The 72,089-nt window shown below is 37.0% G+C and overlaps 1 protein-coding gene and 1 long non-coding RNA gene across 4 annotated transcripts; one reads left to right on the forward strand and one right to left on the reverse strand.

Annotated features, from left to right (window-relative positions):
* Positions 1-3,894: 3,894 nt before the first annotated feature.
* Positions 3,895-8,794, reverse strand: LOC144234491 (uncharacterized). 2 transcript variants are annotated; one of them, XR_013335973.1, is made up of 3 exons: positions 8,749-8,794; positions 6,255-6,478; positions 3,895-3,985 (listed from the first exon to the last, which is right to left on the reverse strand). It is a non-coding gene; the product is annotated as an uncharacterized LOC144234491 (long non-coding RNA). The 2 variants fall into 2 exon arrangements; XR_013335972.1 differs by lacking the exon at positions 8,749-8,794 and adding an exon at positions 8,614-8,700.
* A 116-nt stretch (positions 8,795-8,910) lies between these two features.
* Positions 8,911-51,453, forward strand: MMADHC (metabolism of cobalamin associated D). 2 transcript variants are annotated; one of them, XM_077767781.1, is made up of 8 exons: positions 8,911-9,049; positions 9,519-9,578; positions 14,111-14,255; positions 43,607-43,824; positions 45,992-46,097; positions 46,652-46,782; positions 50,276-50,362; positions 50,940-51,453. In XM_077767781.1, exons 2-8 carry the CDS (start codon positions 9,570-9,572, stop codon positions 51,132-51,134), a joined length of 891 nt encoding a protein of 296 aa, XP_077623907.1. In that variant the 5' UTR covers positions 8,911-9,049; positions 9,519-9,569; the 3' UTR covers positions 51,135-51,453. The 2 variants fall into 2 exon arrangements, with proteins under 2 accessions (XP_077623907.1, XP_077623908.1); XM_077767782.1 differs by lacking the exons at positions 8,911-9,049; positions 9,519-9,578; positions 14,111-14,255 and adding an exon at positions 19,947-20,035.
* Positions 51,454-72,089: the final 20,636 nt, after the last annotated feature.

The following is a 72,089-nucleotide window of genomic DNA, read 5'->3' on the forward strand; positions in this document are numbered from 1 at the left end:
AAAGCAAGCAAAGAAAATAAAATAATAAAGAGCAGATATCAAAACATAAAAACAGTACTAAAACAGTGAAATCAAAAACTATTACTAGGAGAAAAACAATTAAATTGATAAATCTCTAGTCAAATTGATCCAGAAAAAAAAAGAGACACACAAATTAATAGATGGAATTTGACAACATTAAAATCCTAAAATATTAAAAGAAAGATGACTGCCCCTGAAGAGTTTATAATCTAGTTGGTAGCACAGGCTTAAGCACAGAAAACAATGAACAATCTTATACTCATATCAATAATAATAATAAATAACACTGATCCATTACCCGTTATATGCCAGGAAAAGTTCTAAGTACTTTATATACATTAAATCATTGAATCATCACAACCTTAATAGGTAAACACCATTATTAACCCCATTCTACAGATGTGCATCTTAGGCACTTGCCCAATGTAGATATAATAGTAAATATGAGATAATTTAGTAATTCAGGGTCACCGGCATGGCATGGCTCAGTCAGTTAAGTATCTGGTCATGGTCTCACGAATTCATGGAATTGAGCCCTGCATCTGCTTCTGTGCTGACAGCATAGAGCCTGCTTGGAATTCTCTTACTTCCTCTCTCCCTTCCCCTCCCCTATTCACATATGCTCTCTCAAAATAAATAAACATTTTTTTAAAAGATAATTTAATAATTCAGATTCAGGAGGAGAAATAAGGACAAGGAAAAGAGGATTGCACAGTTCTTGGAAATTTGACATGGAAGAGATAAGGCTTAGGCTAGCTCTTGTAAGATCTAGCTTGATATCTATCAAGTTTTTTATACTAGGTGTCACAATCTAGTATTATCAGAGATCTAGTATTTTAACAGAGTAGTTTAAATCAATGTTTCAGTTGTTTCAACACTTACTGAACACTTATGATTTAGGCTCTGGGATCACAGAGATGGACAAAAGATGGGAGATATAGAAACTATATATATATATATATATATACACATATACATATATATGTGTATATATATATAATATGCACCATACTAGTAAAAGTCATTGTGGGGCACCTGGGTGGCTCAGTCGGTTAAGCATCCGACTTCAGCTCAAGTCATGATCTCACGGTTAGTGAGTTCGAGCCCTGCGTCAGACTGACAGCTGGCTCAGAGCCTGGAACCTGCTTCGGATTCTGTATCTCCCTCTCTCTCTGACCCTCCCCTGCTCACGCTACCTCTTGCTCTCTCAGAAATAAATAAAACATTTTTTAAAAATTAAAAAAAAAGAAGTCATTGAGATACAGTCCTCATTCTCAAAAAGCTCATAACCTAGTTAGTTGCATGTATATGTGTGTGTGCATGTATGTAAACAAATTAGAAAGCAACTGAGACTAGGTTATAATTATAAACTAACCTGAGTAATATTAAATGAGTTCAGGAAAACAGAAGATTAGTGTGAATTATCCTGACCTAGCTTTATAAAGCAGATGCTCTGGAGCTGAATACTGAAAAGCTAGTCATATACATACATATACACACAGAGAAAGAGAGAAAAACTAGTCATATATATATATGTACAGAGAAAGAGAGAGAGAGGGAGAGAGAGAAAGTGACAATACCAGCTGTTGATAAGACAAGGAAAACTCAGGTAATAAGCAGTCTACTTAGCCAGGTAGATAATGCCATCAAGATAGCTGAAAATAAAGCTGAAAGTGAAAAGAGGGAAGAAGCAATTAAGTTAGGGCATAAAAATTAATTTGAATTCCAGATTTTTGTTGAGAATACAGGCTTGGTAAGTTTTATTCCTAACTTCTAACTAAATTATTCTATTTTACACACGCAGGAGAAAGGGCCTAAATACAAGAGAGAGTGCAGGGAATTCCCCCAAAAATACAGAAAAATATGTTTCAGTGATCATTTGATATCCATATAATTTCCTGGGAACTCAGGTATAATGATAAAAATTAAAATAGAGAAAAAATATACCTAATCCAAGATCTTATTGGTTTTTAAGGACACAAGTTTCTTTAAGCATTTACTTAACATATATCAGTGATGCCCCCCAAATATCATCAAGCCATATAAAACAGGAAGTTTTACACCAAAGAGTAATAGAAGCATCGATACCCCTATGGGCTGGTAAAGTGCCTGCTCTGCTCAAATAACAGAGCACTGGGTCTTCAGAATAACAAGGGATATTCCCCTTGCAATTTGTCAGCAGACCAGCAAATATACTTAGTGACAGGAACACAAAGCCCAGGAATACAGCCTTACCCTCATTCATGGCTCAAAGCTTCTCAGCCAGCTCTCCTGGCTCCCTCTAATGGTCCCAAATACCAATTAAACAGCTTTACCATCTCTGTTTCTAAATTTGGATGTAGGTATCAAGTTTGAATACCTGATGAGACCAATTAAATACTTTGCAGAAGTGTGAAGTAATCAGCCCTAGGATGGAAGGAAAGAAAAGAAGGAAATCCCCAGAGGTAGATCTGACATGGTTCCTGTCCCTATTGAAGTTTCATAAGATCGCAGCTGAAAGAACATTCTACCATAAATTGAAAGGTTCTGCATTAACAGTAGGAAACAAAAACTCATCTCACAACTCATCCCCCACTAATCCAGCATATCCACCACGAATTCTAAAGTTGGCACATTGTCGTATATTGCCACCTAGTGGCCACAGGCAGGCATATGTTAACCTTAGCTGAGTCCAAAGGTGACATTTTTCTGAAGTCACTTTCCAAGGACTTCCTGTTAGACTTGGCTATTCACCACATCAGGATGCCTAGTTGTGATTTCTTCATTCTACTTCAGGGCATACCCATGAAAGTGTAATAATTATTTTATTGTACACACAAATAGATACAAAATGAAAATGAAGCTTCACTCCCATTTAGTGGATTACTCTCAAGTACTTTGAAACTGCAAACTGTTCCCCAGGAGAACTCTTTTTCTTGACACTTATCATACATCTGTCTCTCCACCTTTTCTTCTCACTATTCTTTATTATTGTTGTGTCAACTCTGTCTATAGAATGCATACATTTTGATAGCATAATTTGCCACATGAGATATAACTGAGAAGAGAGGGCTGTATCAGAAATGCAACCAAATTGTAATAATATAAACATTTGAGAGGCTTTAGAATTGTTTCATTTTGTGGATTCACCCTTTCCCTCTGTCTACTTCTGTAACCATACAGTGGGAAAGAGAAAAGGATGTCAATGAATAATCAAAAATCAACAGAATAACAGAATATAACAAAAATAAAAATAACCCCAAGGATTAATTACTTCAGAGACCCTACTTCCTTCTAAGCAATATTTAGAGGAGAAGCCCAAGCAAACCATTTCTAGACAGGAAGTGTGACAATTTTTGAAGATGCAAGTTATTCCATGGCAGTAAATTCTCTCAAAACATTTTTAGACCTACATTACTGTTTCTTAGTCAGATTTTTTCTGACCAGGCAAAATAGAAGATGTGGGCAATTAGATGAGGTTTGGACGTAGAACTATGAACAAGGGACAGCTTTCTTGGTTTGTCTTGGAGTTAGATATGCCACATTGCCATGTAAAATTTAGGGCATGCTTATACTAAAAAAATTACTCTTTGTTTGTCTGAAACTCAAATTCAACTGCATGTCCTGCATTTTATCAGGCAACTCTACTTGGTATGGGAGAAAAGAACTCATTGAAGAAAATGAGTTCCTAGCAGAACTGGAGTCATTCTTATAAAAATGGTGCATTTGTGGCAGAGACCAATATTATGCAAAGGCCAATCGCTGTAAGCATTCAAATAATATCCTGCATTTACTTAATCCTTAAAATTTGTGAAATATTGCACATTTATTACATCATCTGGATTCTTCTAATGACAATCCTTATGTGAGTATTTTTATGCCCGTTTCAAGGCTCATGGATGTTAAGGGATTGCCATGGTGATCCACGTGAAGCTGTACAAAAACGCCAGAACTTGAATTCAAATCTCCCCAGATGGTACAATATCTGCAAATAAAGAAGATGTTCATGTGGACACTACCTAAGACTTTCCATTGTGAAATAAGGCCAGGAAAATGAAGATATTCTCAGAGTCACTGAGCTGTCTTATATATACATTCAGGCTACAGAGTCTAGTTTTGATTTTTTTTTAATCACAAAACATTCACTTAATTTCCCCAAGTACATGAGACATTATTCTTCTGATGTCGGTTTATTCACACATATCCAAAATTTCTAAAACTCCAACTACTACTCTTTGTAAGCCATTTGTATGGTCCTAGAGACCTTTAATAAAATCACACTATAATCCAAATCTGTTCAACTCAGAGTTTGTTTTCCTTAGATCTTTACATTTGAAATTTAGGAAACGCTCTTGTAATCATTCCTTTGGCTGTTAAGAATCAGGTTTGTTTTTAAATTGTAGAGTAGTGACAGCTGGTGTTCACAGTGTGTATTGCACTTCTCCCTAGCACACTTTTTTAGCTTTTAGTCATGATTCTCCAATCTAGTTCTCATAAAAATTCCCTGAAGAGTTTCTTAAATGCAGCTTCCTAAACCTCATAGATTCTGACTATATACATCTGGAGTAACATATGTTCTACAAGCCCCAGGGCTACCATACCTTTCCTCCTGGTCAATCTCCTGCAAGAGAACATTATTGTGGATAAGAATCACTACAGATCTTGTGAAAAATATAGATTCTGGGGCAGCAGTATTGGGATTAAGCCACAGAGTCTGCCTTTCTAACAAGTTCCCAGGTACTTTTATACGCCTATTTGAAACCTAAGCAATTCCACTTCTATATGTAGCCAGATCAACAAAGCCCAGATCCTGAGATTACAAATGTCACTTAATGGATGACTTTCACTCAGTGTTGAACAGATTTTGGTTACATCTTCTCCTGACCCTGTTCTCTGTTCTGCCTACATGCTTTGAGTCCTAAAACATAGCCATAGTCACCTCAAGGAGAAGTAGCTCAAAACAAAGCAGGACAACATCCTGATGGAAGCCCTGCCTAAACTCATGCCTGTTCTTTCCTAGGCCAAATTATTTCCTGTTACCAGAGACAGGAAGGCCCAGGGCAGTATCACCCCGACAAGCACTGTGCACATATATGGAAAGCAAAGCTACAAATATAAAGTTCAGAGGACTTCAATGATGATGATACTGATGACAATGATGATAAAGATGATGTCAGCTCACATTTATTGCACACTAAGTGCTGTGCACTGCGCTAAATCCTTTACATGAATTATCTCATATAATCTTCTAAATATATCTACAAAATAGGTAATATCGTGGTGTCCATTGTTAATGACAGAGACAGAGAGACAAGCAGGTAGGTAATCATTGTATCTAATATCACAAAGTCCAGTGATTATGTGAATCACATTCATATTAAAAATCAAAATATTAAATAGAAGTCTTTTCTTCCATTTTGTCCTACAGACACACAACATTCATTCCCTATAACACTTATGTGTTGCCATCTAGCAATAGATGGCTAGAACAGCCAAGCTGTTTCCAGGAAAAGCTTGAGTTTTCTAGAAATGGCTAAAATATATGCCTATCTTAATGTATCAAATATTGTGTCACTGATGTGGACAATTTAAAAGACGTGTTCTCAACATACTGTCTTCAAACTTCTTTTTTTTTATTTCTTAATGTTTATTTTTGAGAGAGAGAGACTGTGAACTGGGGATGAGCAGAGAGACGGGGAGACAGAGAATTCAAAGCGGGCTCTGCGCTGGGACGAGAGATCCCAATGCAGGGCTCGAACTCACAAACTGTGAGATTGTGACCTGAGCCAAAGTTGGACGCTTAACTGACTGAACCACCCAGGCACCCTTATTGTCTTCAAACTTCTAATGTCCTTTAGATACGTTTGGTTGAGCAGAAAATAGTTCATCTTGTCTTTTGGTTTTATAATCCTACTGTCTTTACAGAAAGAACTAGCTGCAATACAATGGTCTTTCCAGGTCGAGCACTTATTACTATATATTTCTTAGTTTCCATAAGTATGCATCTTTGTTACTAAGAGTTAGTGTTTTCTAGAATAAAAAGGAAGAATATATTTATCAAAAGCCATCAATACAGGCAGCAGTAAGAGCGAGATGCATTATACATTGACCTCTGAATAATTTCATGATCTGGTGAATGGGTCAATTTTTACAGTTCTGTGAAATTCTGAAGACTAAGAACCAACCACGAGAGTGAAAGGGAGAAGGCAAATAGAGAAAAGAACATCGAAATAAGTTGAAAGACAGTTACTCACCTCTTTCTCTTCTGACTCTTATTGTTGGGCAAGGCACAGAGATTTCAGAGCCAGACAAATCCAAGTCTTAATCTCACATTCACCACTACATGTAGTTATATGGCATCAGGCAGTTTGCTTAGCCTAAGTCTCAGTTTCTTCACGTCAGCAGTGTAGACACTATTACTCTCCCAGCCCAGTTGTTGGGTAGACAGAGGTAGAAAGAGGGTACGGAGGTATGGAGCCTGGAAATAGAACAACAGAAAGTGGCTGTTGTTAATGATCACTACTTCTTCATCTGTTCAACTTTCAACAAATATTTATTGATCACCTCTCTCTGGGGCAGGAATACAGGAAAGTCCCAGGAATACAGTAAATAAACAGATAAAGTCTCTGCCCTTAAGAAGTTTCTGTTTTATTCTCTGAATACCAAGTTATCAAAATTCCACCCTCCCATACCCTACTCCTCTGAAATTCCTCTGGCAAAGTCACTGTGGCTGGATTTACCAAATGAGATGGACCTCAACAAGAACTTTTTGTAGCATCTAATAATATCGAGTACTAATAACTATAATTCTTGATATCTAGAATACTCTCTCCTGATTTCCTTCTACTTTCTGATTGAAACTTGGAGTTTCTGTTGCTAGTTTTTCTTCTCTTACCCCTTTAATATTTCTTAGTATGCTGGCTTTGCCCTTTTTCTTTTACACTCTACACTAGTAGTTCTCGAACTTTAAGAGTCATGAACTCCTTTATAAATCTGCAGAAGCTATGCACCCTCTTTGGGGAAGGGGGGCAGGAATCTACAAACATACAAAACTTTGCATACATTTTCAGGAGTTTCACGACCTATCTCTCTTCCCATAAAGCCCATCGTTCAACTTCATGTTAAGGGGTTCTCATGACTTTAACTATCACCCACATGTCAATGACCCTCAAATATCTGTCTCCCACGTAAACCACTTTCCTGAGCAATGGGCCTACTTTTAAATGACTTATTGACAACTCCACATGAATGTCCCTTTAGGAATCCTAAAACACAAGCTATCCCAAATCAAACTCTTCATCCCTCTCCAAAAACCTGTTCTCCTGGATGACAATACCTCTGGGAAAGAAACACTATTTTTGAACCTAACAGACCTAGATTTAAGTCCAGCCCTGGAAGTTTCAGAAATATACCTAACCCGTTTCTGCTTTAATTTCTTCATATTTACCATGAGAATAATACCTCCATTTTCTTTATTTTTGTGAGAATTAAAACAGATCATGGGAAAATCCCTACCTAAGTGCCACTACAAGTATACATTCCACAGATATTAATACTACTGAATTCCCAATACAGCAAAAGTAACACATTTCACCAAGTATCCTAAGTCAAAAGTTGAGGTGTTATCTTCACACACCCTTCCAACTTATCTTCTAAATGGCAGCCCAAGGTCTCCCCAAGACACAAATCTGGTATTGCCATGACTCTGCTTCAATTTTCCCAATTGTTTCTCGCTGCTCCCAGGATTACATCCATCTCTGTATTGCACTGAAAGCTGACTATCATCTAGACCCTGTCTGTGTCAAACTCATTTTCTGGATTACTTGTATATTTCCCCCAAAAAGTGCAATGCTTTGGATTCCATAGCTCTGTACACACTGCTCCCTTTGCCTTTAAATGTCCTCAACCCTCCTCATCATTTCTTGGTATTTAGGAAAACACCCATTCATCGTTCAAAATACAGTTCAAGCATCACCTCTGCTATGAAGTTACTCTTGACAGCCTCCTGCCATACTGTTGATCACTGACTCCTTTATCTCCTACCTGTACCTGACAGATGATTTATATCTTGGTAAAGATAAATAGCATATGGTTCCTGGTTTCAAAAAGCTTACAATCATCATTCAACCAGAAATCCTCTTATATAACCTGTACAAGTAAGCCAAAAAGTATGAGGCATGAAAAATTGAGTTGTAAATAACTTCAACACTCAGCTCAGGGGCCGCTTCTTCGAGCCTTTCTGTGACTCCAAGCTCTGAGCTGTGTGTGTGCATGTTATAGCTATGTAAGTGTTAGCTATATATAATCTCATTTACTCTTTACAGTGTATGGGTGAGCACTATTATTCCCGTTTTACTGGTGAGGAAACTAAAGCAAAAAGAGACTAAGTAACTCGTCTAACATTACCTAACGAGAAATATTGACATGAAAAAAGTATGGATTTCAGGTAATTAAAAACACACACATTGATAAATGAAAATTCTGTACTGTTCATAAAGAAGTAATTTGATATACATTTATTAGGCCTATTTAGGCCTGGTACACAAATAGAAAAACCTAAGCGCCCTATGCTCGAAAACAGTGATTTGTGCGAAATTAACAACTATGATGTACCTCTTGGGGGCAGTAAGAACGCCTTACGGTAGCGGAATCTACCAAACACCTCAACGAGTTGACGAACGAAAGTAAATCAGCCCCTTAACCGAGACCAAGAGCCCTCCTCCTTAAACCTACGTCACCCAGCCTCACCTTTTCTCCTCCTACATCGCTTTTACCCAAGACTATCCAATGGAAGGTAGGCTCTACATACCTATTGTGCGCGTGCGCATCATGGATTCGACGATCCTTCCTATCGATGCTTTCGGAAGCAACTTCTTCAGCCTGGTCACTGCCAGCGTCGACGCAACTTCTGCCGCCGTCGCCGCCGCCATTTTGACGGCGGAAAGAGTGAGGGCCTGGGACGCCTGGAAGAGGCGGTGGTGATGGGTATGGGTGGTTTCCGCCCGCGTTAGCCCCTCCAAATTCGCCGGTCTTGGGGCCACAGCACTCGGTATTGTTTTTATTCCCACAGGGTCTCTGTGTCTCTCCCCAGTCCTGTCACTCTGTCTTTAGGCTGTTTTTCGCTTCCTCACTGTCAGCTGCGCTCGAACCCTCGTTTGGAGCTGTTATCAACCACCCTCAATCATCCGCCCCGCCCCGGGCCTGTGTTAATATACCCGCCTTGACGCTCGGGACTCAGGCTAGGTCACAGACTCCTCGTTCCCCGCCCTTATCTGATCTGAGTTGCTTTTGGGGGTGGGGGACACAAACCGAGAGGGCTGAGTGCTGCACGGCCTCCTCTGGGCAGGGCTCTGTGCCCTTTGGGGGGGCGGGGGGTACCAATTCTGGCGTTTCTGGGTTACGAAGAGAGCGTGGGCTTTAGTTTTGGTGGTGGTGGAGAGAAACAGAATAGTCGGCGCTACCCAAGTTGTGTGTTGTTACAGCTTAATTTGTCACTAGCCTGTTTTGTCCTTCCTCAGGAATCACTTTACGAAAGGAAAGATAATTTGCGTCCTCTCTCCTCGCTGGAAATGGCCACTGTGAGTAAATTAGTCTCTTAAGCCGTATAGTGGTTTGGGGACTTTTAGGAAATGGAGGGATTGGTTTAATTATGATGGCATTGGTGACATAGCGTTTCTTGTGTTTAGACTAGTGTGTGAAAAAATGTCAAAGGGTGTGAAATTCTGTTTTGAAGGTAGTTTCAACGAAAACGTTCTATTCGGTACATATGTACTTGTTTCTACAAATTAATTTTTGGAAATAAATTCAGCGCCAGCATCCTTCCAGTATTTTTAAAAGACATTATTTCAGGAAATACTTAGAATCTATTTTTAAGCCACTTTTTTTTTTATTTGGGGGGTTAGCTAAACTGAAAGTTTCGCGGCAGTTTCAGTATAGGAAGTAACTTTTTAAATCCTACAAAATGAGAACAAGAGATAGGATTCACATAGACCAGAAATATTGATTGTAACTCTTCAGTAATTAATCAGACATCTCTTACCATAGGAATTGATATAGGGGGACATTGGGCATACATGAAATAGCTGCATTAAAAAGTATAAAGTAATTGGTGCACCTGGGTGGTTCAGTTGGTTAAGCGTCTGATTTTGGCTCAGGTCGTGATCTTGAAGTTCAAAAGCCATGCATCAGGCTCTGCGCTGAGCATAAAGCCTGCTTGGGATTCTTTCTTTCTCCCTCTGCCCCTCCCACGCTTGTTCTCTCTCAAAAGAAGTAAATAAACTTAAAAAATATGTGTATATATTAAGTAACTATTTCTTAAAAGCTACACAAAGATGCAGTGACGATTCAAAGCTTTTTAGAGAGGAGAAGCTAGGGGGTTCACTTAGAGAAGCATTTAGCCTGAGGTGTGAAAGAGTGAGTCTTGAATAATCGGAGATTTGAATGGAGAAACAGGAGGTATATTCAATGACCCCCCTCCCTTTCAGAAACCAAGAAGTCATTTCTGCCTTTTGGAAGGAATGTAAGATATGTGAAAGATTAGTGGGAAATAACGTTGGATTGTGGAGTTGGAATCAAGTAATATAGCCTTGAGTGTCACACACAGTATTTGGATTTGGTTCTTTAAATCGTGTTCATTTTATCGGAGCTGTATTAGGAATATTAATATGGCAGTGATTAGCCAGGATAAGATTTGTGTAATGGAGCATGATACATTAAGAGTCTAATGATGTGACTATAGGGACAAGTCATAAAAGTAGACCACTAGTCTCAACCCCATTTTAAGATGAATTTTTACCTAGTCAGGGGAAAGTTGTAAAAGAAGCATGTGATACTCTCAAAGGAGAAACTTTAATTAGAATAGAATATTAATGTTTAACCTGGCTTTATTTTGATTTAATTAGTTCAGCAGTGTGAATATTTTGAAAGATGCTTTCACAAATCTATAGATTTTATAATCTATTGTTAGACGTTCATATAAAATAAATTTTAATTTTGATATTCACATATACTTTTAAAACTTTGTGTCTATGTGCATTGTAAATACTGAATGGATGTCAGTAATGAAACCTGCAAGTATGTGTGTCTTCAACAATTCAGTTAGCATACATAGTAAGAGTTGTAAATGTCCATGCTTCGGAAGCTGGACAGGCAAGTCAGGATGCCTTGGAGGGAACTTGACAAACTGCAATGTTCACTTCTGATGTAATGGGAGGAGCCTTCCTTTGATGAGGTGGGTGATTTGTTGCTAAGCAGTGCCCTGTGAGAATATGAATCCAGGGCTGCCAGCTCTTCTGAGGTTTCATGAACAGTACTAAATCTGGATTTTTTTGTGGGAATCTATAATTTCTCAATGTTGATATTCAGTTCAAGTTCCTTCTAACAGTGGGGATCCCACAAAAATCTCTATAGATGCATATGAATGAACTTCCTAGATGACGAGTTTTCAGTCTTTGGTAAAGACCATATTTTCTGCTCACATGACCAAAAGCAGGATTTAGTCCTGAAACAGTACCTAAAAGGCTGTTTCTCTTTTTATACTCATAAAGATTTTAGAATTCAATCTTAATAGCCTGTCATCTTCCCAAGTCTAGGATCCTAGCTTTGAAGCAATCATATGTAAAATGCTTACTTGTCCTCATACTAAAATAAAGTAGCTATTCTAGTTTTTGAGTTATTTATTGGCTGTCACTTTAAGTTCTTATATTTACTAGCTGACCCAATGCCATAAAATCTGCCACGTTTGCATAAAACCTGCCAAGTAAAGAATTTGAGGATCAAAACAAGTTAAGATAAAATTTGAAACACATTACCACTGTCGTCAGCTATTCCTTTCAGTGGACAAATTAGATATCTAATGGCTTATTCTGCCATTAAAATGAAACTTGGTTAAATAAATAAAGTGAAACTTGGTGAGTAGATTTTCTTAGGTTGGGAACAAAACTCACATTTTATTATAACTTTTGTTAAAAGCTTTACCATCAAGGAAAAATACCAAAGTAGAATTAGTGGCCTTGATACTCAGAGGCTAAAATAATCCTTGATAATGTTAAGCAGTTGCTAAAATAATTTGGATAATCTTTCTTTTCCTATTTTACTTGCAAAGCAATTTATTATCACACATAATATTTTAATCTTAAAATTAAATTTAATATATAATACTTTAATGTTTATGGTATATGGAAGTGTTGTGGAAATAAGTAAAACAGTACATATAAGCACTTAGCACAGAACCTAGCCAACAGTAGCTAACATCCATTGATTATTTACTATTTAATGCCCCCTTCAGATTAATATTTTATTGAGCCTCTTATTATTTTGAGTCCTTGCCTAAAATATTTTTGGAATTTGACATTTATATTGCCTTTAGATCCTGAACCATATTCTGTTAAATGTAAATGTCTTCAATTGTAAAGGTAAATTTCAGTTATAGAAACACCCAAAAGTCTGAGTCTGTCTGGTTGGTTAAAATCTAATACCTATAACATTTGTTTTGGGGGGCAGGTTGGATGCTAGCCCAAGGGAGCATGCTTAAATTTTCAGGTGGCAGAATACTCTGGAGACAGGTCTTGTACTTGGGAGACACATAAAGGAGGTTCTGTTTATCCAGGTTTTGAAACTTGCTAGACCTAGGAGAGGGAAAAGGGAAGAAATGTTATGGTAGTATAAAAGAAGGCAGAGAAAAATGGGAACTGTTAGGCAGATATTTTTATGTGGCTGAAGAATAGAAAAGGGAAGGGACGGTAGAGTTAGTAAGAAATTCTGCCAGAGAAGTAGAAAGACCAGTTAGGATGTTCTCTTCTATTTATGATGAGAAAAAGACCAGGTACATGGGTTAAATTTCAGAATACTATGTGAAAGGGATAGTATTCTAAAGTATCAAATGGCTAGACTATTTCAACATCCTGGCAACTAGTTTTCATGCCACCTCTTTAATCCCACTCCAATCCCTGCTGCCCTAAGTGGTACATTCCTAAAAACATTACTTATTTTTATCAGTTTGCACTATATTTCCCTGCCTCCAGAGTAAAATTCTGGTTTATTTTCTTGATGCAACAAGCCCTTTGCTGTGTCAAATATATAGCGTTTTGTAATTGCCCATAACTTAATTTTCAAGCCTGTTTTTTACTGTACTCACATATGTATGTGTGTGTGTGTATATATATATATATATATATATACCCTCACTGAACTTTTCACTGTTTTGAAAATACCTTTTATGACTATGCATCTTTTCCTAAAAATTACTCACTAAAATGCCCCTTCCCTCCTCAACTTAACTGCTGTTTTTTAAAAACCTAGTGTATCCTTTGAAACTTTTCCTACTCCCCTTAAGGATCTCTTAATTGTTCAAATCTTTTAATACCATTTCATAGATAATATGGTGTTTGTTTTTAAATATTGCTTACTAAACTATGAGTTGGCATTTTAGTTTTTTTAATGCAAAGGGACAGATAAGTAAATATGTTAGGCTTTCTGCACCCTATGGTCCCTGTGCAACAACTTACTGCCATTATGGTATGAAAATAGCAATAGACAATACATAAATAAATGGGAGTGACTGTGATAGAATAAAACTTTATTTACCAAAACAGCAAGCTATATTCAGCTATAGTTTGCCAACTCCTGTATTAAATTACTCTGACCCAGGTATTTTGCTAGAAGTTTATGCATGAAAGATGTTTACACGTTCACCCGTTGTAACTAACCTCAGAGACCAGTAAAAATGAATATAGCAAAAAATGAACCACAAAGCTATGTACTAAAGGTTTTGAAAGTTCCTTAAGAATTGAAGAATCTTCTTTGTACTACCTTTTCAGTATTGTTCCTAAATAGGGCAACTTTTAGAGGTTCCTATTCTCTCTGCTGAGGCACTCTCAATTCTGGCATTTATTGGAAAAGCCATATACTTTTATACAAAGTAACTTATTTTTTTTAATAGACTTGTTTTAAAAATTATATACATAATGCCTGCCAAATGGTAGTGGCTCAGTAATAGAATAAAATTTGGTTTTAAAAGATATATTGCAGTGTGAGGATTTGCCAGGGATTGTCTATGTAAGTATAAAATGTATGTTATTAACAAGTAATTTTAATTTTGTGTTATTCTTAGGTGCTGTGTAATAGAGCCAGACTGGTTTCCTATCTCCCAGGATTTTGCTCTTTAGTTAAAAGGGTTGTCAATCCCAAAGCCTTTTCAACTGCAGGATCTTCAGGTTCCGATGAGCCTCATGTGGCCACTGCACCTCCAGATATATGTAAGTAAAATTTATTATTGATTTACTTACAATTATTGCAAAAACATTTTGAGTTATGCTGTCTGTAATGTTTCTTGAGGTTTTACAAATCTTAAAAGGTTGAATTTATGGCATAAAAAATAAAATGAGAGCTCTGTATACATATTTATATTGGAAAGCTACAATGAAAAAAATAATACATTTAGTTTTAGAAGCTTATTTTCTTGAACTTTAGTTTCTATATATTGTAAACACAATTAGTCCTACCTGAAACAGATCTTTTTTTGATCCCATAAACTACTTCCAATTATTTGCTGAATTTCTCAAATTTAGCTGGTACTTTGTGTATATATACACACACATATATTATTGAAATATGATTAGCATACTTGCATTAGATTCAGAAGTACAGTATAATGATTTAGCAGTTATATACAACATCATCTTCAGGTAAATGTACTCCTAATCCCCCTTATCTCCTTCACCTATGGCCCTGGCCTCTTCCCCTCTGGCAACACCAATTTATTCTCTTTATTTTGAGTCCGGGTTTTGTTCTTTTATATTTTACAGTCATCTCACAAAAATTTATCCTTCAAACTAGTTATCTTTAATGTAGAAAATAGGAAGGATTTTTGGGGGAGTATAATTAACAGTGTGTTAGTTTCAAGTATACAGTAAAATGATTCATCGGTTTTGTACATTTCTCAGTACTCATCAAGATAAGTGTACTCTTGATCTCCTCTATTTTACCCATTCCCCATACATACTATCCATCTGGAAATCACCAGTTTGTTCTCTATTAAAAACTATCTTATTTTGTCCCTTTTTTTTTCTTAATTCTGCATGAGTGTAATCATATAGCATTTGTCTTTTAATGACTGAATTATTTCTTTTACCATTATACCTTCTACATCCGTCCATGTTGCTACAGATGACAAGATTTCATTATTTTAATGGCTAAATATTCTATTCTGTATATATATATCTTTATAGATTCATCTATGAGTGGATGTTTGGATTATTTCCATATCTTGGCTATTCTAAGTAATGCTGCATTAAATATAGGGGTCCATGTATCATTTTCTTTTGCGTTTTCATTTTCTTTGGGTAAGTACCCAGTATTGCAATTACTGGATCATTTGATAACTTGGTTTTTAATTGAAAAAAAATTTTTTTAACATTTATTTATTTTTGAGAGTGGCAGAGACAGAGTGTGAGCAGGGAAGGGGCAGAGAGAGAAAGAGATACAGAATCTGAAGCAAGCTCCAGGCTCTGAGCTGTCAGCACAGAGCCTGACACTCCAGGCTCCGAGCTGTCAGCACAGAGCGTGACACAGGGCTCAAACTCACAAACTGAGATCATGACCCGAGCTGAAGTTGGATGCTTAACCTACTGAGCCACCCAGGCTCCTCTCGGTTTTTAATTTTTTAAAGAGTTACCATTCTGTTTTGCACAATGGCTGCAATAAAGGAATGAAATTTGCATTCCCACCAGCAGTGCAAGAGAGCTCCTTTTTCTCCACATCCTTGCCAACCCTTGTTATTTCTTCCATTATTAATTTTAGCTGTTCTGACAGGTATAAGGTGATATCACATTCTGGTTTGGATTTGCCTTTCCCTGATGATTATCGATGTTAAGCATTTTTTTCATCTGTCCACCATCTATATGTCTTAGACCTGTCCAGGCCATCTGCCCATGTTTTAATAGGATTTTTTTTTGGTGTTGTCTAAGTATTTTTATATATTTTGGATATTAACCCCTTAACAGATATATCATTTGAAAATATCTTTTCCCATTCAGTAGGGGTTTTTTTGTTTTGTTTTGTTTTTGTTTTCTTGCTATTGGTTTTCTTCACTGTGCAAAAATATTTCATTTTGGTATAGTCCCGATAGTTTAATTTTGCTTTTGTTTCCCTTGTCCAAGGAGTTATATCTAGAAAAAAGTTTCTGTAGCTGATAACAGGAAATTATTGCCTTTGTTGCTGAAGTATAATGACATACAGTATTGTCAGTGTCAGGTGTACAACATAGTAATTCAGCAGTTCTGCACATTATACAGTGCTTACCATAAATACAGATACCATCGATCACCATATGATGTTATTACAGTACTACTGACCTGTCCTGCTTTTCATCCTTGTGACTTAATTTATTTTATAACAAAGTTTGTACTTCTTAGTCTCTTTCACCTATTTTGCCCATACTACTACCCTCTCTCCCTCTGGAAACAACCACTTTCCTGGATTTCAGTATGTTTCTGCATTTCATTTGTTCATTTGGTTTTTTGTTATATTCCACATGCAAATCCACATGGTATTTGCCCTTCTTTGACTCATTTCACTGAGCATTGTATCATCCAGGTCCATCCGTCTGTGCTACAAATGGCAAGATTTCATTTTCTTTATGATTTATTACATCATGTGTTTTTATACAATGCACCCACATGTTCTTTATTCATTCATCTATCAGTATACACTTAAGTTGTTCAGTATCTTGTCTAGTATAAATGCTGCAATGAGTATAAGAGTGCATATATCTTATTTAATTACCACTTTCACTTGCTTTGGGCAGATATCCAAAGTGGAATTTCTAGATTGTCTGGTAATCCAATTTTAATTTTTTTAAGGAACCTCCACACTGTTTTTCACAATGGCTGCTCCAGTTTGCATTCCTACCATCACAGCACAAGAGTTCTCTTTTCTTTACATCCTTGCCAATACTTATTTCTTTCAATTATTTCAATACTATTTTGATTATAGGCATTATAACTGGTGTGAGAATGCTGTTGTATGAATTTATAAGTATCAGAGTAAAGGAATGCTTGTTTTGCCATTTTTGTAATGATTATCAGGTTTTCTCCAGCAAAGGCAAAATACCTTACAATGAGAAATTTCAAAAAGGGTCTTGATTTTCCTAAAATCATGTACACACACACACAAGTGAAACTGTCTGTTATTAAAACAACACCAAAATTGAAGTTGCACACTATGTATTTTTCAAAGTACATATTAAGAAATGAAGATGGAGTTAGTAGATACTGTATGCTTCAGGGAAGATTTTCTGAGAAAGCTCAACCCGTGCCTCCTCAGCTCATGACATCACTCTGGAGTCCTTCTTGGTATTAAATGTTGTACTCACAGCATGGAGATAGATAGGGTCAGGAAAAATGATCTGCACGTAGTGATGATTTGTGGCTATGAATATACCTGACAAAGTGGAGAAGCAGTCCAAGTAAAGGGGAGCTCATATGCCAAGGAAAAGTTTTGAGGTTATGAATAATTAAATTGGGAATGCTAGCATGCAGGGTGGCCTGAAGGCTATTTAGAAGATTAAATGGAAGAGGGAGGCACGAGGCAGACGATAGAGGGCCTTATGCACCAAGCTGATGAGTTTGGATGTCATCCTTTAGGATGGTGATGTACAAAGGTCCTATGGGGCTCTGGATATTCCCCCGCCGAGGGGAAACTGCAGGGCACTGAGTGCATAGAAGGGGCTCCAACGCTCTGTCACTGTTCAGCCAAGGCTTACAATAAGAATCATAGTTAATTTGCTTTTGCCCATACATAAGTATGCGAATAAAAGTTGGCAAGGCTAAAAAGATTAAAAAACTACTGGGGATAAAAGTGTGTGCGCGCGCACACAGACACACACACACACACCCACAAGCTTACTGGAGGCCAAAGAAAACTACAGAAGGATTTTGAGTAAGACAACATATGGTGTGTTTTAGAATAATCACTCTCCGTCCAAATTAGAGTATTTGTCTCCAACCTGAAGTGTCTGTATTCCAGGTATGTTGGTTGTAGTCCATTGGTACCATCGTGTCTCATCTGCCCTAAGGCTGGGAAGGAGATTTCCCCTTAATGCCTTCCCAGTAGTTGTGCATTAGCTTTCTGATGAGAGGCCCTTGCCGAGATTTCGCAGGCACAGGTGAAGCACATCCCGTTATACGCAGGAGGCTGTGGGAGTCACAGGGGGCGGTCCCACAGGGCTGTTGCCGGAGACCTGCAGAAGCTCCCACTTCACGGTCGTCCTGGGGGTCAGACCTGTTGCTTCTCAGACTCCTATAAACCCCAATTCTCCCACTTCGAGTTGAGGCAGTGACTGTTTGAGACCCTCTGCCTGGCCCTGGAGACGGACTTCACTTCCCAGCCGCTCCCTCCCTCAGGTAAACTGTAATTCTTGAGTTATCCCTTCAGTCCCGTAGTGTTGTAGCTTCCCTTATCCTGACGGAACCCAGACTGATACTTGTGTGTGTGAAGTAACCCACTGGATGGAGAAGATCATGTTAAAACTCTTTATGTTTTGATCTCTCCATGTTACACCATTTTATGATCTACATAAGGGTAAAAGAATAAGCACACATAACTTATTAAGAAGTCAGAGTGCATGTGTAGGATGTGTGCTCAATTTGCTCCCTTAAGGAGGTGTGAAGTTTCCAAATTTGAGAATATTGATCGAGAAAATGGCCTGAGTAGAGGGACGAAGCTGCAGGCCGAATGTTTCGTCGGAAAGCTATTATAGAAGTCACCTGGGAGAGAATTTATGAGGGTCTGAAGTGAGGCTGTGGCAGGGGCAGTCTGGATGTTAAGTAGTACTTAGGAGGTAAAATAAATAGGAAGCAGTAGCTGATAGATCACCTTTGAGGAGGAAAGAGAAGGACACTTCAAAGATGACTTTGTAGCTCAGGTGCTTCCTTCACGCCGCAGGAGCTGCCGGTTGGTTTTGTTTGTCATTCCTCTCATCCAGCTCAACAATTTAGAAAAACAATCATCCAGGGCACCTGGGTGGCTTAGTCCGTTAAGTGTCCTACTTGGCTCAGGTTATGATCTTGCAGTTCGTGAGTTCAAGCCCCGCTTTAGGCTCTGTGCTGACAGCTCAGAGCCTGGATCCCACTTAGGATTCACTTACACTCTGTCTCTCTCTCAAAAATAAGGAATAAAAAAAATTTTTTTTAGAAAAACAAACATCCACCAAACCCAAGTACAGTTCATTTTAAACAGAATGAATTAAACAAAATTAAACGGTTATTTAGGAAAACTCTCCCCCAATTCTACTATAATAAAGTTCTAAGAGAAAACTTAATTGTGGTAGACGCAGCTAACTGTCCAGCCAAATTTCATGTTTTTCATCCCATCACGTGAAGTCATTACCAGGAAGTGATGCCTAGGTGGAGCCACGTGACTGTTTCTTGCCAAAGAAGTGTAGGTGCTGTCGTGTGCCAACCCTGGGCCAAAGTTTCCTAAGAAACTGAAGTACTTACTTCACATCCTCTTCCCCTTCCATCGGCAGAATTTAGGTAACAGCGAGGCCCTAGATGCTAACGCAGACACAGATGAAAGAAGTCTGGGCCCTCGAATTACCTTATGGAAGAGAGCCACCTGCCTTAGTGTCCTGACTGAGAAATAAGCCTTCCATCGTGTTAGACACCAAAATGTAGATCAGCTCATTCGCTTAAAAAAAAAAAAAAATTCAGTCTACTTTAACTATTGCAAGGATACTATAGTAGGAGCCCCAAAGCAGGCAATAATAGTAAATAATAATTGCTGATACAAAATTTTGGAAAACATATTACAGGCTTTCTGAATGTGGGGTCCATACATAGGATAAATTTGGATGGGAAAATTGTTTTTTTTTTTTTCAGTAACATTCAGCTGAAATTTAGCATTTCTTTTCATTGTGAATATAGACAACACATCCAGTGTGATTAGCAGTTCCTCTGACTTGTCATCAACAGAAAAAACAGATCTTTTCCTCTCTCATTAGAGATCTTTCTTGTCTTAACAATGGCATTATGTCCAGGTAAGTCCATTGTAAGTTGAGCATATCATAAATGGAAAATGCACTTAATACACTAACCTGCTAGACTTCATAGTTTCGCCTCGCCTACTGTAAATGTGCTCTGCACACTTACATTATCTGACAATTGGGCAAAATCCTTTTAACACAAAGCCTGTTGTATAATGAAGTGTTCAAATTTCATTTGTGGTCTTTACTGAATGTGTATTGCTCTAACACCATAGTAGTATTGAAAAATCCTGAGGTGAGGAGAGTCTGTGTAGTTGTTGATGATATCTCAATACCGTTTTATCTTTTCACTAAATCAGAATTACAAATCCTGCCATATTAAGCATTCATAAAACATTCTATCACAAATTTCAAAAATATTTTGATAAATGTATTTAAACATAATCAGCTCTTTAATATATGTATTTTATGCATTTCAAACATTATGGGGACACCTTGGTGGTTCTGTCAGTCGAGCATCCAACTTTGGCTCCGGTCATGAAGTCACGGTTTGTGGGTTCAAGCCCCATGTCAGGCTTTGTACTGACAGTGCCAGGCTGCTTGGGATTCTCATTCTCTCTCTCTCTCTCTCTCTCTCTCTCTCTCTCTCTCTCTCTCTCTCTCTCTCTTTCTCTTCTCCCCTGCTTGCAGTCTTTCTAAAAATGAATAAATACTTTAAAAAATTAAAAACATTCTGAAAAGAGGCCCATGGCATGGGGGAAAAAAAAAAAACAACACCTTGAAATATATTTCATCAACGTAGCAGTGAATATCTAACTTACGACAACAGCGTTTCTGCTTCCAAACTTTAAATTTTTTTTATTTATTTATTGTTGAGAGAGAGAAAGAGAGACAGAATGTAAGGCAGGCTCCAGTCTCTGAACTGTCAGCACAGAGCCGGACGCAGGGCTCCAACTCACAAGCTGTGATATCATGACCTCAGCCAAAATAGGACGCTTAACCGACTGAGCCACCCAGGTGCCCCTCTGCTTCCAAACTTTAAATATCTAATTTAAATACTAGCTAAGATATGAAAAAGAAACACAGAATTCTACAAGATTGAGAAAAAAATCTCATAGTAATTATAACTCTCAAAATATTATTAAATAGTATGTATAAAATATCAGGAATAAACCAAACTTGTTCCTCTTGCATATGTTTGGATACATACACCTAATGTCAGTAATCTTTCGTTGTTGTTGCTGTGGGTTTTTTTTTGTTTTTTTTTTTTTATTAAGGAATACCATTGCCATTTAGACCTATTAAGACCACCATCAATATGTTTCTTTCTAACTCATTCATGTTATCAATTTATAAATAGTAAAATTCTGGTTAAGGTATTTACAATATTCTTGATCTTCACTAAACCATCTAAGTAGTTGCCTGTGTTAGAAAATATATGAATTGTATATGATAAAGATTTTCCACTTTATGAATCATGCTAGGAGTTATAATATTAAAAACTTTAATCTACATTTTATTAATGAGTTTGAAATACCATTTATTAATGAGTTTGAAAATAGTCCCCATTTTCTAAAACCAAAACTCAATGGCTTCTTAAACTTGAATTTCCAAAGGCAGCAGAACTTACTCTGAACCACTCGTCGTAGAATCTTGTACCATCATACTTTCCATTATGATCTAAAAATAATATTCTTTCAAATCACTTTAAATCACTTCCCCAGGGGCACTTAGGTGGTTCAGTCAATATAGTGTCCGACTTTGGCCTAGGTTATGATTTCACAGTTCGTAGGTTACAGTCCTACATCGATCTCTGCACCTCCCCCATTCACTCTCTTTCTCTCAAAAATAAACAAACACTTAAAAAGTAATCAATCACTTCTCCCTAATCAATAGCACTTCCTTCCAACAAAAAATATACAAAAGCTATTTCCAAAGTGGGGAAACTTAACCAGAGATTTTCATAAGGCAATGCAGTATGAACCATGGGAACTTTAATATGAAAAAACCAAGGTTGGGGTTCCTAGTCCATTACTTAAAACCTTTGTGGCCTTAATGCCACAGAGTTTTAATTTCCTCATCATGAATTAAAGATAGGCTCACTTACCCCATACCATTTTTGTGAGTATTAAATGAGATACTTATATAAATCTCAACAAAAAATAATCTGTGCACCAAACTGTTAATTCTGTTACTGATTTCTAAAAATAGAGTGATTACAATAGCTGTAAACAATCTAACCTTTACCATGACTTAGCTAAACCCCCACAAAGGGAACTATTTTGCATCAGGTATGACTTTTTAAGACATGGCTATGCAAACACAAATCATCTGTCATTATAAATGTGGATACGTATCAAATCACTATATCTCTTACAGTATATATATGTATTTCTCTAAATTCTTGAAGTAGAGTTCTGTTGGATCCAGTGTTTGTATGTTGGGTTTTGAAGTACTGCCCACCTAACTAAAAGAAAACTAAGTACCAATAAACAATTTCTGACAAATGTCTCTGGGCATGTAATAGCTGAATAAGTCTACAGCAGTGAATGCCATGTTTACTAAGTTAATGAGCTATCTGTGTATTAACTGCTAGTGGAAGTATTTCGATATTTGGGATGTTACGAATCATTTTATGATAGTATTATTTTTCCTTCTCCAAAGTTGTGGCTAGATTAAGTACTGAAATGTTCTGCCAAACACATCTCCTGAAGTGGTTGTATTATATTTTTAGGAGAATACATTTTGAGGATAATTTTTACTTTTTATATATTCATAATATTGTGCATCTTCACAGATCAGATAATAGCAGCTAAAATTTCTGACCTTTTCCATAGGAAATGGCAACAAATGACTTCTATCATTTCCCCTAAACTTTATAGTTTTCATTAGATGGGCGTTATCAGAAACAGAAGGTAATGTATCCAAGTTGGAAAACTTTTGAATGGCAAAACTGCAAACCCAGATACTTTCCAGAGCTCTCTCTTTTTTTTAAGCCATGATGCTGCAAGATTCAAACCCAGGTGTTTTCCAAAGCTCTCTTTTTTTTTTTTTTTTTTTTAAAGCCATGATGCCACACAGCCCTTTGATTTTCTGATGAATATCTAGATATCTGAACTCACTATATCATGGGATGATATAATGTTGAGATTTTCAGAAGCCTAAAACAGGTTGCAACTTAAAATGAGCATGGAAATATTGTAACTCACCTGACTTCATAGAACCAAATGGAAATGAATATAGTACATGATATAATAGCAAATTATTAGAATTACTGTATGAGAGAACAAAAAATAAGCAGAAACTTACTCCTGTGAGCTCTGGTGAGGAAGTCAGCACTATTTCCAATGGGGCTGAAATCTATTGTCTCGCTACCTGGAGAATGGGAAATCAGTGGACTAAATTCTAATTTCAACTTCAGTAATGAAGAGTTTCAAAGATTTAGGTTATGAGGCACACCTAGCATTCAATTTGTGTCCTCAATATTGGCTATCCCATGAATTCTAGATTTCCCTCCCCCCTCCCATCCAGATATTTCCATTTGGATATTTACCACCATTTTGGATTCAACACCTTTAGAGTTAAGATGGCTATAATCCACACAAATTAGTACTTGTTAATGAGACCATCAGGAGAGTCATTACTCTCCTTTGGCCATTACTACACTTTGGCCACAGTGCTAGAGTTCTAGTCCTGGCTGATACTCATTATCGTGTGACTGAACACATCCTCTAACCTCTCTTTGCTTCAGGCTTCCTATCTGTGCAATGGAAACAGTGATACTTACTTCATGGGGTTATCCTGACAACTAAATGAATTATTACACATAAAGCACGTAGGTGCTGGGCACATATGGAAATAGCAGCACCATGGAAATGTGGCTGCTATTCTTATTAATATTATTATTATAAATCATCCAGGCTGAAAATTACAGTCATTTGTTTGGATTGCTAGGTGTTGGAAGGATGTAGAGGGAGCAAAGCAAGGGAGCAATCGGCCACCAACTTCTTTTCCTTCTCCTTTGGCACACTTACCTCATTTTTAACAGCTACTACCTTCATTCAGGTCTCTATTACCTTTGATCTTCTCCATTATAGTAATTCTCTTGTACTTCTCTCCTACAGTTTATGCCCTGTGCCAGCAGGTCTGTCTTCTCAAAAGTTGATTTTATGGAATTATTTTCCTACTCAACAACTTTAAATGTCTAGAACTATCGCATATAGTACAAATTTGTGATCCTGGGACAGAAAATCTGTCCTTCCAGCCCCAGCCTATTTTTCTAGCCTCCTTTCCTTCCTCTACATGTCGGGGATCCTCTAGGCAAAGCAGTCCACTCACTGCCATACGTTCTTCACAACACATTCCTAGGGTCTGGAATAGTCTCTTCTCACAATTCAAATCTTATCTGCCCCTCATGGGCCAGCTCAAATTTTGTCTTCTCCAAAGACTAGACATTCAGTAACCTTTATGAATTCGAGTCAGAATAAAAAGACAGACTTTATAGGGGCGCCTGGGTGGTTCAGTCGGTTAAGCATCCGACTTAGGCTCAGGTCATGATTTCACAGTTTGTGGGTTCGAGCCCCGCATTGGGCTCTTGTGCTGACAGCTAGCTCAGAGCCTGGAGCCTGTTTCAGATTCTGTGTCTCCCTCTCTCTCTGACCCTCCCCTGCTCACACTGTCTTTCTCTCTCAGAAATAAAACATTTTTAAAAAATTTATTAAAAATTTTTTTTAAAAAGTCAGACTTTATTCAGTCAGAGTGCACATGTATTGGGGATGTTTTTTTAATATAATGTTAGGTTAGCTAATATACAGTATATACAGTGTGCTCTTGGTTTTGGGGATAAATTCCTGTAATTCATCACTTACATACAATACCCAGTGCTCATCCCAACAAGTGCCCTTCTCAATGTCCATCACCCATTTTCCCCTCTCCCCCGCGCTCCCATCAATCCTCAGTTATTTCTCTGTATTTAAGAGTCTCTTATGGTTTGCCTCTCTGATTGAAACTATTTTTTCCCCTTCCCTTCCTTCATAGTACTCTGTTAATTTTTCCAAGTTCTACATATGAGTGACAACATATGATATTTGTCTTTCTCTTACTGACTTATTTCACTTAGCATAATACCCTTCAGTTCCATCCATGTTGTTGCAAATGGCAGGATTTCATTCTTGGTTGTTGCCAAGTAGTAGTCCATTATATATACATATAAGGATGATTATTTAAGAGCAAAGAAAAGGTATGAATTACAAACTTTTGACACTATCCAGTTTTTGTATTTATACAGTGATAGCAGACAATGACTGTAACTAGCAAAGGGCTTGCTGTCACTTATTTATTTTAATAAATAGATCTCGCTGTGTATAACAGAATGCTTGAGATTACTGTACAAGATCAAATTAATAGTCCTCATGATTTCAGTTGTCCCTTTTGGTATAACGTGGTAGTTGCATTCCTAAGAAAGCTTGCATGCTCACAAAGAAATGTCAGTGGAAAAACTGGGAGTCAGATCATAACATTATTACTGAGTAAGGAATTTCAGCAATAAAGGGGCTTTATTACGGCACTAGATCTATAATTATAAAGCCTAAACATTATTGAGTAAATCCAATGTTTTATTACATCAGAAGTATTGGCCTTTCTTTCTCTGTTGCTTCTAGCACCACCATTAGTCAGAACTTACCATTTCTATCACCACTGATATGGTCAATGAAGCAGAGCTGCTCTGATAAAGTAGGAGTACTGGGAGCAACTTAGCTTCCTCTCTCAAGAGGGGGAGGGTTCCGAATTAAGATTGCACTAAAAATAGATGATCCTGCAATGAAAGTTGATTTTATAAAAGCTCCTACTGTGTTTGACAATTCTTTTTTATAGAAAACAAAACGCTAATTTCAAAACCATCTGGCTGAGTTATCAGAAATTGGCAGTTAGAGCAATTGTTCTACAGACCAGGACTCAGCAAACCTGAATTCTAGTGCAACGTTGGGCAAATCAGTTAAGACTCTGAAGACTTGAGTTTTCTCATCTGAAAAATAAAAGGTAGGACTAGATAATTGCAAAGGCCCAAGGCACATCAGTATTTCTATGCCTTTTTTTCCTTACCTGCAAGGTTATAAATTATTTGTGTAAGGTTCTGTTACTTACCATGACCTTAAAGTTTGATGAATGTGTCAATTCCCATATACCTTCTTTTCAAAGGATTAGAATTTAAATTCTTAATACTAAAATAATTACAAATTTTTAGTTTTTTTAATTTTATCATTTTATCATTTTATGAATGATTCATATGCACTTTGGATTGTCAGTGCTTTATTCCAAATACTGCAGAGTAATATGAAACAATCTAATCAGTTCATTTTTTAAATACATTTTTTTCTACTTTAACCCTAAAGCCATAATATATTACTACCCAATAATTGGTATTTCCAACACCCAATAGTTAATCTTATTAACTTCCTGCTTTCATAATATTTAAGATACAGAGTCTCCTTTAATGGGGACAGGAGACTACAAGTAAGAGCTTAACAACTAGAAATTAATTTGAAACCTAGATCATACATACATCAGATATTTTGGCTAAACCCAGCATTTCCTGACAACTCCAGGAGTCTTTGTGTCTTTTGCTGGTGAAGATGAATTTGACCACCTTCACCAGGTTTCATCCCTGTCCCTTTCTTATAGTTAGGAGTCCTTTACCCTATCATAATTCAAGCCATTAGACTGCATTAGACAACTTAATACTTTCACAGAAACTCACAGTTTAAAAAATGGAAATGAAAAGATGTATAACTCTTGAACAATTTGACTTAGTGCACTAAAGTTGCCTTGTCTATTATAAGATAATTTAGTTTCATAAACCAAATAATGGCATCTGGGTAGTAGCATCAGGAAACAAACAATGTTATTATCAATGTACAGAAATCTCTCTCCTCAACAGAATAGTTTAAATTTGAAATTCGCAGGATTAATAATGTAGGATATTTTTTTTTAAATCAGAAGCCCCAAATTATTTGTAAATTTGAGGAATTTCTAGGCAATTAGAAGTCCCAAATTTGAGGAATTTCTAGGCAATTAGATAGTGACATTAGTTGGCCAAATGTATCACTGCATTTTATCATTTGAAACATCTAGGAACAAAGGATTAGATAAAGTTGGCAAAATCTCAAGTGCAAAATTAGGGGTTCTTTCCCATTTGAGATGTTCAAATGGATACATTTGAATGTAATATTTTCTATTTAACTAAACATACCTCATTTTATAGCTGTTTTGTTCTTAGAAATCTGTTTTCTTCCAAAAGTATTCACAAGGTTTCTCCCTCTCCCTCTCTCTCACACACAGATACACACGCACAATGTATATTTGTTTGTGTGTATGTAAAAGGACAGTCGTTATTAGCATTAGGTGATTCTGCACTATGAAATGGAGAGGCTTAGTAGAAAGGCCAACAGCTGAAGGCAATCCTTAACTTCAAGAGTCTTTAACTTGTCAGTGAAAAGAAACTTTATTTTTTTTCTTGCATGCTCTATTTTCTTTTTTTCCTTTTTTTAATAATATATTTTATTGTCCAGTTGGTTTCCATACAACACCCAGTGCTCATCCCAGCAATTGCCTTCCTCAGTGCCCATCACCCACTTTCCCCTCTCCCCTACCCCTCATCAATCCTCAGTTCTCAATATTTAAGAGTCTCTATTAGTTTGCATCCCTCCCTCTCTGTAACTTTTTCCCCCTTCCCCTACCCCATGGTCTTCTGTTAAGTTTCTCCTGATGTAATATGAGTGAAATTTCTCCTGATGTAATATGAGTGAAAACATAGGATATCTGTGTTTCTCTGCCTGACTTATTTCACTTAGCATAATACCCTCCAGTTCCACATTGCTTCAGATGGCAGGATTTCATTCTTTTTCATTGCCAAGTAGTGTTCCATTGTATATATAAACCACATCTTGATCCATTCGTCAGTTGATGGACATTTAGGCTCTTTCCACAATTTGGCTATTGCTGAAAGTGCTGCTATAAACATTGGGGTACATGTGCCCGTATGCATCAACACTCCTCTATCCCTTGGATAAATTCCTAACAGTGCTGTTGCTGGGATAGGTGAGTTCTATTTTTAATTTTTTGAGGAACCTTCACACTCTTTTCCAGAGTGTCTGCACCAGTTTGCGTTCCCACCAACAGTGTAAGAGGGTGCCAATTTCTCCACATTGTCTCCAGCATCTGTAGTCTCCTGATTTGTTCATTTTAGCTACTCTGACCAGAGTGAGGTGGTATCTCAGTGTGGTTTTAATTTGTATTTCCCTGATGATGAGTGATTTTGAGCATTGTTTCATGTGTCTTGTTGGCCATCTGGATGTCTTCTTTGGAAAATGTCTGTTCCTGTCTTCTGCCCATTTCTTCACTGGATTATTTGTTTTTTGGGTGTGGAGTTTGGTGAGTTCCTTTTAGATTTTGGATACTGGCCCTTTATCTGGTATGTCATTTGCAAATAATTTTTCCCATTCCATCGGTTGCCTATTGTTTCTGTTAATTGTTTCCTTTGCTGAAACAGAAGCTTTTTATCTTGATGAGGTTCCAGTAGTTCATTTTTGCTTTTAATTCCCTTGCCTTTGGAGATGTGTTGAGTAAGAAATTGCTGCGTTTGAGGTCAAAGAGGTTGTTGCCTGCTTTCTCCTCTAGGGTTCTTATGGTTTCCTGTCTCACATTTAGGTCCTTCATCCATTTTGAGTTTATTTTTGTGTATGGTGTAGGAAAGTGGTCTAGTTTCATTCATTCATTAATTCACCAAATTAGGTGTATAGACATTTATAATTGTTAGCTTTACTGATGAATAGACCCTGTAATTATTATATAATATCTTCTTCATCTATTGTTACTGCCTTTACGTTAATGTCTAGTTTGTCCGATATAAGTATGGCTACTTCAGCTTTCTTTTGACTTCCAGTAGCAGGATAGATAGTTCTCCATCCTCTCACTTTCCATCTGAAGGGGTCCTCAGGTCTAAAATGAGTCTCTTATAGACAGCAAATAGAGGAGTCTTGTTTTTTTATACATTCTAATACCCTGTGTCTTTTGATTGGAGCATTTAGTCCATTTACATTCAGTGCTATTATTGAAAGGTATGGGTTTAGAGTCATTGTGTTATCTATAGGTTTCATCCTTGTGGTGGTGTTTCTGGTACTTTTATTTCCCTCACAGAGTTCCCCTTAGGATCTCTTGTAGGACTGGATTAGTGGTGATGAATTCCTTCAGTTTTTGTTTGTTTGGGAAAACCTTTATCTCTCCTTGTATTCTGAATGACAGGCTTGCTGGATAAAGGATTCTTGGCTGCATATTTTTCCTGTGCATCACATTGAAGATTTCCTGCCATTCCTTTCTGGCCTGCCAAGTTTCAGTAGGTCTGCTCCTACCCTTATGTGTTTACCTTTGTGTATTAAGGCCCATTTATCCCTAGCTGCTTTCAGAATTCTCTCTTTATCCTCATATTTTGTTAGTTTCACTATTATAATGTCATACAGAAGATTGATTCAAGTTACATCTGAAGGGAGTTCTCTGTGCCTCTTGGATTTCAGTGTCTGTTTCCTTTCCCACATTGGGGAAGTTCTCATCTATGATTTGTTCAGCCCCTTTCTCTCTTCTTCTCTGGAATTCTTATGATATGGATATTTTTCCCATTTGATTGCATCACTCAGTTTTCAAATTTTCCTTTAATGCTCCTGGATCATTTTATGTCTCTCTTTCTCAGCTTCCTCTTTTTCCATAATTATATCTTCTAATTCACCTATTCTCCCCTCTGCCTCTTCAATCTGTGCTGTAGCCACCTCCATTTTACTTTGCACCTCATTTATAGCAATTTTTAATTCGTTAAGACTATTTTTAAGATCCTTGATCTCTGCAGCAATGGAGTCTTTGCTGTCTTCTATCCCCTTTTCAAGCCGTAATTAATCGTATTCTAAATTCTTTTTCAGTTATGTTGCTTATGTATCTTGAATAATTCTTTAGCTATCATTTCTTCCAGGAATTTCTTTTGAGGAAAATTCTTCCGTTTCTTCATTTTGGCTAGGTTTCTGTCTCTTGTAAGTTTTAAAAGCTTATTCTGTGCTTTGCACCTGCGAGTACTGCTGTATTAAATGGTGCTCATACACCGTTTAAGGCCTGACCGTTCAGGAGGTGTTTTTTGGAGAGTGTTGCTTGCTCTCTTTTGTTGTGACTTGGTTATTTTATTTCCCTACTCGTAGTGATGTTTTGAACTTTGCACCATGTGTGCTTTTGTTCCTTGAAGTAGTCCTGGAAAGGAAAACAGACAGACAAACAGGAAACAAAAACACTAAAATGCACAAACAAATAAACAGGCACAGACAAAAACAAAAAACCCAAAAAACAAAAGACAGTCTAAAAACATAAAACCAGAAACACCGTCTACAAGTAAAGAGCAGGGTGGAGTCAGTGCTGATGTAAGAGCATATACAAAGAGAGAAATGACAGGGGCAAGGAGAAAGAGAAAATGAACATTGACTAGGCAGAGAGACTAAAAGGCTTAATCCAGAGAAAAAGGAGAATAAGAAAGGAGTCGAGGAAAAAGAAACGAAGATAAATGTTACCCAGAGAAACTATATGGCCTGATTATTCCAGAGAGAGAGAGAAAGGAAAGAAGGAGGTGTAGAACATGCATCAAGAAAATGGAATAAATATGTCTGTTTAAGCAAACCAATAACCAGAATAACCAGCCTAGAGGAGGAAAGAGAGAAGAAGGAGATAAGGGAGAATATATCTGAATAACAAGAATTGACCTAGAGTTAATCAAGCAATGTTGCAGTGCTGGTCTGGAGGAGGGAGCCATCCGATTCACATCATCTATCCAGAAGCTACTGGCGGTGGGGTGGAGGAGGCGGAGTGATTGTGGTTTGGTGTAGGTAGGTCCCACCTTCACTGTGGGCCCTGCAGACAATCCCAGAGGCCCCACCTTGGTAGATGTGGGGAGAAAAATGGCGACCCCTCAAATCCCTTCTTCACGGACCTGGTATCCCAAATCACTCCTTTGGATCTGTCCTCACTGTGCTGTGGGCAAGATGAGGTGTGCTGTGTCGCTCAGCCGTCTCCTATGTCACATGTTTAGCTGTGTTTTAAAGTTCCACTCCGTGCCCATTTATGATGCCACCCAAAATATAATCCCGTGAGCAGCAGCACCTCAGGGCAGGGGACTGGATTCTCCTTCTGCAGCCTACATGGAACCCAGAAGAGATTCCCCTCATTCCCAGCTATGGGAACAAGGAAGCTGGCCTCAATCCGAAGAAAGCCCTGCAGTTAGAGAGGGGATGATAGGATCCCTCTCCTTCCCGGTCCATGGTTTTTCTCTTGTCCAGATACAGTCCTACGCTTCCCCAGCTGCACTTCCCTTTGTCTCTCCACACAATGGGATCCCTCCCCTCCATGCCTCCACAGCCCATTTTATCTCCCCTAGTTTGCAGTCATGCACCTATGGGGCTGTCCAGTTTTCCTTTATTTCTTCCTAGTAGGCTCCGTCTCCTTTCCTCCCAGACTCTTGGGGTTCAGAGTCCTTTGGCTTAAGCTCTTCTTTGTTTGAGAGATGTGGGAAGTACGGATCTCCCAACTTCCATGGATCCCCCTACTTCCCCCTACAGATCCACCATGTTGGCCCCTCCTTGATCAAGAAACTTAATTTTAAAATGGAAAACAGGATTGGGGCACCTGGGTGGCTCAATCCATTGAGTATCAGACTCTTGATTTCTGCTCAGGTCATGATCCCAGGTCGTGAGATTGAGCACCATGTCAGTCTTCATGCTGAGTGTGGAGCCTGCTTAAGATTCATTCATTCATTCATTCATTCATCTCTCCCCCTTCTGTCCCTCCCTCCCTTTTTCCCCTCCTCCTTTGCCTCTTTCCCCCCCACTCACACATTCTCTAAATAAGTAAATAAAAACTAATTTTTATTTTTTTTAATTTTTTTTTTTAATGTTTTCTTTATTTCTAGGAGAGAGAGAGAGAGAGACAGCGTGAGCAGGGGAGGGTCAGAGAGAGAGGGAGTCACAGACTGAAACAGGCTCCAGGCTCTGAGCTGGCAGTCAGCACAGAGCCCGACGTGGGGCTCAAACCCACGAACCGCGAGATCATGACCTAAGCGAAAGTCGGACGCTTATCCGACTAAGCCACTCAGGTGCCCCAAAACTAATTTTTAAAAAATGGGAAACAGGAGTAATTTGAGAAGCAGGCTGGGAGATCTGAATAACCCTAAATAATATATAACATCTTTTTCACTTCACTGCCACATCCCTAATTTGCTTGGAGGAATTTGTGTTAACTGTTACAAAACTTCATAACAAAATCCATAAAGCCTTCAATAGTCTCAATTTTATTTTATTTTTCTATTGTATTTTTACTTTATCTCCTATTTATTTCAGGTAGAGTGTGCAGACATGAGCAGGGGAGAGAGGGCAGAGAGAGCGAATCCTAAGCAGGCTCCATGTTCAGCACAGAGCCCACTGTGGCCTTAATCCTACCACCCTGGGATCATGACCTGAGCTGAAATCAGGAGTCAGACACTCAACCCAAGCCCCTTTGTTAGTTTCGATTTTAGTATTTGTTGTATCTCTGTTGTAGATTCCTTGACCAATGTTCAGGTTTTTTTCCAACATGCTAAAACAATTTTTTGCCACATGGAGACATTATTAAATCAGTGTAGAACTTCGGGTTTATCTGCTTAAAACTACACTGCATGGTGACCTATGTTTGATTGTAAGGGAACTGTAGATAGAGAGTAGTCTAAAAGTTACATGCTCATCCTTTGGATATTAATTGCGTCTTCCAAGTCATTAATTCATACCCCAGTGTCCAGGAGAAGTAATTTATTTCCCATGAGTGACCACTTGACTCTGCTAAGGTATTTTAACTTACTTGGGCCTAATACTATAACAAATCTTACACTGTATAACTTATACAAAAAGAAACATAGTTCCCGTTTCCTTCACACCTTGTTTACTCAATGCCAAAACAGTCGTCTTTTTGACCCTACCAATGATTTAATTCTGAACAGCTTCAGTCTGGTCATTTACAGGTAAGATTGTGTGGCATTAGACATAGGATTTGTACTGTTTAAAATAATTTTGTTTTTACTCAAGCATAATTAACACAAAGTATTTTACTAGTTTCAGATGTACACTGTAACAATTGAACAATTCTCTATATTAGTGCTCCTCAAGATAAGTGTACCCTTAAACCCTTTATCTTTTTCACCCAAACACCCACCAGCCTCCCCTCTGGCAACCACCAGTTTATTCTCTGTACATAAGAGTCTGGGTTTTTTCTTAAAAATCACACCTGAGTAAAATCATGTGTATCTATCTTTCTCTGCCTGGCTTGTTTCACTTTGGATTATACTCTCTAGGTTAATCCATGTTGTTACATGGAACATGTACATGGTAACATCTCATTCTTTTTTAGAGCTGAGTAAGTAAGACTCGTTGTATATATCCACCACACCTTTTATCCATTCACCTATGAGTGGACACTTGGGTTGCTTCCATATCTGGGTTATTATAAATAATGTTGTAAACATACCAGTGCATATATCTTTTCAAATTCGTGTTTTTGGTTTTTTGAGGGGGTAAATACCCAGTAGTAGAATTACTGGATCATATGGTAATTTTATTTTTATTTTTTGAGGAACATCTGTAGTATTTTCCCTAGTGGCTGCACCAGTTTGCATTCCCACCAACAGTGCAGAAAGATTCCATTTTTTTCAACATCCTTGCCAACATTTGTTATTTCTTGTGTTTATGATTTTAGCCATTTCGACAGGTTTAAGGTGACCACTATTCTGAATTCTTTATTATGCCTGTTGCTTATCTGTGTTTCATTTAGGTCTTGACTGTGGTTTTGTTTTCTTTCATTTGGGACGTATTCCTCTGTCTCCTCGTTTTGTCTAACTCTGTGTGTGTGTTTCTGTGTATTTGGAAAGTCAGCTTTGTCTCCTGATCTTGAAAATAATAGCCTTATGAAGAAGAGGTACTGTGGTACCCGTGTATCACCTCCCCTGTTCTCCAGAGCCAGGAACTTCAGGCCTGTCTCCAGTGCAGATTACTTGCTCCCTACTGTTGTGGCTGGGCCTCGTTTGCCTTTTGTCTAGTAAGCTGCAATGGCCCACTTTGCATGTTGTGTGCAAAGTTGTGTGTGCTTGTTGTGTGTTGATGTTGGCAGCATCAGTAGTCAAGCAGATGCCTGCCCTCAGTCCATCTGCTGGGGCTGCAGTTGCACTGATATCGGAGCACTGTCTGCAACACCAGCTATAAGGTTCAGCCGCTGGGACTGAGTGTGCACAGGTGTTTGTGATTATCTTCCCCTCTTCCTAGGGCAGGAGTCTCTGTAGAGTGACACTGGTTTTCGCCAAGTCTGCTTGCAAGGTATTTCATGGCAGAAGCTCCTTTGGCAGGATGGCTGCTAAGAGTGGCAGACTGGATAGGGCAGATCTGAAAGGGAGTACTGTAGCAGGACACATGATGCTGGTAAGACAGGTGGGAGGGTGCTCCTGCTAGTTCCTGCAGAGGGCCTACTGTCTAGACTGAGGTCGGGATTCTTGGGGAAGTCCCCTAAAGATTCCAAGCTCTTCTCAAAATGTTACTTTTATATTGTATTTTCAACTGGGTGGTTATGCTTCGTTTCGGGCAGTGACTCAGTTTCATATCTCTTTCTGCCTCTCTTAGACCTAAGTCTGCTGATTTTTAAGGTACCTAGAGTTAAGTCTGATTGTAAAAAAAAAAAAAAAAAAACCCTCCGCTTTTGAAAGCCAAATGTTATGCAGACTCATCTTCCCAGTACAAGTTCTCCCCCCACCCCAAGCCTCTGGTGCCTAGTGTGGGGACCCTCTAATTTGTAGTTAGTCTCTCTAGGGGGTTGGTTCCTGACTGCATCTTTGCCCCTGTTACCCTTTTTGTGATATGGCCTTCTCTGATTTAACGGTGAGAAGTATATTCTGCCAGTCTTCAGGATGTTTTCAGAGTTAGTTGTTCTGATGTGGCTGTTAACCTTGTTGTGTCCATGGGGCAAAGTGAGCTCAGGATCCTCCTGCTGCATCATCTTCCCAGAAGTCCTCAATATAGGAATTCTTATTGAATCAATAACTTACCCACATCTACAAAGTCTGCTTTTTTTATCCATTTTGCACATCACTATCATATTAATTCTAAAACATTTTCATCATGTTACTTCCTTAGTAAACCTTGGTTATTTCCCACTGTTTTCAGTAGCATTTCCCAAACTGTCCTCAAACTATGCATCATTGTTCAAGTTCTAAAATTTTTTTTTTCAGTTCTGTGAGTAGATTTAAGAAATGCTATAGGCCATATTCCTATCATAGAGATTTATAATGCATAATAAAATATTAAGGGAGGACTAATAGAAACTTAATATATCCTGAAAGGATTCCACACAGAAATCTTTTTACTTGCAATACATTACTCACAGTGTCCTGTAAGATGACCAGGTGTGCATAGCCTTCCCTGATTTTCTTGCCCTGTTTTTCTTGTATAACTTCATCTCTTACTAATCCCCAGTTTATGTATTCTCAAGGATAATCATGTAATATACCATAAATGAAAAATGTGTCGTTCAAAATGTATAAAGAGTCTTCTGAATATATAAAGGATTTTTATAGGGGTGTCTGGGTGGCTCAGTAGGTTAAGTGTCCAACTTCGGCTCAGGTCATGATCTCACGGTTCGTGGGTTTGAGCCCTGCATCGGGTTCTGTGCTGGCAGCTCAGAGACTGGAGCCTGTTTCAGATTCGTGTCTCCCTCTCTCTCTGCCCCTCCCCCACTCATGCTCTATCTCTCTCTGTCTCAAAAATAAATTAAACTATAAAAAATTTTTTAAGTAAAGAATTTTTATAGAGATCAATTGGAAAAAAGACAACTAATAGAAGACAAAAAAATTTTTAAGTAGGCTCCATACCCAACATGGAGCTTGAACTCACAATACTGAGATGAAGAGTTGTATTCTCCACCTACTGATTCAACTAGGTGCCCTACAGAATTCTTTTTAGAAATGGACATGAACAGGTATTCCTAGAAGAGAAAACCTAAATAACCAGCCCACACATAAACATATGCTCACATTTATTAATATGGGATATTTCTTTTCTTTAAAAAAAACTTAGATCTTCAGTCTTTAAAACTCATCTTCACCATACCTAAAATCTTTGTTAGAAGGTGGGGGAGAGATATTAAAATATCCCCCAATCTGAAAAGGCACTTTGAGACCAGAAATCAAAGCAGGCCAGTTCATACAGTTTACAGAGTTTTATTCAGGGTAATTTACAGGTGGGATCAGGCAGAGGACAATGCACAGCAGCTAAATGGTTATTCTTTGTAAAATCCATACCTTAGTCCATTGATTTCATAGAGCAAGGAGGCAATGTCCTAGGTCGTTATAGTAAAATGAGAGGGTTTACATGTACCTCAAAGGGCATGCATGCACCTAATTGACAGCTAACCTTTAATTAGATCTTGGGACATCACTGTGCTCCAGAAAGAGGAAATACTGTGTTATCTCTAACAGGTTTGTGGGAGGCCAGAACAAGCCTTCCCTCATCCCAGCCTTGGCAGGCATTTCTACTATATTTTAATCTCCGAAGAATCTGGAACATGTAATCCTAAGAGAGGCGATTCAGCAAACATAAACAAAATGGAAGACCCGAGATGGAGTCCATATTGTCAACACTCCTGCAGTGTTTTACTTTGTGAACAGACTCTAGTCAGTCATTGGTGGCTATCTAGATCTAGCCTTAATTGGCTTAGTGTGATTTGCAGACCAGTAGCATCAGCGTCATCTGGGAATGTGTTAGAAGGGAGGAATCTTGAGCTCTACTCCAAACATTATGAATCAGATTCTGCATATTAACAGAGATCTGACGTGATTCTTAAATACTTAAAACTTTGGGAAGTATTAGACTAATTTGGGCTGAGAATCATGAGATGGTCTGTTCATCATGAAAGAATTTCATGATTGATGGGTGCTGTCTGTCATAGGTCTACAAAAGGGATATGGTGGCACCTTAGATCTAGTGGTGGGGCAACCATTCTGTCATACCCATTTCTAGTCATTTAGTTCTAGCGAAGTATTAAAAAATATTTTTATTGCCAACTAATTCTGCAGTAATTATTCCTTTAAACAAAACTGCTTTTTGTTTTATTTTCTACTGTGTTATTTTCTGGATCTTTTTAAATTTTTCACAAGGTAAGGTATTTGTCAAAATGAAAGCAATCTGGTCTGATTGTAAGAATTTAATCCATATTAACTCCTTTGGCGGTAAACAGAACATTATGTCACATTGGTTGTCTTTGACTTATGTTGCTTATTATTATACTCTCTAGATCCATCCATATGTTGCAGATGGCGAGATCTCATTCTTTTTATTGTGAAGTAATATTCCATTGTGTATATATACACCACATCCTCTTTATCCATTCATCTATTGATGGACACTGAGTTGCTTCCATATCTTGGCTATTGTAACTAATGCTTCAATAAGCATAGGGGTGCATATATTTTTTTCAAATTAGTGTTTTTATTTTCTTTGGTTAAATACCCAGTACTGGAATTACTAGATCATATGGTAATTTTGTTTATTTTTTGAGGAAATTCCATACTGTTCCACAGTGGCTGCACCAGCTACCATCACCACCAACAGTGCATCATGCACAAGCGTACCTTTTTCTCCACATCCTCACCACATTTATTATTTCTTCAGTTTTTTACTTTAGCCATTCTGACAGGTATAATGTGATACCTCATTATGGTTTTGATTTGCATTTCCTTGATGATTAGTGATGTTCAGATCTTTTCATGTGTCTTTTGACCATTGTCTTTGGATAAAATGTTCCTATCTTCTCTCCATTTTTTAAATTTGATTGGGGGGCAGGAGTTTGATGTTAAATTATGCCAAAGGATATCTAGAAAAATGTTTCTATAGATAATGTCAAAGAGATTCCTGCCTGTTCTTTTTTTTTTTCCTGCCTGTTTTCTTCTAGAAGTTTTATGGTTTCATGGTTTCATCTGTCACATTGAGACCTTTAACCCATTTTGAGAGTATTTTTGTGTATGTTATAAGAAAGTGGTCCAGTTTCATTTCTTTTGCATGCAGCTAACCAATCTTCCCCACACTATTTGTTGAAGACTGTCTTTTTCCTATTACATATTGTTGCCTCTGTTGTAAATTAATTGACCATGAAAATGTGGGTTTATTTCTGGACTCTATCCTGTTGTATTGATCAATGTGTGTATTTTTGTACCAGTGCCGTACTGTTTTAATTACTACAGCTTTGTAGTATATCTTAAAATCTGGTTATAATGCCTTCAGCTTTACTCTCCTTTTTCACAATTGCTTTAGCTATTAGAGTTTTGTTGTGTTTTTTTTTTGTGGTCCCATACAGATTTTAGGATTATTATAATTCTGTGAAACTTCTGTTGGTAATTTTGGTAGGAGTGCATTAAATCTGTAGATTGCTTTGGATAATATGGACATTTTTAACAATATTAGTTCTCCCAATCCATGTGCATCACATATCTTTCAAATTGTTTGTGGAATCTTCGATTTCTTTTACCTCTTGGTTAAGTTTATTCCCAGGTATTTTATTCTTTTTGGTGCAATTGTAAATGGGATTGTTTTCTTAATTTGTCTCTCTGCTTTTATTAATATATAAAACTGCAGCAGATTTCTCTGTGTGTAGAAACCATATATATACTTTGTGTGTGTGTGTGTGTGTGTGTGTGTGTGTGTGATTTGAGATTTTTCTTTGGATCACATACATGTGAGTATGTGTATATATGTTCCAGCAATTGCACTAGATATTTACCTAAACAATCCAAAAACACTAATCAAAAGTGATACATTCACACCAATGTTTATAGCATTATCTACAATAGCCAAATTATGGAAACAACCCAAAACCTGTCAACTGATAAATGGATAAGGAAGATGTAGTGTTTATGTGTATGTGTGTGCACATGCAATGGAATACTCCTCAGCCATAAAAAAAGAGTGAAATCTTGCCATTTGCAGTGATATGGATGGAGATAGATTATGCTAAGTGAAAATCCCATGTGATTTCACTCATTTGTGGAATGTAAGAAACAAATGAACAAAGGGAATTTTTGGATTGCTGATTCAAGGTCATTGCTAGTAATCAGTCTGTTCAAGTTTTCTATTTCTTTCTGATTCAATTTTGGAAGGTTATTATGTTTTTAGGAATTTATTCCTTTCTTGTAGGTTGTCCAAATTGTTGGCATGTTATAACTTTTCCTAATATTCTCTTATAATCCATTGTGTTTCATGGTGTCAGATGTTATTTCTCCTTCATTTCTGATTTTATTTGAGTCTTCCTTTTTTAATGAGTCTGACTGAAGGTTTATCAGTTTTATCTTTTCAAAGAACCAGTTCCTGGTTTCATTGATGTATTGTTTTTTTAGTCTCCATTTTATTTATTTTTGCTCTACATTATTTCCTTTCCTCGGTTTTGTTTGCTCTCCTTTTTCTAGCTCCTTAAGGTTTAAGGTTAGGCTGTTTATTTGAGATTTTTCTTGCTTCTTTAGGTGGGCTCGTATTGCTATAATCTTCCCTCTTAGAACAGGTTTTAAAGAATCTTAAGCCTTTGGACCACGGTGTTTTCATATTTATTTGTTTCCACGTTTTTGGTTTTTTTTTTTAATTTTCTCTTTGACTTTTTGGTTGACATATTCATTCATTGTTTAGTAGCATTTTATTTGGCTTCCATGTATTTGTATTCTTTCCAGATTTTTTTAACCTTGGCTTCTAGTTTTCAGTGTTGCAGTGAGAAAAGATGCATTATATGATTTCAGTGATTTTGAACTTGCGATTTGTTTTGTAGTGTAACATGATTTGAGGATATTCCATGTGCATCTGAAAAGAATGTGTATTCTGTTATTTTTGATGAGATGTTCTGAATGTAGATTTGGTCCGTCTCTCCCAGTGTGTCACTCAAAGCCATTGTTTCCTTGGTGATTTTTCTGGATGATCTGTCCATTGATGTAAGTGGGATATTAAAGTCTTCTACTAAAATTGCTGTCACCTTTTTGTCATTAATACTTTTTTAATGTATGTAGGTACTTTCATGTTGGGTGCAGAAATATTTACAATTACTATATCTTGTTGGGCTGTTTCCTTTGTGGTATCCTTTGTCTCTTTACAGTCTTTCTTTTAAAGTCTATTTTTTTTCTGATAGAAATATTGCTGCTTCCGCTTTCTTTTCACTTCTATTTGCATGGTAATGTTTTTCCACCCCTTCACTTTCAATCTGCCTGTGTCTTTAGGTCTGAACCAACTCTTCACACAACATATAGGTTGATCTTGCTTTTTCATCTATTCAGTCACTCACCTTACTGGTTTGATTGGAGCATTTAGTCCATTTACATTCAAAGTAATAATTAGTATGTACTTATTACCATTTTGTTATTGTTTTATGGTTGTTTTTGTAGTTCTTCACTGTTTCTTCTCTTTCTCTCTCGTGGCTTTTGGCTTTCTTTAGTGATATGCTTGGATTTCCTTGTTTTTTGCACATCTGTTACAGGTGTTTGATTTGTGGTTACCATTAGGTTCACACAGGACATCATATATGCACAGCAACCTAAATTAAATTGACGGTCACTTATGTTTGAACCCATTCTAAAAGCATGAAGTTTTTACCCACCCCCACATTTTATGTATGTGATGTCATACTTATTTTTTATTTTAGTGACTGATTTTTATAGATACAATTGATATTACTACTTTTGTGTTTTAACCTCCATACTGGTTTTATAAGTAATTAATCTACTACTTTTATTGTTTGTATTTACCTATAAGATTATTTTCTAATTTCCTTACACTATGTTATGGCCGTTTCTTTCCACTCAGAGAATTCCCTTTATAGATCATTCCATTCCTTTCTGACCTGCAGTGTTTCTGCTTGGAAATCAGATAGCCTTATGGGATTTCTTTTTTATGTAACCATTTTCTTTGGAGCTTTAAAAATTCGGAGTGCCCGGGTGGCTTAGTCAGTTAAGCGTCCGACTTTCGCTTAGGTCATGATCTCGCGGTTCGTGGGTTCGAGCCCCGTGTCGGGCTCTGTGCTGACTGCCACCCAGAGCCTGGAGCCTGTTTCAGAGTCTGTGACTCCCTCTCTCTATGACCCTCCCCTGCTCGCGCGCACTCTCTCTCTCTCTCTCCTAGAAATAAAGAAAACATTAAAAAATTTAAACAAAAAATAAAAATAATTCTATCACTCCTTTTTCCATTTTAATTACTATAGGTCATGTTGTGGACCTCCTTTGGTTGATTTTGCTGTGGGTATTTTCTGTGCTTCCTGGATCTAGATTTCTGTTTTCTTCCCCAGATATGTGAAGTTATCAGCCATTATTTCTTCAGATAAATTTTCCATTCCTTTTTCTCTTCTCCTTCCAGGATCTCTGTTAATACAACTGTTATTATATTTGATGGTGTCATTGAGTTCCCTAAGTTTTCTTCATTTATTATTATTATTTTTTTTAATCTCTTGTGCAACTTGGTTGCTTTCTATTACCCTGTCTTTTCAGTCACTGATGCATTCTTCTACCTTCTCAACAATGCTGTTCATTCCCTATACTGTATTTTTTATTTCAGTTATAGGGTCAATCTCTGACTGGTTCTTTATATAGTTTCTGCCTCTTTGTTGAAGGTCTCAATGAGATGCTTCAGTCTTTCTCAAGTCCAGTAAGTATATTTATGAGCACTTGAAATCTTTATCAGGCATATTGCTTATCTCCGTTTCATTTAGTTCTTTGCTTGGTATCATCCTGTTCTTTCATTTGGGACCTATTCCTTTGTTTCTTTTTGTTTTTCTGTGCTTGTTCCTATGTATTTGGAAAGTAAGATACATCTCTCGAACTTGAAAGTAATGTCCTAATAAAGAAGAGATCTTGTGGCGCCTTGTAGCACAATGTCCTCTCTTCTCCAGAACTGGGTACTTTAAGGTTGTCTTTTATGTGGGTTTTGTGCACCATACTCTTGTGGTTCAGCTGCATTTGCCTTCATTCCATTTGGTTGCAGATTTCCATTTTGCTTGTTGTGAGCAGGGTTTGGTCCTTGTCCTGTTCAGAGCCTGTTTGGGGCAGAGAAGGGCTATAGTTGGCAGCATCAGTAATCAGTCCAGATGCCTACTTTCAGTCCATTTGCATGGGGACTCTCTCTGTGTTTTGTTTGAGAGGCTATTTTGGTTGGTGTGACCCAACAGATGAGATGTCTGTCACACTGTTGTGTGTAGTTATCTTCTCGACTCCCCATGGCAAGAGTCACTTTGGAGTGATGATAGTCACTGTCAGGGGTGCTTGCAGGATGAGACCTCACCAGAGCTGCATTGCAGGGACTCCTGCCCAGTGGAGTTGGTTGAATGGAATAAATCAGAATGCAGGGGTGAGCATATGGTGTTAGCAAGCTCTGTGGAGAGTGTTCACATTGGTTCCTACAAGTGTCTGGGTATCTAGGCTGAAGTGAGAGGGAGAGAAATTGCTCCTGCCAACTCTTGTGCATCAGAGAAGTTTCCTACAGATCATTGCTTCTCCAGCACCTCAACACAGGTTGAGATTTGTTTTAAAAAAAAAAAAAAAAAAAAAAATCTTCATGTATACCTCACGCACTTTTTAGACTGCTGGTTCTATGCTGTATCTAAGTGGGATTGTTTGTTATGTTCTCTATTTAAGAATGGGAACTCAGTTTCCTATCACCCTCTGGCTCTCCCAGAACTAAACCCACTAACTATAAAAACTCTTAAAATTAAGCCGCACTGAGTTTCAAAGCCAGATGTTACAGGGACTTGTCTTCTTAGTGTAGGTTCCCCATGTCTGGGGAACCTGGTATGGGGTCTGGGCATCTCCCTTCTCTGTGTTTGTCTCTCCTCTTAGTGGTTAGTCTCTGCCCCTACTACCTTTCTGATTGGCCTCTTCTCTATGATTAACTATGCAGAGCCTGTTCTGCCAGTCTTTGGGTTATTTCATGGTTTAGTTGTACCAACATGACTGTTACCTAGGTGTTTCTGTGTTAGGGCGTGAGCTTAGGATCCTCCTACTCTGCTGTCTTCCCAGACTCCTTCCAAGATTTACTATATTCTTGGGGCGCCTGGGTGGCTCAGTCGGTTAAGCATCCAACTTCAGCTCAGGTCGTTATCTCACAGTTCTTGAGTTTGAGCCCCGTGTCAGGCTCTGTGCTGACAGCTCAGAGCCCGGAGCCTGCTTCAGATTCTGTGTCTCCCTCTCTCTGCCCCTCCCCTGCTTGCTCTCCGTCTCTCAAAATAAAGACATTTAAAAATTTAAAAAAAAAAAAAAGATTTACTATATTCTTTTTATTGACTATTAGGCATTACATAGTATGGATTACTGTTCTTTATTAAATCCTTCTCCTTAGAATTGACTTGCCTATGTGCTGAAAACTGGTTACTTTTTTTGAAAATGACACACAACTAATTTATAATCACACAGGGAAGCAAATTCCGAAGATCTGTCGGTTTTATAAAAAATAACTGAAAGAAGATTATTCTTTCAGTCCACCAGTGCACTTAAGAAAATGGATTCATTTTGTTGTTCCTCTTCAGGCTCTCGAACAGTATGGCCAGATGAAACTATGGGGCCATTTGGACCTCAGGATCAGAGATTCCAGCTTCCTGGGAACATAGGTTTTGATTGTCACCTCAATGGGACTATGTCACAGAAGAAAAGCCAGGTTCATAAAACTCTACCTGATGTTCTAGCAGAACCTTTATCAAGTGAAAGACATGAGTTTGTGATGGCACAGTATGTGAATGAATTTCAGGTAAATTGTTAATATCGTTTATTCTGTTTTTCTAATAGTATATTAATTTCTGATAAGTGTGACCATATTACTTGAATTAAGAAAGTTTTTAAAAAATACCTGCTTAATTCCAGCAATCTCAAAAACAACATATATAGCTTTTAAAAACTTGGCAGTATTCCATACATAATGTTTACTATATAATTTTTTTTTACTTTCTATTAGTCTCTTTAGGGTTGCTTGGGTGGCTCAGTCAGTTGAGCATCTGACTCTTGATTTCATTTCGGGTTATGATCTCAAGCCCTACTCTCAATGTAGAGCCTGCTTAAGATTCTCCCTCTCTGCCCCTCCCCTGCTCACTCTCTCTTAAAAAAAAAAAAAAAAGAAAAATTAGATTAAATCTCTTAGGTAAATTTTCAGAAATAGTGTTTAATAACTGCTTATTTCAAATATAATTTAATTATTTCTATACTACTAGAAATGTAGATTCCCTGTTTTTCATTTTTAGAAATCGTAATTATAATTTTTATGTGGAGCAAATTCTAACTAGATTTATACTCCTCTAGGCATTTAAAACTTGAGAACTCTGAAATCCTTCAGATACAGTAAACTGAAAAAGGCTTATCAGGGAGGTTTTTTTTTTTAGAAAAACCAACTTGAGTTTTTTGTTTTTTAAATGAGTTTTTAAAATGGTATTGCAGGCACAGCTGACTCGGTCGGTAAAGCATGCAATTCTTGATCTGGGGATCTGTGAGCTCAAGTCCGATGTTTGGTGTAGAGCTTACTTTAAAAGAAAAAAAAAATGAAAACAATAAACTGGTATTACATTGTTGCTCACCTAAGTGGAAAGTTACATGCAATTCAGAGTTTCTGCCAAACTCCTCATCCTTACTATTTTTTGAATTTCTGCATAGTTTCAGTCTTTTTGATCAAAGCCATAATATTAAGGAATAGCCCCTCATAATTACTATGGTTTATATCAGGTAACCTAACATTTAAAGACAGTTGACCTCCCCTGACACTTTTTCTGTCTGCCTGCCAACATCATTATCGTTTTAAAATTCCCTAGATTTTATATGTCTAAGACTGGGTTGTTTTCTGTCTCTGAGAACTTGCCCTCCCATGTTATCAGTAACATAAGTGACTTAGTCATTTTCCCACTGTCCCAAGATTAGAATTCTGCCAAACTGGGCTCCCCTCTCCGTCATATCTCCATACAGAGTGACAGAATTACATTGCTTCCATCTCTGATGTAGCTTTTTAATTATTTGCGTCCTTTCATTCTCACTAATAAGGAGGACTTGAACTCTGGCTTTATCTCTCCTCAATTCTTAGAGGCATTATAGTGAGATGGACTATGGAGATAGGATAAATTCGACTTAAAGGTAGCTCTGCCTTTCACTTATTTTTTGACCTTGAGAAAACTAATACTTTTTTATATGTAAAATGGGGATAATACCTAGCCCACAAAGTTGCTATAAGAATTAAATGTGAAAAATGTACATAAAACACTTAAATACACTAAGTGATCAGTAAATATTTAAGCACCATTGTCTTTAACCATTGCATATGCTTGCACTGTTTAGCTCTTGCTGGACCGGTTTTTCCTCCTGAGTTTCTCATCTTCACAAACCACATATACACATTAATTAACCTGTAGCTCAAATATGAGGATTTCAACTTTTTCCTGATTTCCCCCAGCAAAGCAAGTTTCTTCCCTATTTATCCTGCCAGAAGACTTTCTGACTGGTTATAAGTGCTGGTTTTCTTCTCCCTGGCTCTTTGATAGCTAAGAGTGAAGGCAGGATTTTAAATTTTTTTTTTTTTNTAGGTGCCCAGTAAATTTCAGTTGAACAAAAGCCTCATCCTGTAGGAGAAGCCATATGTTTAATATAGAACAAAAGAAAGGATAAGTAAATATCAGAAAAGGAAACCTTGTAAGACATAGTCGTGGCATTTTAGTTTCTTAGCCAACTTCTACTCATATTGAGTCTTAGAATATTAATATATGGTCATTTTTAAATTTTCAAATCTTTATTCATCACAGAGAAAAGTTTGAGTATATAACACTATTACCCCAATGCCAGTTAACTAGGATTATTTCTAAAAACCTTTCCAGAGAAGTTTATAACAGAGCGGATATTTTATTTAAACTCCAGATTTTATTTCTATTTCTTATTCTTCTTAGGGTAACAATGCACCTGTTGAACAAGAAATCAACAGTGCAGAAACTTACTTTGAAAATGCCAAAGTAGAGTGTGCAATCCAAACATGTCCAGAATTGCTGCGAAGAGGTATATTGTGCTTTAAACATTTTTACACTCCTGTGTACTAGGTAATGTCACTAGTTTTCTAATGTGTTAGCTAATGTATTCTGTAGGGATTGTAATACTTTGTAACTTAATACTTTAATGTGTCTGGCCAGAAAAGATTACATGGCCAAGGCAGGTCTTCCAAAAGTCCCTGACCTCATGCTGCCAGTAGATGGGAATAGAATTTTTAATAACTTTTTCCCTGAAGTAATTCTCCTGATTATTATAGCTATAATTTCATGAGCTAATATGTAATATTGAGAAAAATCATAATAAACCTTTTGGAAGGTTATAAGGTCAATAACGACCTTACTTGCTCTTCAGAATTGTTGATAGTAATATTTCAGCTCATCCAACAAGAGCTGAAGTTAACTAAAACTTCATTTCAGTATCCTTTTCAAAAATAGTATGCATTTATAAACCTAACTAACTTGGTGTCACAATAATTTAACCTAATCACCATTTTTCTAAAGAAGTACTTTTATACACTGCTTCTTAAAAAAAAAAAAAAAATCTCCCTGAAATTTTTCTTATAGATTTTGAGTCACTGTTTCCAGAAGTAGCCACCAACAAACTAATGATTCTGACTATAACACAGAAAACTAAGAATGATATGACTGTTTGGAGTGAAGAGGTAGAAAATGAAAGAGAAATGCTTTTAGAAAAGGTAATTCTTGGGGCTCCTGGGTGGCTCAGTCTGTTTAAGTGTCTTGACTGTTGGTTCAGCTCAGGTCATGATCTCATAGTTCATGAGCTCTAGCCCCATGTCAGGCTCTGTGCTGACAGCATGGAGCCTGCTTGGGATTTCTCTCTTTCTCAAAAAATAAACATTAAAAAGTTTTTTTTAAAAAGGCAATTCTCTCAATTGCTGACAGTTTTATAATCTTATTTAAGTACCAATGAACCCACATTTTAAGGTGGTGGGTGTCTTTTTAGCCTTTGTTTATTTAGCCTTTATTAATTCTCTGCTAATGTATTTCAGTACTAAAGGACTTTTACATCTTTTCTGAGAATAAAAATGCCATGACTTTTTTGTAGTATCTTTGAAAAACTTAAATTCTATCCAGTACTTTTTTAAAAAATGAAGAATCTGTATGTTTTAGGAAAACTGAAAAATACAGTAAAAATGGCAAAAACGTAAAATTCTTCATATCTCTCTTTAAAGCATGTCAGGAGTGATCAGTAACCACATACAGTACAGTGATAACATTATATACCTGTATTTTTTCCTGTCCTTTGCTATTAGATGTTTTGACACCATTCCATAGTATTACACATAGCTTTCATACTATGCAAAATCAGCATAGTATCATTGCACGGGCAAACTAAGTTTTTTTAATTACTATAAAAATTCCCTTAGTAATTTATAAATTTAAAAAACTATTTCTGTTATAGGCAGTGAATGTATTTGTGCATACATGTTTATGCACACACTTAAATTACCCCCGGATTCAGTAATTTCCTATGTAGGAGTCTATAGATTTAAGTTTTCATAGATGTTGCCAATTTGCCCACCAAAAAGATTGTCCTTGTACATCCTGTCACGCTAGCTTACCCTGGATGTTAACATTTCTTTTCATTTTCACCAACCTAAGAAATGGTAAATGGTAACTTAAAGTCTTATATTTAAAAATTATATAATTCTCTTAAGAATTTGATGTTTGGTCATATCCGTTTCTGCAAGATAGGAAAACATTTCTTTGCCTGAGTGACAAGTCAAGATTAACTCACATAGGCACCTTAGCTAACTATAATTGAAAAAATTCCCTTCCTAATATCTTACATGGAAATTAGTAATTATATTTTCCTTATGACTGGATGTATGGTTCTCTTCATTAGTAAATTATAATTTACATAGTCAACAATGTTTTAGGATAATGACTTCATATTAAAATGTCCCACATATAGCTTTGCTAATTAAATTCTATGCAGTAATAATCATGAGCAAGTTATATGCTAATTAACAAGGAAGTTACCGAGAAGCCAGGCCTTAAGACATTATTGGATTTTAAAGAGATTTGAATTTAGAGAGTTGAAATTTAAATAGGCAATAACTCAGACATTTTCTATTTACATATTAAGGCAGTTTTTACTAATATATACATTTACCATTACTGTCATTTAGTCACTAGAGAGCTCTCACATGTGCATTGAATTATTGGTCCTAATTTCTAATCAGTTAAAGATTCTGAGGCTCATTTGATACTGACTCCACTATAGTTCTGAGTTTTTTGTAACCAATTTCAGGGCTTTGAAATGTCATGTTTAATTTTATAATAATTAAAACTATTATATTTACTATGAAAAAAATGATTTTTCTATTTTATTCATATTAGTGATTATTTTAGAACCACCATGTAGTTGACTGTCCAGTAGATATTTTATGTTCTTTCTTTAAAATCTATTGTAGTTTTTTTTCCACCAGATGTCAGTGTTTCCTATTGATGAGCAGAAATCTTAAGAGAAATACTTAAACTGGTTCTTTTTGTGATAAGTTGGGATTCTTTTAGTTAACTTTTACAAACATTTGTAATTGTTTTGTTCTTGTGGGTTTCTACATGGCAGATCTGTTCATTAAATTGATGTACTTTTCACTAAATTGATGTACTTTCTAATTACCATATTCAGTAGTTTTCCTATTTGTAAGAATTATGAAGATTAATGAAATGCAGCAATATGTGTAAATATTATGAAAATAACCTAAGGAATACAATTTTAATGTTTTTCATTATTTTATAAGAAACTGCTAGGAGAAAGTAATTAGCTTAAGTTGTTTCCTCTGTAGCATGGATCAGTAAACTTTTTTTGCAAAGAGCCACATATAAATTTTATTTTCAGGCTTTATAGGTCGTAGTGTCTCAGCTACTCAACTCTACCTTTGTATTGTTAAAGCAACCACAGACAGATATGGACATATTCCAGTGAAACTGTACTTACACATACAGGCACCCAGCTGGATTTGTCCTTCAGGCTGTTAAATTGCTAACCTCTTACGGCCCATCTTCCTAATAAGGCTTAGACTTTTGGGCATCTCAGCTGAATGCCAGATGTGCTCAGCAAGGTCCAATCATCCTGCGTGGGCCAGAAATCCATATTACTTAGGACTGCACAACCCCTGATACCACCACTGAGCTCTCAGGCCCCAGCTGGCACTCTCTATGAGACAGACTCCTCAAGGAATCTCACCTTGTCAGTGCACAGCTCTACCCCTGGCTACTGAATCAGGGTGAATTGCTCTGCGGACTGCTTTAGAACCTTCCAGTGCTCAAAACCACAAATTCCAGATGCTTCAGCAGTCCAAAACTTTGGCTTTCTACCTCTTTAGCTTAGTGACACCATCACTTGCTTGGGATATTCTCCTTTGCCCTGGAACAGTGTTCCAGACAGAGAGCTAGAACAAATATGAGGATCACCTAACTTCTTGGTCTTCTCCACAAGATTACAGTTTTAACTATTGTTCAGGATTTAAAACTGTCGTATCTTATGTTTCAGTCAGTTTTACAGCTTTCAGCGGGTGTTTACCAAACAGCAGATAACATTTGATATCTATTATTTGTTATGGCCAAAAGTGGAACTGTGCCCTTGCTTTTTAAACATTTATGGTTTGTCCTTTTTTTCTTAGTACTCTGATCTGATCCTAATACTTATTACTGTCTTTTTCACTGCTTAGTCTGATAAACCTAATAACGACATCATAGGAATTAAAAATGAGGATGGAAGATAAGGATTTTGAATAGGAGATACAGACACATGGTCTGTAATAGTTATGTCCTGTACAAAAAATACAGAAAGATATATCATGAGGTGTATCATGACCATGAGTATGGACAGATGTGTTTTTGAAAGACACACGTTTTTAAATACATGAATGAATAGCTCTTTTCATTATGAATATTTTGTTTTCCTTTTCTAATTCATCACAAATTTGGGAGTTAATAGCACAGATTAGAAGTTGTCCATAAAACAGGAAATAATTTTGAAGAAAAATACACAATTTAGATTTCTTGAAGGAAATGAAAGTGTTAAATGAACCATTAATCTTTTGAGCTGGTAAAAATCTTATGACTAATTCTTTGAAGCAAAAAATATTTAAAAATTTGTTAAAAAATAAAACTTGTAGAGATGCTATCTTCAGCATATTTGTGTCTTTTTTAATGCAGTTCATTAATGGTGCTAAGGAAATTTGCTATGCTCTTCGAGCTGAAGGCTATTGGGCTGACTTTATTGACCCATCATCTGGTGTGGCAGTGAGTAATTACATTTTGAAAGCCAGATTAATTTGAAGTAGGAATGTTTTTTATTATAAAATTATTTACAATATAAAATTGTGTATCACTTTAGTAAAAATAGATTGACTTTTTAAACCTCACAATTTTTTATTATTTTTTACCCTAATGAATACTGTTTGATTTACATTAATGAATTAGTGTGTTTACTGTTTGGAAGTTACAGATTAACATAGCTTAAGGAAGAAAATTTTTTAGAATTTATGGGTGTTACTAAATATTTACAAATGTTAACTTCCAAAAAGTTACTTTTCTGAAATAATACTTTAAAAAAAATAAGAACCACTATTGTGGTCACATTTTAAATTCTGGTTGTATCTTTCAGTTACAGGTAATAAAACCATTTTCAAAGTCGAGTAACATGCAGTGTAGACTAGAAATGAAAGACTTAATTTTATGTGGTCACATGCAATACCTAAACTACCCTTTGTATTTCTTGATTTTTAATATTTGGAGTGTTAAAATAAGTATGTATTCGTGTTTGCATGAAAACTTACATCACTTTCTTGCTAATGAATGTGATTTTTATTTCCTCCAGTTTTTTGGACCATATACAAACAACACTCTCTTTGAAACAGATGAACGCTATCGACATTTAGGATTCTCTGTGGATGATCTTGGCTGCTGTAAAGTGATTCGTCATAGTCTCTGGGGTACCCATGTGTTTGTGGGAAGTATCTTCACTAACGCAACACCAGACAGCCATATTATGAAGAAATTAGGTGGAAACTAACAGCAATGTCAACTTACTGGGTGTACTATTTGTACATAACATTGGGTTTGATCTATAAACACTCAAAGGCTTGAATTTTTAAAATTTACTTATTTCTAGGTATTTATTTCAGCATTTATGAATTTACAGCATTGGCAAGTGGTCTGTGATTTTTAAATCTCAAATGTTCATATCATTGAATACATGTTGATCACATCCATGTTCTATGGAATGTGGTAATTAACATGTTATCAGGACATGATCTCATATTGTTATTTCTTCCCTTTATTGGAAAAAAAACTTTTTCTCTAAAAATAAATCACACATTTGGTTATGATAATCTGGTTTTTTCATTGCAATATTTTTAAGATCTATTTCTTTTAAAAGATGTGTTTTTTAAATAAATGCAGTTGAGTATTCTAGATTCAGTATAGCTTTAAATTTTATTACCTGTACTGGTTGGGGTACCAGTGTATTACTATGAAGTACTGTCTGTACAGGAAAAGAATAAGGATAATACTATATCTTTATATATAAAAGTAGTATATGAATCTCAAATACTAAAGAAAAAGAATCCCTGACTCGACTCCTGGATTGAGGCAGACAAACGTATTTTGACAAAATTGTACCTCAGCAGCTAAATCAAATATATTTCTCCATTTTAGCAAGAGATAGAAACTACGGTACTTTACAGAAATGCCTCATTTGTGAGTTTGTTTTTACAGCATTTTAAACATAGCATCATCTTAGATTTGTGGGGCTTTTTGCCTATAGGAATAGAGACAATCTCAGAAGAACCAAGTAACTTTTACCAAATAAATTAATGATTTTTTCCTGTATTTTTCAATTTAAAAAGGAACACATGGATATGATAAACTTTAGTTCACACCTTGATTTAGAACTCTGCTTAGTTAGCATGTAACTAAGTGTTGCTTAATGATTCAAATAGTAATGGCTACAAAGTTTTCATTCATTGTGAAAAATACTGAGGTATATATACCAAAAAAAAAAAAAATGCACCTATCATAAGTGCTCAATAAATTTTCATCTATGTAAGCAGCACCCTGATCAAGGCAACCTTACTGGCTCTTCTTCCCCTCACCTGCTCCTTCCAAGGGTAACCACTATCTGGATTGCCTGCTGCATAAACTGGTTTTGTCTGTTTTGTTGCTTTATTCGTATGAAACCATATATAGTATGTTCACTTTCACGTCTAGCTTCTTTCACTCAGCAATAGGAGATTTAATCCTTATCGTGTATAATTATAAATCTGTTCGCATAGCTTTTGGCTTCTCAGTGGTTCTGAATTGGAGCAGTTTTGCCTTATAGGAAACTTAGCAAAATGGAAGGGGTACTACTTTAGGTATCTAGTAGGTAGAGGCCAGGGATGTTAAACATCCTTCAGTGCAAAGGACCGCTCCCACACAAAAAAAATTATTGGGTCCATGGCCTTGTAGCACTCTGTTTCTAATGTGCGTATTGCTTATTCAGGCATTTCCCACCTTGTACCATTGTTTGAGCCATGTTCCCTTGAAATAACACAGGCTTTCACAATGAAGTGCCATCTGCTGCTTAAAAAGGATACTCGGGCTGTGGTACTGTATTGTATATGGACTAGGATACACAGTGCCAGGGAGCCTTTTATCATCTTGCTTTGTAACAGAATTTCCAGAAACAACATCAGGAGCAGTGACAGCTAGTTAAAATATTTTTCCTGAAATGTTATGGTAAGATTCAGTTTGGGGAACTATAATCCATCAGACTTACCGGTAAATATGTACTGCAATAAGGAAACATAGGTATCAGTTTGATCATTTCAACTTATTCAGGACCCCATAAAGAAATCCATAAAATTATTTTATAAGATAGCAAATTTATGTTTAAGATGGATAAAGTTGAGCCATTGAAATTTAGACGTGTCGCTGAAAAATAGGAATTTTTCTATAGAAGTTAACTGTAGCAAGGGGTCATTCCAATCATCGGACCTACATCCTTCATTTTATAATAGACAAAATGGGAACCTGTTGTAGCATGCATCAGGTTACACAACTAGTTATTAAAACCCAGCACTGGAATTTGGAGTGATTCCAGTGTTTTACATATATATATATGTATGTGTATATATATGTTTCTGTTTTGGCTCTTCTTGGTCATTGTCAAGAAGTTTATTAAGTGATTAAAAATATCAAAGAGTTGCAGAATTTAAACTGAAAGACTTTCAGGTTAACACTGTTGCCACATTTCATAGATAAAGAAACTTCGAATTTCATTCTATTGAACTCTGCATGCTCTGAATTTCTTTGAAAATGTACTGAAACCTATCTGAAAATTTCAATTACAGGTACTATACTTCAAACAGTTCTCTGGCTTCAAATGTAAAACTTTCCATTTCTTTTTTGGACTTCTGTCCCTTATAACATCAATATAATCCTTACATTTAAACAGAATTCTGCTTTTAGTTCCAAATCTATTTCCTCTTCTTACTACTGGTTCTCATGTTGCTCCAAAACAGGTTTTATCTGCTTCTACACTATAGACATTTTGAACCCGGTAATTGCTGTGGGAGCTGTCCTGTGCATTGTAAGATGTTTAGCACCATCCTTGACCTCTACTCTCTAGATGCCAGTAGCAACTCCTGGTTATGACAGAAATATCTGAAGGCATTGCCAGATTGAGGGGAAGGATGGGGGAAGGAACAAAATGTTTATCTGAAAAAAAATTTAACAAGATGCCCCAAATTTATCCCAACAAGCCTGTCCGCAGTTGAGAACCACTGAATGCACATTCTGCTTCTGTGCTACTCAACTCTATTTGTACATTTGAATTACCTGGGAAGACATGTAAGCATACTGATGATATGGCCCCCACACCCAAAGACTGATATTACTAGTGCTAAGGCTTGGGAATCCATATTAATATGGATTTACAGATTTTACAGGGTGCTTCAGATGTGCATTCAGGGTTAAAATCTAATTAGTTTTTGAAACAGTAGTAAAGAGGCATCCAAGGAAATAGAGCAGGCCTGGTAGTAGACTTGATGTATTTAGGAAATAGAGGAAGCAAAAATGAAGACACTAATGTTCTGCATAGAGTGACCTAATCACTGAGTAGAAATGACCGTAGAGTAGGAAGTTCCTAGGTTCACTGTGTCCCATGTTACAACTAGAGATCATTCACATCTGAGTAAATAAACCAGAGAGCAAACTGGAAGACTGGAAGAACAAAGTCCACAACTAAATGTAGGGAAGCAGCCACATCTGAGAGGTTAGGAAAGGAAGATGGTGGTCAGGAGCTGCCTTAGGAGAGGGAGCTGCAGGCACAGACCAGGGAAAACACCTAGGAACCCACATGGGGAAGAAGATCCCCATAATGACTGGTTTTGAAAACCAAAGGCACTGAATTCCATGAGTTTGTGTAATAAGCAAGACCTGGAGCCTAGAACTTAAAAAGTCAGCTGACTCAGCACTGGACCAAGGAAGGCAACTAATAGCTGGGTCTCTGCCCTTAAAAAAACAGCAGCTCCTGGAGAAGCACCACAGAATTGACACTTTACACAATGTGTGGAGCAGACAGGAAGGAGGGAGCATGTTCCTTCTCTAGGAACAAAGTAGCTAGCAGGTTCAGTTTTTTCCTCCCCCCATCCCCCAAGCATAAATACAAAGCCACCTGCAGGAGGTGGGCCTGCACAGATTCTTGCTACCTAACCAGTTAGGAGTGGGACCTACCCACTCCAAGACTGCTGGCCTCAGTGCAAGTTTTGCTGACACCACACACATAATGCTTTGTGCCCCCGGCCACCACACAACATGCCCCAGATGACCACCACCCTTTGGGGGATCTAACTGAGGACTAGCAGCTCGGCACAAATTTAGACAACACTGCTGCCTGGGTCTCACACCACACAGAGCAAGCAGAGCCCACAACAGGCAGAGTCAGTGCAGACGTCTGGATTAAAAAGCAACCCAGACACAATAAATAGCAGGATGCAAGCAACACACCTGAGTTCCAGGTTTTGGTGAATGGGGACACTAATGCAGAGGACTGTAGGACCTCTACTTCATAAAGTCACCGCTTTGAAAAGCATAAGATAGAACTAACTTCTATAACAAAGAAAAAGTTGAGAAAATGAGATAAGAATATATCCCCAACAAAAGGACAAAATCACAGTAGGAGATCTAAGTGAAACAAGCAATGTTTGATTCAGAATTTAAAGTAATGGTCATAAAGATACTCGCTGGACTTTTGAAAAGGGTGAAGGAAATCTTTAAGACCCTTGACAAAGAGGTAAAACTAACATCAGAGATAACAAATTCAATACATAAAAATACAATAGACGGAATAAACAGGCTACAGGAAGCTGAGAAATGTATAAGTGACTGAAGATCCAGCAATGCAAAGCAATCAAGCTGAACAGGTGAAAGACAAATACTGCATATTGAGAACAGACTTAGAGAACTCAGTGACACGATCAAGCCTAATAACATTCACATTATAGGAATCCCAGAAGAGAAAGAGGAGGCAGAAAATTTGAAGAAATAAAAGCTAGAAACTTCCCCAGTCTGGAGAGGGACAGAGCTTTAGATTCAGGAGGCATAGAGAGCCCCCAACAAAATCAACCCAAGGAAGTCCATGTCAAGACACATAGATAGTAAATTGGGCAGGGGGAGGAGGGAGTAATAAAGAATTTGAAAGGTTGCAGGAGAAAAGACAGTTACATGCAAAGGAAATCCCATAAGGCTATTGGCCAATTTTCAGGAGAAATGTAGGCGAGAGGGAGTGGCAAGATATATGCAAAGTGCAAAAAGGGAAAAACCTGCAGCCAAGAATATTCTAACCAGCAAGGTCATCATTCAGAATAGAAGGGGAGACAGTTTCCCAAGCAAAAGTTAAATGAATTCATGACCACTAAACAAGCCTTTAAGAAAGGGAAGTAGGAAATCTATGAGTGGAAAACAAAACCCTTAAGAGTAAAAAAAAAAAAAACCTAGGAAGTACAAATGCAAAAATATATCTAAAATCAGTCAAGCGAAGCACAAAATAAAAAGATGTAGGGGCACGTGGGTGGCTTGTTTGGTTAAGCATCCAACTTGCGCTTAGGTAATGATCTCATGGTTTGTGAGTTTCAGCCCTGCATTGGGCTCTTTGCTGTCAGCACAGACCCCACTTCAAATCCTCTATACCCCCTCTTTCTGCCCCTCTCCTGCTTGCACTCTTATGTGCACACAGTCTCTCGAAAATAAACATTTAAAATAATTGTTTTAAATGTAAAATATGATACCAAATATCTGAAATATGGAGGAGAGAGGAATAAAGAATGAGTTCAAACTTAAGCAACCATCAGCTTAATATAGACTGCTATATGCAAAAGATGCTGTATATAAATCAAATAGTAACCACAAATCAAAAACAGTAATAGATAAAAAATAAAAAGAGTAAGAAATTCAAGTATTTCACTAAAACAACTAATCATGAGAAAAGAGCAAGAGAAGAAAGGAACAGAGAGGAACTAAAAAACAACCATAAAACAAGTAACAAAATGGCAACAAATACACACATATCAATAATTACTTTGAATGTAAATGAACTAGCTGCTCCAATCAAAAGACAGAGAGTGACAGAATGGATTAAAAAAAAAAAAAAAGACCCATCTATATGTTGCCTACAAGAGAGTCATTTCAGACCTAAGGAAACATGCCGATTGAAAGTGAAGCAATGGGGTAAACATCAAATGGATATAAAAAGAAAACTGGAATAGCAATACTTAGACCAAACAGACTTTAAAACACAGGCTGTAACAAGGGACAAAGGAGGACACTATATAAACATAAACAGTACAATCTAACAAGATACAATTATAAATTTTTCTAAAAATGTAAATACTCAGGCACTCAACATGAATGCACCCAAATACATAAAGCAGCGAATTATAAATATAAAGGAAGCAATCAATAGTAATACACTAACAGTAGGGGGACTTTAACACCCCACTGATATCCATGGATACACAGTCCAAACAGAAAATCAATAAGGAAACTGGACCAGAATGATCTAACATATATTAGGAACATTTTATCTTAAAACAGAATACACATTTCTTTCAAGTGCACGTGGAACATTCTCTGGAATAGATGACTTATTTAGCCCACAAAACAAGTCTCAAGAATTTCAAAAAGATTGAAATCATACCATGCATTTTTTTTCTGACCACAATGCTAATGAAACTACAAATCCACCACAAGTGAAAATCTGGAAAGAACACAAATACATGAAGTTTTAAATAACATACCACTAAGCAATGAAAGGCAAAACAAGAGGGGCGCCTGGGTGGCTTAGTCGGTTAAGTGTCCGACTTTCGCTTGGGTCATGATCTCGCGGTTCGTGGGTTCGAGCCCCGCGTCGGGCTCTGTGCTGACTGCCAGCTGAGAGCCTGGAGCCTATTTCAGAGTCTGTATCTCCCTCTGTCTCTGACCCTCCCCTGCTCACGCTGTCTCTCTCTCTCTCTCTCTCTCTCTCTCCTAGAAATAAATAAAAAGAAAAAGGCAAAACAAGAAATCAAAGAGAAAATTTTAAAAATACATGGATATGAATGAAAATGAAAACACCATGATCTAAAATCTTTGGGATTCAGCAAAAGCTTTTCTAAAAGGGAAGTGTATACAATACACAATAGAGGCCTACCTAAAGAAGCTAGAAAAATCCCAAATAAACAACCTAAACTTACTTCTGAGGGAACTACAAAAAGAACTATAAANTGGCTTAGTCGGTTAAGCGTCCGACTTTCGCTTGGGTCATGATCTCGCGGTTCGTGGGTTCGAGCCCCGCGTCGGGCTCTGTGCTGACTGCCAGCTGAGAGCCTGGAGCCTATTTCAGAGTCTGTATCTCCCTCTGTCTCTGACCCTCCCCTGCTCACGCTGTCTCTCTCTCTCTCTCTCTCTCTCTCTCCTAGAAATAAATAAAAAGAAAAAGGCAAAACAAGAAATCAAAGAGAAAATTTTAAAAATACATGGATATGAATGAAAATGAAAACACCATGATCTAAAATCTTTGGGATTCAGCAAAAGCTTTTCTAAAAGGGAAGTGTATACAATACACAATAGAGGCCTACCTAAAGAAGCTAGAAAAATCCCAAATAAACAACCTAAACTTACTTCTGAGGGAACTACAAAAAGAACTATAAAACCCAAAACTAGTAGAAGGAAGGAAATTATTAAAATTAGAGCAGAAATAAAATATGAATTAATAAAAACAATAGAAGAGATCAATGAAACCAGGAGCTGGTACTTTGAAAAGAACAAAATTGACAAACCTTAGCCAGACTAATAAAAAAATAGTAAAATAAAATAGGACTCAAAATCAGAAATGAAAGAGAAATAACTACACCACAGAAATAAAAAGATTGTAAGAGAATATTACGAAAACTCACATGCCAACAAATTGGACAACATAGAATAGATAGCTTTCTAGAAACATATAACCTCCAAAATTGAATCAAGAAGAAATATAAATTTTTAACAGATTATCTGCAATGAAATTGAACAAAAAACTTCCAGCAAACAAAAGTCTAGGACCGGATAGCTTCATGCGGGAATTCCACCGAACATTTAAAGAAGAGTTAACACCTATTCTCAAACTATTCCAAAAAGAGAAGAGGAAGGAGAAACTTCCTAATTCATTCTATGAAGCCAGCATTACCCAGACACCAAAACCAGATAAAGACACTACAAAAAGAACTACAGGCCAATCTCTCTGATGAACATAGATGCAAACAATCTTAAAAAAACACTAGCAACTAAATCCAATGTTACATTTAAAAAATCATTCACTATAATCAAGTGATATTTATCCCTGGGATGCAAGGTGGTTCAATATTCCCAAGTCAATCAATAATGGATAAAAGCCACGTGATCATTTCAATAGAAGCAGGAAAAGTATTTGACAAAGTACAACATCTATGATAACATGATACAACATGGTAAAACATGATAACCCTCAACAAAGTATGTTGAGAAGAAACATAGCAACATCATGAAGGCCTTATATAAAAAACCCACAGCTAATATCATACTCAGTGATGAAAACCAGAAAGCATTTCATTCCCCAAGGGTCAGGAACAAGAAGGATATCCACTCTCACCACTATTATTTAACATAGTACCAGAAGTCCTAGACATAGCAATTAGGCAAGAAGAAGGAATAAAAGGTATCAAGATTGGTAAGGAAGAAGTAAAACTTTCACTATTTGCAGATGACTTGCTACTGTACATAAAAAGCCCTAAAGAGGGGTGCCTGGGTGCCTTAGTCGGTTAAGCATTCGACTTCGGCTCAGGTCATGATCTCATGGTTCGTGGGTTCGAGCCCTGCATTGGACTCTGTGCTGACAGCTAGCTCAGAGCCTGGAGTCTGTTTCAGATTTATCTCCCTCTCTCTCTGACCCTTCCCGTGTTCACGCTCTCACTCTTGCACTCTCTATCTAACAAATAAAACATTGAAAAATTTTTTTAAAAAAAAGTCCTAAAGACTCCACCAAAATCCTACTAGAACTGATAAATGAATTCAGTAAGGTTACAGGATACAAAGTTAATGTATAGAAATACATGACATTTGTATGTACAAATAATAAAGCAAAAAAAAAAATTAAGAAAGCAATCCCATTTACAATTGCACCAAAGATAATAAAATAATTAGTAGTAAACTTAACCAAGGAGATGAAAGACCTGTACTCTAAAAAGTATAAAACACTGATGAAAGATATCAAAGATGACACAAACAAGTAGAAAGATATTCTATGCTCATAGATTGGAAGAACAAAGATTGTTAAAATATCCGTACCAGAAGAGAGCCAATATGGTGAAGAAGTAGGGGGATCAGAACTGCCCACATCTCTAAAAACAAAGAAGGGTTGAAACCAAAGGACTTTGAACCCCAAGTCTGGGAGGAAAAGAGACTGAGTCCCTACGAGGGATGCACCAGGACAACCTGACGGGCCATAGGTATGTGACTGAGAACTGGGAGAGAGAAAATGGGCCACACAGGCATGCAAGGAAGAGATCCCCTTCCGCGGAGAGACAAAGGGAAAAGAAAGAGCAGCTGGGGAAGCATAGGACTTTTTCGGGACAAGAGAAAAAGCTCCGACTGGGATAGGGAAAGATCCCATCTCTAACTGCAGGCTTTCTCCAGACTGGGGCCAGCTGCCCTGTTGCACCTGGGGAGGAGGGGAGTCAGCCCTAGACTCTGGCTAGATTAGGGGTGTAGTCCACAGTAGGAGAAACCTATCCTTTCCCTGGAGTGCTGCAGGATAGGACAAAGCCTGGCTGCACCCACCAGACCTGGGCTCGATGGCTAGGTCAGGGGCGCAGTCCACAGTAGGAGAAAGCAATCCACACCCTGGACTGCTGTGGTATAGGACAAAGCCTGTCCAGGGACCACATATTGGGTGGCGCAGAGCTGTGCTTCCCCAGTACCGGGGCACACGGAGCAGGAGTTTGAATCCCAGCCAAGCACTAGGGCAAGGGAGTTGGTGGAGCAATTCAGACTGCCTCATCTGTGCCTGTGGCACAGTCGGGACAGTTTAAACAGAGTGATTTGGAACACCGGGTCAGTGGAGTAGAGACTGGGGGATTGCCATTTTTTCTCCCGACCACCACCAAGGTGGGGCCCACAGTGGGGGTGGGACCCACCTACACCAAACCATGCCCCTCTGTGCAGGGTAACTGCATATCTTCTGGAGCTATAGGCACTGAGGAACCAAACAGCCCCTCTTCTAGAACAACACTGCTGCGTTGCCTGGATAAATCTGACAATTCTTGTACTATAGATATATTCTTCCTATTATCCTTCTTATCTCTTCTTTACTCTGATTACTCTGGTTGTTGATTTATTTAAGCAGACATATTTAATCTATTCTCTTGATACATGTTCTACAGCTCCTTCTTACTTTCTTTTCTCTCTCTCTAGAATAATTAAGCCATATAGTTTCTGTCTGGGTAATTTTATCTTCTTTTCTATTTCCCCACCTCCTTCTTTATTTTCCTTTCTCTCTCTCTGGATTAAGCCATTTAGTCTCTCTGCCTGGTCAATGTTTATTTTTTCCTTTTCCCTGTCCCTGTCATTTCTCTCTTTGTATTTGCTCTTCCATCAGAACTGCCTCCACCTTGCTCTTTACTTGTAATTGGTGTTTCTGGGTTATTTTCCTTTCGGTTTTTTTCTTTCTTTTTTTATTTGTTTGTGTGTTTGCATGTTTGTGTTTTCTGTTTCTTTGTCTGCTTTCCTTCCCAGGGCTACTTCAAGGAACAAATCAAAACACACCTTGTGGAGGGTCCAAAACATCACTACAAATAGGGAAATAAAGTAACCAAAGGCACAGCAACGGAGAGGTAGTAACATTCTCCAAAAAACACCTCCTGAAGGGCCAGGCCCTGGATAGTGTATAGCCCCTTTTAATATAACAGTGCTCGGAGGTGCAGAGAACATAACAAGCTTTAAAAACACATAAGGGCCAGAAAACTAGCCAGAATGAAGAAACAGAACAATGTTTCTCAAAAGAAATTCTGCTAAAGGATTGAAACAGATATAAACAATATATCTGAACAAGAACATAGAGTAATAGTCATGAGATTAATCGGTGGGCTTGAAAAAAGCACAGAAGACAGCAGAAAATATATTGGTGCAGAGATCAAGGAACTAAAAAATAGTCATTATGAATTTAAAAAAAATTATATAAATGAGGTGCAAAATAAAATGGAGGTGGCCACAGTGTGGTCTGAGGAGGCAGAGGGGAGAATTGGTGAATTAGAAGATATTATTATGGAAAAAGAGGAAGCTGAGAAAAAGAGCAATAAAAAAATATCCTGGATCACAAGGGAAGAATTAGAGAACTAAGTGATGCAATCAAACAGAAAAATATTCTTTTCATAGGAATTCCAGAAGAAAAAGAGAGAAAGGGCCTGAAGGTGTACTTGAACAAATCATAGCTGAGAACTTCCCCAATATGGGAAAGGAAACAGGCACTGAAATCCAAGAGACACAGAGAACTCCATTCAGACATAACTTGAATCAATCTTCTGCATATTATCATAGTGAAACTGGCAAAATACAAGGATAAAGAGAGAATTCTGAAAGCAGCTAGGGATAAATGGGCCTTAATATACAAAGGTAAACACATAAGGGTAGTAACAGACCTATCTACTGAAACTTGGCAGGCCAGAAAGGAGAAGATAGGAAATCTTCAGTGTGATGAACAGGAAAAATATGCAGCCAAGAATCTTTTATCCAGCGAGCTTGCCATTCAGAATAGGAGAGATAAAGGTTTTTCCAAACAAACAAAAACTGAAGGAATTCATCACCACTAATCAAGCCTTACAAGAAATCCTAAGGGATACTCTGTGAGGGAATTGTTGCAAGGAACACAAAGTACCAGAGACACCACTATAAGCATGAAACCTACAGATAACACAATGATTCTAAACCCATATCTTTCAATAATAGCACTGAATGTAAGTGGACTAAATGCTCCAATCAAAAGACATAGGATATCAAAATAGACAAGAAAAACAAGACCCACCTATTTGCTGTCTCCAAGAGACCCATTTTAGAGCTGAAGACACCTTTAGATTTAAAGTGAGGGGATGGAGAACTATCTATCATGTTACTGGAAGTCAAAAGAAAGCTGAAGTAGTCATACTTATATCAGACAAACTAGATTTTAAAGTGAAGACTGTAACAACAGATGAAGGGGGCATTATATAACAATTATGGGGTCTATTCATCAGGAAGAGCTAACAATTATAAATGTCTATGCACCAAATTCGGAACACCCAAATATATAAAACAATCACAAAACTAAGATATCTTATTGGTAAGAATGTGGTAATTTCAGGGAACTTTAATACTTCACTTACAGCAACAGATAGATCATCTAGACAGAAAATCAGTAAGAAACAATGTCCCTGAATGCTACACTGGATGAGATGGACTTGACAGATATGTTTAGAACTTTTCATTTTAAAGCAGCAGAATATGCTTTTTTCTCAAATGCACATGGAACATTCTCTAAAATAGATCGCATACAGGGTCACAGAACAGCTCTCAATAACATAAAAGAATTTAGATCATACCATGCACACTTTCAGATCACAATGCTATGAAACTTAAAATCAAGAAACAGTTTGGAAAACCTACAAATGTATGGAGGTTAAAGAACTTTCTACTAAAGAGCAAATGTGTCAAGCAGGCAATTAAAGAAGTTAAAAAATATTTGGAGACAAATGAAATGAAAACACAACAATCCAAAACTTTCGGGGATGCAGCAAAGGCAGTCATAAGAGGAAAATACATTGCAATCCAGACCTATCTCCAGTAACAAGAAAAATCCCAAATACAAAATCTAACAGCATACGTAAAGGAACTAGAAGCAAAACAACAAAGACACCCCAAACACAGAAGGAAAGAAATAATAAATAGCAGAGCAGAAATATACAATATAGAATCAAACAGTTAAGCAGATCAATTAAACCGAGTTGGTTTTTTGAAAAAATAAACTTTTTAAAAAATTTTTTTTGTTTTATTTATTTTTGAGAGAGAGAGAGTGTGAGCAGGAGAGGGACAGAAAGAGAGGGAGACACAGAATCCAAAGACAGGCTCCAAGGTCTGAGCTATCAGCACAGAGTCTGACATGGGGCCGAAGCCCGCAAACCAGGAGATCATGACTGAGCCAAAGCCAGAGGCTTAACTGACTGAGCCACCCATGCGCCCCAAAAATAAATAAAATTGATAAACCTCTAGCCAGGCTTCTCAAAAAGAAAAGAGAGAGCACCCAAGTAGACAAAATCATGAATGAAAATGGATTTCTTACAACCAATCCCTTAGAAATACAAGCAATTATCAGGGAATACTATGAAAAATTATACAGCAACAAACAGGACAACTTGAAAGAAATGGACAAATTCCTAAACACCCACACACTACCATAACTCAAATGGGAGAAAATAGAACATTTGAACAGACCCATAACTAATGAAGAAATTGAATCAGTTATCAAAAATCTCCCAACAAATAAGAGTCCTGGACTAGATGGCTTCCCTGAGGAATTCTACCAGACATTTAAAACAGATTTATACCTATCCTTCTCCAGCTGTTCCAAAAAATAGAAATCGAAGGAAAACTTCTGGACTCATTTTATGAAGCCAGCATCACTTTGATTCCCAAACCTGACAGAGATCCAGCAAAAAAAGAACTACAGGCCAATATCCCTGATGAATATAGATACAAAAATTCTCAACAAGATACTAGCAAATAAAATTCTACAGCATATAAAAGGAATTATTCACCATGATTAAGAGGGATTCGTTCCTGGGCAGCAGGGCTTGTTCAATATTCACAAATCAATGTGATACATCACATTAATAAAAGAAAGGGTAAGAACCACATGATCCTGTCAATAGATGCGGAAAAAGCATTTGACAAAATCCAGCATCATTTCTTAATAAAAACCCTTAAGAAAGTCAGGATAGAAGGAACATACTTAAACATCATAAAAGCCATTATGAAAAGCCCACAACTAATATCATCCTCAATGGGAAAAACTGAGAGCTTTCCTTAGATCAGGAACACGACAGGGATGTCCACTCTCACCACTGTTGTTTAACATAGTGCTGGAAGTCCTAGCAGCAGCCATCAGACAACAAAAGGAAATAAGAGGCATCAAAATTGGCAAAGAAGAAATCAAACTTTCACTTTTTGCTCATGGTATGATACTCTTATATGGAAAATCCGACAGGCTCCACCAAAAGTCTGCTAGAACTGATCATGAATTCAGTAAAGTCGCAGGGTACAAAATCAACATACAGAAATTGGCTGCATTTTTATACACCAATAATGAAGCAACAGAAACAAATCAAAAAACTGATCCCATTCACAATTGCACCAAGAACTATGAAATACCTAGGAATAAACCTAACCAAAGATATAAAAGATTTGTATGCCGAAAACTATAGAAAGCTCATGAAAGAAATTGAAGACACAAAGAAATGGGAAAACATTCCATGCTCATGGATTAAAAGAATAAACATTGTTAAAATGTCAATACTACCCAAAGCAATTGACAACACATTCAATGCAATCCCAATCAACTTGCACCAGCATTCTTCTCAAAGCTAGAAAAAACAATCCTAAAATTTATATGGAACCACAAAAGACCCCAAATAGCCAAAATAATATTGAAGAAGAAAATCAAAGAGGGAGGCATCACAATCCCAGGCTTTAGCCTCTACTATGAAGCTATAATCATCAAGACAGTATGGTATTGGCACAAAAACAGACACATTGACTAATGGAATAGTATAGAGAACTCAGAATTGGACCCACAAATATATGGCCAAATAATCTTTGCCAAAGCAAGAAAGAGTATCCAATGGAAAAAAGACAGCCTCTTTAACAGATGGTGCTGGGAGAACTGGACAGCAACATGCAGAAGAATGAAACTAGATCATTTTCCCACATCATACACAAAAATAACAAAATGGATCAAGGACTGAATGTGAGACAGGAAACCATCAAAACCCTAGAAGAGAGGGCAGGAAATAAAACTCCTTGACCTCAACCGCAGCAATTTCTTACTTGACACATCCCCAAAGGCAAGGGAATCAAGAGCAAAAATGAACTACTGGGACCTCATCATGATAAAAAGCTTCTGCACAGCAAAGGAAACAATCCATAAAACTAATAGGCAACCAACAGAATGGGAAAAGATAGTTGCAAATGACAAGCAGATAAAGGGCCAGTATCCAAAATCTATAAGGAACTCACCAAACTCCACACCTGAAAAACAAATAATCCAGTGAAGAAATGGGCAGAAGACAGGAACAGACACTTCTCCAAAGAGGACATCCAGATGGCCAACAGACACATGAAATGATGCTCAGTGTCCCTCACCATCAGGGAAATACAAATCAAACCCACACTGAGATACCACATCACGCTGGTCAGAGTAGCTAAAAGGAACAAATCAGGAGACTCTAGATGCTGGCGAGGATGTGGAGAAATGTGCACCCTCCTACACTGTTGGTGGGAATGTAAGCTGGTGCAGTACCTCTGGAAAACAGTATGGAGGTTCCTCAAAAAATTAACAATAGAACTCCCCTAGGACCCAGAAGTAGCACTGCTAGGAATTTATCCAAGGGATACAGGAGTGCTGATGCATAGGGGCACATGTACCCCAATGTTCATAGCAGCACTCTCAACAATAGCGAAAACATGGAAAGAGCCTGAGTGTCCATCAACAGACGAATGGATCAAGAAGATGTGGTTTATCTATACAATGGAATACTACATGGCAATGAGAAAGAATGAAATCTGGCCATGTGTAGCAACATGGATGGAACTTGAGGGTGTTATCCTGAGTGAAATAAGTCAGGCAGAGAAGGACAGATACCATATGTTTGCACACATAGGTGGATTAGGAGGAAGCTAATGGAGGACCATGAGGGAGAAGAAGGGGAAACATAGTTGGGGAGCGGGAGGGAGGCAAACCATGAGAGACTCTTGAATGCTGAGAACAAACTGGGGACTGATGGGGGTGGGGGAGAGGGGAAGTGAGGTGATAGGCATGGGGAAAGGCGCTTGTTGGGATGAGCACTGAGTGTTATGTGTAAACCAACTTGACAATAAACTATTTTAAAAAACAAGAGTGACATAGTCAAGTCCAAATCAATTCAAAGATTTGTTCAAGCCCCACTTCCTCTATGAAGCCTTTTCTAACTATTCCATTCCTCACTGACCTTTTCTTTTCCTTCTCTGTATAGCACCTGGTTTACACCACACCATTTTGCACTTTATTATATAATTGTACACATTTTTAAAAATTATTTATTGTTGTCTTCAAGTGTTTCTCTCATACCTGGAAAGTAGGAATCCATATGCCAAGTAACTTTAAACACAGTACTAAACATGCCGTAATAATCTTCACTCTCATCTTCTTACTATCCAGTATATTTAAAATTGCTTGATAAATGTTCTTTGTGCTCCTCAGTTTGTAGCAATACAATACATGTAAGCTATAACTTAATTATCCAGAAGATTAAAATTCATGCTTTGAACATATGATTTCCAAGCACTTAAAACTATGTTGCTACTATAAAACTGTAGTAATTGGGACAGAGTGATACTGACACAAGGAGAGACTAACCAATGAACAGAAAAAGTCTAAGAAATAGAGCTATATGTAAGTAGTCATTTAATTTATGACCAACAGGATACTGCTGTGCAGCTGCCTCAGCTGAATATTCATATAGGAAAGGAATATACTGTTGCTTTTACCTTCTACCATACTCAAAATTCATTTCCAAGTGAGCTGTAAATCTAAATCATAGAGAATATAGTCAATGCTATTGTAATAGCACTGCATGGGGATATATGGTAGCTATACTTACAGTGAACATAACATATAGAGTTGTTGAATCTCTGTGTTGTATATCTGAAACTAATGAAACATCATGTATCAACTATACTCAAAAAAACTAAAATATACAGAAACTGAATAAATACATGTGAAAAATTAAAGCTTTTGGAAGGATAGTAAAAAAGGTCTTTGACCTTGCAGTAGGCAAGGATTTTTTTTAAATAGGACACAACACTAGCCATACAGGATAGAAATTGATTAATTGTGTCATATTAAAATTAAGAACTCTTTAAAATTTTTTTTTACATTTATTTATTTTTGGGAGACAGAGACAGTTCATGCGTGGGGGAGGGGCAGGGGGAGGAGCAGAGGGAGACACAGAATCTGAAGCAGGCTCCAGGCTCTGAGACATGAGCACAGAGCCCGACGCGGGGCTCGAACCAAAACACTGTGAGATCATGATCTGAGCTGAAGGTCAGATGCTCAACCAACCGAGCCATCCAGGTGCCCTCAAATTAAGAACTTTTAATTCATCAAAAGACATCATGGGGGCGCCTGGGTGGCTTAGTCGGTTAGGCGNCATCATGAAGGAGAAGGCAATGAACAATGTTGAAGACCTGCATATACAACAGTCCAGCTACACACATACACACACGCACACGCACACATCCAGCAAAGAACTTATACCCAAAATATATAAAAACTTCCAAAGTCAGTGAAAAAAGAAAACCAAAAGACCTAAACATTTACAAGGAAAGATAGCCAAATGGTGAGTAAGCATAAAAAGGTGCTCTACTTTATTAATCATCAGAAATGCAAATTAAATCCCCAATACCATGCCACCACATGTCTCCAGAATGGCTAAAATGAAAAAAGAAGATACCAAGTGATGACAGATGTATAGCAACTACAGAGTTGGAAAATAATATAAACACTTCAGGAAAGAATTTGGCAGTTCTAAAGCACAATATACCCTAAGACCTAGCAAATACACTCTGAGATATAGACCAACAGAAATGTACACATCTGTTCAACAAAAGACAAATACTCCTACAAAAGTCTATACCACCACAATATATGATAACCAAAAGAAAGACATTGCTTAAATGTCCATCAATACTAGAATGGATATATCAGTTGGGAAATAGTTACATAATAGGATAGTATATAATAATGAAAAGGAATGCTTTATCACTAAGTGCAGCCAAATGATGACACGAATAAACAATGCTGTGTAAAAGAAGCCAGATGCAAAAGAGCACATACTATATAATTACATGAATATAAAGTACAGAAATAAAACTGCTACTATAAGTCAGGGTGATGCTTGCCCTTAGGAGGGGAAGGGGAATGACAGGAAAGAAGGACAGGGCTCCTAGGGTGTTGGTAATGGTCTCTTCTGAATCTGAGTATTGACTGAGGTAATTTAGCTGTGAAAACTGGAGTGGTACATTTGTATTCACTTTTTTGTATGGATATATTTCAATAGAAACTTTTTAGAAATACAACCAAATCCACTCTTAAAATAGTGGGAGAACCTATTCAAAGATAACCTGTACCATAAAAAGACCTTTAACCTTTTTTTAAAAAAAGGAATTGAAATTTATAGTTAACTGAAAAATTTATGAAACAAAATTATGTTTTTTCTTTCCAAATAGGTATAAGTTCAACTATCCATTAATTCTTAGATTAAACAAAGCAATAAGTTTGCAAACTAATTTGTTTTTCTTAAACAATATTTTATTAGACATATTTTACATTTTTTTATAATCATGATCAATTTTGCCAAGAGCTTAAAGAGTTTTCCAAGAACCTCTTAATCTTTGGATACTTAAATCATTCTCTTTTAGAGTTTCTAACATTGAGTCATCCTGATAGATTTTCTCTCTTTAATTATTAATTGACTTAACAGTTGTTTCATCATATTTAATTATTTCACAAAATGTTTCATTTTTGTTATACTTGCAATCTTACTTCAGTGTATTTACATGAAATGCTATGGTTATTAAATTTATTTCCTTAAAAGGAAAACAGGCAAAACAGATAAGGTTGTGATGTTGTAGTCTGCTTTGATCTTATTATCCTATAAAAAAAAAAATAGAGGCTCTACATGTTTCAATTCTGCACTGTGTAAGATTATATTTAAATTAAAATTTCTGATATATTCTAGAAATATAAAAATTCTGATATATAAAGAGCAATATTCTTGTATTAAAAAGGAGTGGCAATTTAATGACACAAAAAATAAGCATTAAACTTTTTCAACAGTGGTTTGTACTCCTAGCTTAGGCTGTTTTCCTAGAAGTTGAATTTTTAGTAGTTTTGAACAGTAAAAAAGCCATCCTGGTCACAACTCCACAGACCAGTGCCTGCCAAAGGTCCAGTTCTGCTGCTGGAAGGATGCCTGTCACATAGAGGTTCACTAACAGATACTGTAAAATTGATGCTAATTTAATGATGGTCCAGAAAAGCAATCCAGCTTTGATGGGGTCAAGCTGAAACTTGTCCTAACATCCTGTTTTAATCTAAAAGTCTTATGTAGAAAGATCCCCAATTAGTTTCAGATTAGTTCGACATGTTTTACCACTGCAGCACAATTGGAACAGTTAATGAAATACACTGCCTAATATCCGAAATATTGCATGGTACATACTTACGCTAAAAAAAAAAAATCACTTTTTATCTGAAATTCAAATGTATCTGAGCGTACTCTGTTTTTTACTGGAAAACCTGGTGATCCTAAGTGAATGACAACATTGCTATCAAACTAGTGATTTTTTTCTTTTCTCCCATTTTGTTAAAATATCATTGACATATAACGTCACATAAGTTTAAGGTATATACCATAATTATTTAATATATTAATATATTGCAAAATGATTATAATAACTTTGGTTAACATCTATCACCTCATAGTTACCTTTTCTTGCAACAGGAACTTTTAAGGTCTACTCTCTGAGAAACTTTCAAATATGCAACACAGTATTGTTAGTTATAGTCACCATGCTGTATAATACATCCTCATAACTTATAACTGGAAGTTCATACATTTTCACCACGTTCACGCATTTTTCTCACCCCATCCATCAATGCTGGCAGCTACCAGTTTGTTCTCTGTTTCTATAAGATCAGTATTTCTAATTCTGCATATTAGTGAGATCATACAGAATTTGTCTTTCCCTGTCTGACATTTCACTTAGCATTACACCCTCAAGATTAATTTTTGTCACAAATGGTTAAGATCTTCTTGTTTTCTAGCTGAATATTATTCCATATATACAGACCACATTTCCTTTATCCATATATCTGCCAATGAACATTTAAGTTTTCATGTCTTGGCTATTGCATACTGTATGAAGTGTTGAATCATTCTATTGTACACCTGAAACTAATATCACATGGTATGTTAACTAGAATTTAAATAAAAACTTTTTTTAAAAGGTGACAAAAAGAAAAAAATCAATGAAGTAAAAAAGGCAACCTATAGAATGGGAGAAAATGTTTGCAAACCACATATCTGATATGGAGTTAATATCCAAAATACATAAGAAATCATGCAACTCAGTAGCAAAAAAAACAAAAAAATCTCAAAAAACTCAGACAATCTAATTTAGAAATGGCATAGTGCCTGAGTAGTCATTTTTCCAAGTAAGGGATTCAAATGGCCATCAGGCATGAAAAGTTGCTCAATATCCCTATTCAGGACAATGCAAATCAAAACCACAATGAGATCTCACCTCACACCTGTTAGAAGAGCCATTGTCCTAAATAAATAAATAAATAAATAAATAAACACACACACACACACACACACACACACACACACACACACAAAGGATCTGAAGAAAAGGGAACCCTTGATAACTGTTATGGGAATGTAAATTTGTGCAGCCACTATGGAAAACAGTATAGAGGGTTTTCATATGATCCAGGAATTCTACTTCTGGGTATATATCCAAAGGAAATTAAATCACTATCTCAAAGAGGTATCTGCATCTTTATTCTCACTGCAGCATTATTTACAATAGCCAAATAAGAATGACTTATAATGGCATGATTATAGAGGGACTTTAATAGAATAGCAAACTGAAGGGGTTTTTTTTTAACATACAAATACCTACTAAAGTTGAAAAGGGCACAAGGTTTAATGGCCCTGAATAATTAGCATGTTTAGAATTGACTAAGGCTTCCATGACTCATCATTTTTTTATTTCAGGAATTGCCTTGAAAGATCATGGTTACTAGAGTTCATTGCTATTTTTTTCTTTCTCCTATTTTTCTTTAAATACTATGAATAAGTTACATCTTTATTATTGGAATCAATAATATTTTGATAAAAATTTATTCTTCAGATTTCAATTTCATATGAAACATTCTTCAGAAAAGATCATGTTTGTCCACACACAAAAAATCTCAACAAATTCAAAAAGATTAAAAACAGCATGCATCTTTTCTACCACAATGGTATGAAATTAGAAATCAGTCACAAGAGAAAATCTGGGAAGAACTTTATAGAGGCTAAATAACATGCTATTAAACAATGAATGCATCAACCAATAAATCAAAGAGAAAACCAAAAAATAC

This window comes from Crocuta crocuta, unplaced genomic scaffold (assembly GCF_008692635.1).
Source record: "Crocuta crocuta isolate KB4526 unplaced genomic scaffold, BGI_CrCroc_1.0 scaffold154, whole genome shotgun sequence".
In the NCBI taxonomy this organism is placed as follows: Eukaryota; Metazoa; Chordata; class Mammalia; order Carnivora; family Hyaenidae; genus Crocuta; species Crocuta crocuta.

What these genes read in the sequence shown, in the direction of transcription:
- MMADHC (XM_077767781.1), top strand. An exon ending in CACTGCACCTCCAGATATAT is followed by an intron (nt 14,256 to 43,606) that starts GTAAGTAAAATT and finishes GTTCCTCTTCAG; the next exon opens with GCTCTCGAACAGTATGGCCA. An exon ending in AGTATGTGAATGAATTTCAG is followed by an intron (nt 43,825 to 45,991) that starts GTAAATTGTTAA and finishes TATTCTTCTTAG; the next exon opens with GGTAACAATGCACCTGTTGA.